At 46.0% G+C, this 72,089-nt stretch overlaps 2 protein-coding genes and 1 pseudogene across 3 annotated transcripts; 2 read left to right on the forward strand and 1 right to left on the reverse strand.

Moving 5' to 3' along the window:
• Positions 1-27,383: 27,383 nt before the first annotated feature.
• Positions 27,384-29,365, forward strand: LOC123115605 (uncharacterized; annotated as a pseudogene).
• A 1,521-nt stretch (positions 29,366-30,886) lies between these two features.
• Positions 30,887-32,158, reverse strand: LOC123115606 (uncharacterized). 2 transcript variants are annotated; one of them, XM_044536726.1, is made up of 3 exons: positions 31,879-32,158; positions 31,619-31,717; positions 30,887-31,195 (listed from the first exon to the last, which is right to left on the reverse strand). In XM_044536726.1, the coding sequence occupies exons 1-3, from the start codon at positions 32,074-32,076 to the stop codon at positions 31,082-31,084; spliced, it is 411 nt and encodes a 136-aa protein (XP_044392661.1). In that variant the 5' UTR covers positions 32,077-32,158; the 3' UTR covers positions 30,887-31,081. The 2 variants fall into 2 exon arrangements, with proteins under 2 accessions (XP_044392661.1, XP_044392660.1); XM_044536725.1 differs by having other exon boundaries at positions 31,607-31,717.
• Positions 32,159-33,375: 1,217 nt separating this feature from the next.
• Positions 33,376-47,847, forward strand: LOC123114613 (zinc finger and BTB domain-containing protein 12-like). The gene is made up of 3 exons (XM_044536097.1): positions 33,376-33,397; positions 33,719-34,529; positions 47,772-47,847. Exons 1-3 carry the CDS (start codon positions 33,376-33,378, stop codon positions 47,845-47,847), a joined length of 909 nt encoding a protein of 302 aa, XP_044392032.1.
• Positions 47,848-72,089: the final 24,242 nt, after the last annotated feature.

The following is a 72,089-nucleotide window of genomic DNA, read 5'->3' on the forward strand; positions in this document are numbered from 1 at the left end:
CCAATTCTTGCAGATTGGAACCCCATTCCATTTATTCCCAGTTTAAAAGACAATGCTTTCAATGTTGTTAGGGACTACGTGCATATATTCCCATCATGGGAAGATTATAGTGAAGGCAAACACCATTTTCACATGTTCCTGTCCAACTTATGTGTAAGTGCTATTATTCATGGTTATTATTTTCTTGTTTTCTGCTGATTGAACACATCAATGATTTACATTACATTGTTGTAACTAGGCGAGGGTCAATCTGGATAGTCATGACAAGCAAAGCTTGCGTGTGCTTTTCAAGGAAGCATTGGAACAGTATTGGTGTTACCTGAGGAAATCACACTTTGATGGCAAGTCTATAAACGAATTTCCGGTGAAATCTCATGTGCTAAATTTAGAAGACATTGAATGGAAAAACCTTGTTATGCACTGGTCTCGTTCCCAGGATGAGGTACTGTCTATGAAATCACATGACAATTTGAACTTCTACTTTTCCGCATGTGCGTTACGGATCTTTTTTGCAGGAAATCTGCTCGAAGAAGAATTCCAGTTTGAAAAGAACAACAGGATATCGCAAATATGCTGCCCGCTTCTTTGCTCTTGTTAGTACCTATTGTCCTGTATCACTGTACTTGCATACATACCTGGTTCATTATGTGACAACAGCATGCATGATAGCTTGTTTATCAATTGTTCGCTCCAAATTATCTGATCTGTATGAATGGTTACATTAGTGTAGAATATATCCAGTGCCAATGAATTTTTTTAGCTCTGCATTGTTCTTGTAAGTACATGTTGTCCTTTGTCAGTGTACTTATATTAACAGGTAGTTGTTCATGTACCATCACTCTGCAGCTTATTTTCCTTTGCCCTCCATTTTCTACACATCAGATCTATATTTACTCTTACCATAAGGTTGGTACTGAAGAAGTTTAGCTATGCATTGCTCTTGGTTGTGCCTTTTGCCTGTATCGCTGCACACTACTAGGAAAAGGGCTATAGATGGAAATGACACTAATGGCGCACCAGACGTGTGGTGCGCCATTAGTTTATACTAATGGCGCACCACCTTCTGATGTGCCATTAGTGTTGAAACTACTAATGGCGCACCCTGCCCATGGTGCGCCATTAGTACCAAATTTTTTTTTGAACTAGTGCGCCTGTCCAAACATACTAATGGCGCATCCACTGGTGGTGCGCCATTACTAGTTGTAACTAGTAATGGCGCACCAGCCAGAAGGTGCGCCACTAATGTTATTTTTTTATTATTGTTTTTATTCCTTTTTTTGCAAAAGTACTAATGGCGCACCACCAGGGGGTGCGCCATTAGTAACCTGGATTACTAATGGCGCATTTGTTGCTGGTGCGCCATTAGTAAGTGGGCAGCAACAAGATATTTTGGACAGCCTCTCCTCCCACACTCACTTTCTCCCCACTTCATTCTCTCCACCGCCTCCTCCTTGTCTCGGGTGCCTCCTCTTTTTCACCTCATTTCCACCATAGATTCATTCAAATTAAGTGGTTAAGTTACCTTATTTTGCTAGGTAAGTAAGGGGGGAAGCTATATTTATGTTGTTCTCCCTACAACAATGTGCACATGCACTTTTTATGGCCTAGCTAGATCTATGTATGTTCGTGGTGTTGCATATGTTTGTGGTGTTGCATATGTGTTTGTGTTTGGAGGTGTACCGGTATTTGAAATGCGATAGTTGCCAATATTTTGCCGGAATGTTGATTCATTTCCGTTTCGGCGAGAATTTTGGCATTAAGCATTCTTTTTGGTCCTATTTTTAGGGAAAGTCATGCCAAATTTTTTCTTGGTTCTAAAATATCGTTTTGCTCTACCCCGCAGGCGACCATGGTCCGCACGATGACCGAAGGCATCGTGAATAGGTTTTTGAGGTCCGCGAAGGCCGAGATGCTTCAAAAGAACGAGACGGAGATAAGATGTCCGTGTCGAAGATGCAAGCTGAATAGCCTTATTGCGGACCCGGATTCCGGGCAGGTGCGGGACCACCTGCTCTTGCGTGGTTTCATGGATGGCTATCGGTGGCAAGGTGATGAAGATGACTACGAAGTCGTCCATGGGGGCCGGGCAAGAAATGAGGAAGGGCAGCAAGACAACCACCGCGGCTCGGGGGGGGGCGAGAAGACGAAGAATCCCCAGGAGATGATCACGACGGTGATGCTGTACACAGTCATCATGTAGAAGATGCAGGACATGATGATGATGCCGGCGGAGCAGACGACGCTGGACCATCGATGGGCTGGGTGCAGGACCCTCATATTCAAGAGCTGCTTCTCAAGCAGACGGATAACGCAAGAGCTGCCGCCCGAGAGAAAGCCAAGATGGATCAACTTGAGTTAGACGCGGTTACTCCATTGTATGAAGGATGCAGGCCCGAGGATACCCGCCTGAAAGTAACGCTCATGGCTCTGGAGATGAAGGTAAAACACAAAATGACCGACGCATGCTTCGACGAGAACATGTCATTCTGGCACGAACGTCTTCCCAAGGGGAACAAGTGCCCGACCAGTTTGGAGGAGGCGAAGAAAATCGTGTGTCCTCTGGATTTACCGCACGTGAAATACCATGTGTGCATGAACAATTGCATCATTTATCGGGACGAGCACGCGGAGTCTACCATATGTCCGGTGTGCGGTGTCACTCGATACAAGAAGAGGAAGAAAGCTCCTCGAAAAGTGGTGTGGTACTTTCCGATCACTCCTCGTCTGCAGCGGTATTTCGCGGACCCTAAGGTAGCAAAGCTCCTGCGTTGGCACGCGGATAGGGAGGAGAAGAAGCGAGAAGATGACGCAAATGATCCGGAGATAGATAAAAAAGACAAGATGCTGAGTCACCCTAAGGATGCGAGCCAGTGGCAAGCGTTGAACTTCGAATACCCAGAATTTGGGAACGATCCAAGGAACATCATGCTGGGCGCGAGCACCGATGGAGTCAATCCGTTTGGCAGCCAGAGAAGCACACATAGCACCTGGCCTGTGTTCGTGTGGATGTACAACCTTCCCCCCTGGTTGTGCATGAAGAGGAAGTACATTCACATGAGTATGCTAATTGAAGGGCCGAAACAACCAGGGAACGACATCAATCTGTATCTGGGGCTGCTGAAAGAGGAGATTGACACGCTGTGGAAAACGCCAGCCAATACGTGGGACGCCGCAGAGAAAGAATATTTCCCTATGAGAGCCGCACTGCTCACGACGGTGCACGACTATCTCGGTTACGGATATCTTGCGGGGCAGGTAGTCCACGGATTTTCTGGATGCGTAAGGTGCATGGATGACACAACGTATCGCCAGCTAGATAGAGATCCCGGGTCTTCGAAAACCGTGTTCATGGGACATCGAAGGTGGCTTCGCGACGATGACCCGTGGAGGAAACGCAAGGATCTGTTCGATGGTGAAACCGAACCCCGAAAACGCCCGTGTACGAGGAGCGGCGAGGAAATAGACAAGCTGTTGAAAAATTGGAAAGACTGCCCACTGCCGGGAAAGAAGCAAAAGGCGCCAGAGCCGCTGCTGAAGGTATGGAAAACGAGGTCTGTTTTCTGGGACTTGCCGTACTGGAAGATCCACCGTGTGCCTCACAGCCTTGATGTCATGCATATCACGAAGAACGTGTGCGAGAGTCTGCTTGGTACCCTGCTCAACATGCCAGAGAGGACCAAAGATGGGCCGAAAGCAAGGGCAGACTTGAAATCAATGGGCATCAGGCAGGAGCTTCACGCTATATATGATGATGATGATGATGATGATGATGATGATGATGATGATGATGATGAGGCGAAGCAGGACACAGAAAGTCGTCGCAAAGGCAAAAAGGCCAAGAAGACCGGAAATGACTACCCTCCCGCGTGCTTCACTCTAAGTCAGGAGGAGATCGAGCAGTTTTTCACCTGCCTCCTAGGAGTAAAACTTCCTTACGGTTACGCGGGGAAGATAAGCAGATACCTAGACCCAGCGAAGCAGAAGTTCAGCGGGATGAAGTCTCACGACTGTCACGTGCTGATGACGCAGATACTTCCAGTTGCAATCCGTGGGATCATGGACGCGCACGTCCGTGAAACGCTATTTGGCCTATGCAACTTCTTCGACGTCATCTCTCGGAAGTCGATTGGCGTGAGGCAACTCAGAAGGCTACAGGAAGAGATCGTGGTGATACTATGCGAGCTTGAGATGTACTTCCCGCCCGCATTCTTCGACGTTATGGTGCATCTGCTGGTCCATATAGTGGAGGATATCATCCAACTCGGGCCGACGTTCCTGCACAGCATGATGCCGTTCGAAAGGATGAATGGTGTCATCAAAGGATACGTTCGCAACATGTCACGTCCAGAAGGAAGCATAGCCAGGGGCTTTCTGACCGAAGAGTGCATCTCCTACTGCACGAATTATCTAGGCATCGAGAACCCCGTTGGTCTGCCCGTCAACAGGCACCTCGGCAGGCTCGCTGGATGGGGTCACCGTGAGGGTCGCCGCGAAATGCATGTCGACTTCGAGGGTCGACTCGCCGACTTTGAAAGAGCAAACCTAGTCGCGCTACAACACATAGACGTGGTCGATCCTTGGGTGGTAGAGCACAAAACCTTTATTAAGAAGACGTACAATGACCGAGGCCAACAGAGGACGGACGGAGATATACTCAAAGAGCACAACTCATGTTTCACGCGTTGGTTCAAGCAGAAGCTTCTGTCGTACCCTTTACATGAGGATTCTTCCGCGGAAGAACAACTCATATTCGCCTTGTCACAGGGCGCCGAGCACAACCTGATGACCTATGAGGCGTACGATATCAACGGCTACACATTCTACACCGAGGCCAAGGACATGAAGAGCGATGGTTATCAGAACTCCGGGGTAACGATGGAATCCTACACCGGTAACGACAAGGACAGATACTACGGAAGGATCGAGGAGATCTGGGAGCTGAGCTACGCTGGAGAGAAGGTCCCGATGTTCCGTGTCAGATGGGCCAAGAACGTCATAAAAGAAGACCGGTATTTCACCACCATGGTTATACCCGAAGCCAAATCCAAGACCGCGGGCGCAAACGTCACCGCGAAAAATGAGCCATGGGTACTGGCTTCCCAAGTGGACCAATGCTTCTTCATTACCGACCCGCCAAAGCCCAGTCGTGTTGTCGTGAGGAGAGGCAAAAGGAAGATCATCGGAATGGATGGAGTAGCCAATGAGCAAGACTTCGACAAGTACGGCGACCCGAGGATCGAACATGACGACGATGATGAAGTAGCAGCATACACCACAAGAAGAAGCAGGACCACCCTACCTAAAGGACGTCCGTTCCACAGAAGAACTCCATTTGCGAAAAAGAAGGGCAAGAAGATTGTGAACAGATAGCTAGCTAAGATCGATTGTATTTAAATCGTAGCCTTCATTTCTCGATTGTATTTCATGGGTACTTTTTGAACTATCATGAATATTTTTAAATTTCATGGACACTCGATCTCGATCCCCCTCCAGATCCGGTCCCCCTCGCCGCCGAGCACCCCCCCCAGTCCACCGGCCGCCGCCGCCGACCCCCCGCACCCTCGATTCCCCTACTCAACCGCCGCCGCCGACCCCCCGCACCCCGCGCACCGTCTTATAAAAAAATAAGTATCAAACAGCTTTTTAAATGCTACTGTCTTATAAAAAAATATTACTGTTATTATTTAAACAAGTTTGAACATATTTAAACACAAATAAGTATCAAACAGCTTTTTAAATGCTAAAAAAAATTTGTGGAGCCCACCTCGATCCCCCTCCATCTCGATCGCTATCCCACCTCGCCAGATCCGGTCCCCCTCGCCGCCGAGCACCCCCCCCCAGTCCACCGGCCGCCGCCGCCGACCCCCCGCACCCTCGATTCCCCTACTCAACCGCCGTCGCCGACCCCCCGCACCCCGCGCACCGTCTTATAAAAAAAATAAGTATCAAACAGCTTTTTAAATGCTACTGTCTTATAAAAAAATATTACTGTTATTATTTAAACAAGTTTGAACATATTTAAACACAAATAAGTATCAAACAGCTTTTTAAATGCTAAAAAAAAATTTGTGGAGCCTGGGAGTCGAACCCAGGACCTCCTGGTGTGAGAACTGGCTACTGACCAGTCGAGCTAGTAGAGGGGACTTGATGTGCATCAGTTCTGGTGGTACATAACCTGTTGGCTCGAGTTGAAATAAAAAAAATACTAATGGCGCACCACGGTGAGGTGCGCCATTAGTATGGATATGCTAATGGCGCACCACGGTGAGGTGCGCCATTAGTATTGTGCCCGATCCCCCCTTCCCTCTCCCCCTTCGCCCGATCCCCCCTTCCCTCTCCCCCTCGCCAGTTCCCTCTCCCTCTCGATCCACCGCCGCCGCCGCCGCTGCCCTGACCCACTGCTCGCCCTCGCCCTCGCCCTCTCCCTCCCTCGCCCTCTCCTCACCTTCCCTCTCCCTCGCCCTCTCCCTCGCCCTAGATCCCCTTCCCCTCTCCTCTCCCGACGCCGCTGCCCCGCCGCCTCGACGCTGCCCCGCCGCCCCGACGCCGCCTCGACGCCGCCCCGCCGCCCCGACGCCGCCCCGACGCCGCCTCGACCCCGCCCCGACGCCGCTGCCCCGCCACCTCGACGCTGCCCCGCCGCCTCGACGCGACCCCGCCGCCCGGACGCCGCCCCGTCCACACCACCGCCGCCCGGACGTCGCCGGAGCACCACCACCACCACTCCCCGGCATCCTTATCCTCTCCGACCGCCTCCTCCACCCCGGCCCGCTCCTCCAAGGTAAGCTACCGCCCCGACCCCTATCCCCTTCCCTCCTCCCATCCCATCTCCATATGAGCATGATAATTTGCATGAACAGCCTAGTTCATCATATTATAGTACTCATATTCGGATCGGAGAGAGTGTCATTTGGTTTCAATTGTGGGAGAGTTTCTTGCTCTGTACCAGTTGCGACCGTCTATGGTTTGATTAACCTAATGTAGTATCTTTATTATTAGGTTATAATGAGTTAGATTATCCTGAGAGTTAGATTATCCTCTTCAAAACCAGAGTAGTAGAATAATATACAGCATAATGTTATATTTTAGTTTGTAGTAAAATATACAAACTGTCTTGGTTTTGCTTATCCTCTTCAAAACCAACCGGGCCATAATATACATATAGTCTTGGTTTTGCTTGTAGTAAAATATACAGCATAATGTTACTGCATATTGATACTTACAACATCAGGACTTGTAGTATATTTTAGTAGTACAATGTTTAGAAAGGATATGCAGTTCTGTGATGACTATCTTCAAATACTGTTCTGTGAAGACTGTCTTTGTATAATGTTGTAGTATAATATTTGAAGACTGTCTTTGTATACAATTCTAGTATAAAATTATACAGTTCCATGGCTGCTGTTGTTGTGATATTATATTTTAGTATAATGTTACTGCATATAAAATAATTACATAAGCAAGCTGCGTGTTTAGTTTGATAAAGTGCAAGTTTTCTTTTGAAAATACAGTGGCAATGTGACATATATATGGGGTACTGTAGGATTGTTATTTTGATAAATATAAGCCTGATTTAACCGAAATTCAGTAGATCAATTAGTTTATCATGTCGGGTGGACTGGTTGAAAATGATTGACATAGCTAGCCTGATTCCTTTCGTGATTGAGGTGTTTACCGGCAGATATAATGATTTGTAGCTAATGTGGTTATGTTGTTATATTTTACATTTCTAGTACTTTGGTTCACTTGTAGAGTGCTTGTGCAGTAAAAGATATAGTCTGATATTTCTGTTTCTTTTTTGTCAATATGATCTACCTGCTGTTATTCTGGAGCCAAAGTGAAATTGCTTAGTCCATGTGGATGTGGAAACTTAGTTTCCTATGTTTGAATACATGCTTACATTACCCATGAGTCAATATTTTGGCCCTGAAATCATTGTCTGCACCGAGAATCTTAAATTCTCGGAGTGACATGTTTGATTGAATTTGCCATTTTCACTTGTTTAGTAGATGCAGAGAAAAGGAATATGCATCTCATCTTTCTTTAGACCACAGCTTGAGCATGATTTGCCTATGTGAATAGTATTTTTGCCTGCTCTCTTTGCCTGTTGGAACTTGGAAGGGTGAACTGTGGCAACTATATATTTATTTTTCTTCCCAAACAGCTCTTTTGAACCAGTAGAGAGAGAGGTCTGTGCTACAGGGCTAGGGCTCTTCCTCTCCCTCCATTACCTGTGAACAGAATGTATATGCGCTTTTGGAGCAGAGTTTTCCTCTAGGTGTTAGTTTCCAGCAAGAAGATCCCTCGCCGCTGGTTCGAATGTATAATAGGAGTCTGTTTCATTATGCTAGCGGTGTCAACGAGGTTGATGTTGCATAATTAAATTCCCCATGACATTGTCTGCCTTTTTTCTTCTTCATTTTTAGTAAAGTGATGCTGCTGTACTACTTGTCAAGTGATGCTGCTGTACTACTTGTCAAGTGATGCTGCTGCTGCTATCTGCGAGTTGCTGCTGCTAGTTGTGATTTTGTCAAGTGATGCTGCTGCTACTTGTGATCTTCTAAAATGACCCCTTTCTCCTGAAACGTTGATTAATTTCCGTTTCGGTTGAGAAATGGGGCACTCCAAGGTCAAGAAAATTAGCAAAGGTCATGCCCAATTTTCTTGACCTAGAAGGTGCCCGATTCTCAACCGAAATAAAAATTAATTTGCTTTAGTGGTTGGATTAGTTTAGTATTTTTTTCACACACTCAGACACCCTTGCTTGCCATGTGTGTGAGAGAGATAGTGAGAGGAGACAAGAAGAAGGGGGTTAGGAAGATGTTGCCTGCTCATCAAAGCTAACCATCTCCCCCTTTTCACCCCTTTTCCTTTGTCTTTTGTGGGTTGCAAGGAAGCTACTGTCTTAGCTAGCTTAGCTTGTGCACAAATCCCAGTGTTACAATCTAGAAAATTAGCCTGCAAAGATGAGGTCCCATGCTGGCTGTACCACTGCATCATGCAACAGTGCCTTCAAGATCCAAGGCAATATCACAAACATCATAGGCAATTTGACCAAACTCACAACCTTGTATCTTTGCAGCAACCAACTTTCTAGACACACCCCTCAAGAACTAGGTTACCCTGAGAACGTGGACTTGGACCTTAGCAACAACACACTAACAGGTTCTATCCCAAAACACCTAGGCAATATCACAAACATCTCTCAATTGTTCCTTGACAATAACCAACTTTTTGGCGACATTCCTCGAGAATTAGGTTATTTGGTCAACTTAGAGATCTTGTTCCTTGACAATAACCAACTTTTTGACCAAACTTTGTTTCTATTTAGAGAGAAACATGGCCCACAACGATGAGGCCGGGGGTTCGGGCGGCAAGGCATTCTGGGAGCTGTCCCAGGAGATGGAGGAACAACCTCACTTGTATGAGGCCGCCGCCTTCCCCACCGATCCTGAGACCACGGATGGTGCCGCCGAGGATGACCACACTGATGCCACCACTGATGGTGCCGCCGAGGATGCCACCACTGATGATGGCGGCGCACGCACAGATGGCAGCCAACCGAAGAGGCAACGGAAGGACCGGCGCCCGATCGTGCTCCGCACCCTCAAGGAGGAAGTTACTGAAGTGGACTCCAACGGGAATCCAACGGCGCCCGAACGAATAGTCAAGGGGTACTCGCTTCAGCTCGGGTGCATTGTCCGGAGCACCGTCTCGATCAACACCGAGAACCTGAGGCATCCTGACCGAGGGAATTTGCGCAACCTCCTCTTCACGAAGCTGCACGAACGATACAAGTTCCCCGCTGAATTTGAAAACACAAGCCTCAAAGGGAATAAAGTGAACAATGCTGCCCTCACGAAGATGAGCAAGGCCCTGTCTACTTGGAAAAGCAATGTGAAGAGAATGATCGAGAAAGGTGAGAGTTATCAGAAGATCAAGGAGAAAAATCCTTCGATCACCGAAGATGACTACAACGACTTCAAGATCAATTGCTCGAGCACCGCAAGCTCCCAATCAAGTGAGTGGGGGAAACAAATGCGGGAGCTGAACATAGGGGAACACACACTCGGTCCCGGCGGTTACAGAGTGGCGGAGCCTATATGGGACAAGGAGGACGCGGACCGTGCCGAGCAAGGCCTACCGCCCCGCTTCGAGAAATACAGCGGTAACAAGCAGACTAGGAACTATGTCAGGGCCCGGTACAAGGAGGACCCGATAACAAAGGAGCTTACCACGGATCCGAAGACCAGGGCGCTTGAGCTTGTTCTGGTAAGGAATACACCCCCGCGTAATTAGCTCCATATGGTTGCATTCTAATTAATGAAGCCAAATTTCTAAATGGTTCACATTCCTTCCGCAGGCGACTGAAAGCAGTAGCGCGGAGTCGACTAAGAGCAACCCTTGGGACACCACTCTAAATAGGGGGTTGAATGTAATGAAGAACAAGGATAAGCTCAGTAAGCCGACGTCAGCTGGTCGTGTGGCCGGCAAAGGCTTGTCGACAAAATGGGGGTCATACTATACCGCTGGTGTGCGGAAGGAGAAAAAGACCAGCTCGGAAAGCCAGGCGCGAGAGGTTCAAGAACTCAAGGCACAGGTGGCGCGGATTCCGGAGATTGTCCAAGAGCAAGTGGAACAACGACTCGGAGCGACGATCACCGCCCTTGTGCCTACCTTGATCTCGGGGTTGAGTGCGTGGATTGCGGGCGGCCAACAGGGGCCGCCCCCGATTCCTAGCTTCACGGCCAGCAACTCGCATAATGCGATGGCGGGGCCATTGGTGCCTCCGGCGGAGGCGGCATTGGTGTCTCCGACGCCGGCACGGGAGCTTAATGCACCCGGGTGTACGCCGGCCGGCACCTCTTCAGCAAGCGGCCCCTCCGTCAACTGCACGCCCGCCGTTGGCGGTGCCTCGACATTAGCCGAGCTCGACGCCATCATCACGGTAACTAATTAAGCCTCTCTCGGCCGAGGACTTCATCTCCTTGCCTTTGACTGGGCATCCCTGACGCCCTACATGTTTTCGCAGGGCGCCGCCGACGTTCCGTGCACTCTCCTCCACTTCGTGAACAACGAGTTGGTCGATGTCGCCAAGGGCAAAATCGTTCAACCGGGCAACCCCTTGTTCCACGGTACCCAGATGCCACCCAACTTGTTTAGGGTTCAACTGGTTCGGGTGCTGCCAGGCTGCGACGACTTGTTACCTCCGATTCGACCCGTCGGGGCCGACGATGAAGACGTGATGACCCTCAGCGCCTGCCTGAGCTGGCCCCTGCTTTGGCCGAAGAGCCAGATTCGTTTGGGGGCGGGGGACACCACCCCAAAGACAACACCGCCAGTCGTGCCGGCGCCAAGTCGGCCCCATGGCAAGACCGCCGTAACGGTGCCGGACATCCCTATGCCACTGGATCCAAACATGCATATGGCACAGGATCAGAACGACGACGACGACGACGATGATACATTTGGCAACGTCGATCAGTACTTTGCCGAGCATGGGTACGATGGCGACTTCATGGGGCCTCCTTCTCAAGAACCAAACCCAACAAAAGACGTGTGCGATCTAGCTCGTACCGCGGAGAAGCCAAGTTGCAACAGGCGCCGTCTGGCGTTCAGCTCTCAGGAGACGCCTCCAGCTGCCGACTTCACCGAGCCTCAGATAGGCGAGGTGCGAAATATTATCAGCCCCAACACACTCAAGAAGGCGGTCTGTGAGCAGAACTCGGTCCCATTACAGGAGAAGAAGAAGGCACGCAAAAGAAAGACTAAGAAGGGTGCGAGCCAGCCGGCACCGAGTACGATCCGTGCTCAGGACGGGCCACCTTCACCGCAGGATATCTCGAGGAGGGTGCATGTGGCGGGTAGGGCGATGCTACCGACAAATATGCTCAATGCTGCAACCGGTGCTATGCGGAGTCTGCATGACAGTGTTCTTGCTTTGGAGAAGCGGCGTCTCAGAGAGAAGGATGTGGCATACCCGGTTTTCGCGGCCAAGGTGCCAGAGGGCAAGGGCTTTGTGGATAACTCCATCGGGCGTACGATCGTCCTGCGTTTTGATGACATCCACGCTATGTTGAACCTTCATCCGCTGCACTACACCTTCGTTCGGCTATTTTCGCTGAGTATGGAGATGCGGATCATTCGCGACAAGACCCCGGACATCGTGATAGTCGACCCCTTCTACATGCGTGCCAAGATCTTGGGCAGCGCTGGGGACCGGCAAGTCGCGAGTTCTTACCTCGAAGGCGTCATTCTGGCAAACCAAGATAAGGATAACTTCCTCGTGCCTTACTTTCCCGAGTAAGTCCTCCCCTCAACCGGCCCGTAACATATGAATTCTTACATTTCGATCGTTTTTCTTTTAACATTCCGTGTTTTCTGCAGTGACACACGTTGCACGCTCATCCTCCTAAGCCCCAAATATTCCATGGCCACGTATTTCGACCCGGACCGTCAGTCGAACGTAGACTACACAAATGTCAAGAAGGTTCTTGATGATGTTCTCCCCGGCTACGCCCAATCTGGAGGCACCTTCACCAGGCCTATTCGTAAGTACGGCAAGCACGTGTTCTCCCACAATACGACGTTCTGCTGCGTCAAGCAGCCGCCTGGCGGTCAGAAGGGTGCCTACTACGCCATCCATCACATGCGGGCGATCGTACGGGACCATCATCAACTTCTGCTACCGAGTAAACTCAAAGATTGGGCCGCGAGCGTGTCGGCAATCCAGGACGCGGACCTCCGACAAGAATTCTTTCGCATCCAGTCGGAGTTTGCGGAAATCATCCATCAAGATGTCCTTCGTACCTCGGGGCAGTTCTACCTCAGAAATCAACCGTCCAACAGTGACATCGACACAATGCTACAAATGCAGGCTGACAACGACCGTTATTTCATGACTCCCACGATAGACGGCGGCTTCATCCACGCTCCGGTCCCTTGAGTCGAGTCGAAAGCAGTGATGCTGTGTCTAGTTCTGAAACATCGATTGGCTCATGTTGTAATTAAACTTTAATGAACTTGTAGTATGTCTCTTTGGTTTCGAGAGTCGTTCAACTTAGATGTAATCGATGCTATTAATGTCTTGCTTTTCTCTTCCGATCGTTCTGTTGCATAATTATATATTGCTTATGTATTGTCTGTGAATTGGTACTAACGTTTCGTTTGGCTAGTGCATAGCGATGCCGACGTATGTCGTGTACAAGGGTAAGGTTCCCGGAGTCTACGATGACTGGGAGGAGTGTCGGAGACAGGTTCACCGATTCAGCGGTAACAGTTACAAAGGGTACACCACTAGGGCCGAGGCCGAATCTAGATACGCCCGCTATCTAGCGGGAGAGGGGAGGGAGCGTTGGAGGAACCGGATGAAGATGAGTTTCATCGTGATGATGCTCATCGTGATGACCGCAGCTCTCTTCTATGTGATGGTAGTTTAGATGATCGATATCGACTTGTAATGTGAAGACAAACTCGCTACTCGCGGTCTCGAGACTTGTAATATAATGTTCTATCTTTGTTCGGTCTTTTCAATTCGGAGACTAATATGATGAATTGTATTCGGAGACTAATATGATGAATTGTATTCAAAGACTAATCTTCTATTGTATTCGATGAATCTGTTGTTGATGTGTGCTGTCTATATTTTGTCAAATTATACATTTTGTAACCTGTGCAAAAAACAGAAAATAAAAAAATAAAAAAACCTAATATTCATACTAATGGCGCATCACATGATAGTGCGCCATTAGTATGACAAAGCATACTAATGGCGCATCACTGGTAAGTGCGCCATTAATATGCCATGGTTACTAATGGCGCATCCAGTGGTGGTGCGCCATTAGCATGCCAAAGCACCAGGATATACATGGCCCCTGGGAGGCATACTAATGGCGCACCCTGGCCTATACTAATGGCGCACCCGCGGTGCGCCATTAGTATACCAGATACTAATGGCGCACCAGGTGGTGTGCCATTAGTAAATATTACTAATGGCAAGCTGTTAATGGCGCACCACAGATGCGCCATTAATAGCCATATTAGGTGCACCATTAGTAGGGGTTTTTCTAGCAGTGGCACATACATTTATAGCTACTTGGTTATGTAGCATCACTCTTCAACTTATCTTAAATATTCTCCATTTTTTCGTATATTATCACATCTATATTTACTCTTAACAAAATGTAGAATAAAGGCAATGCTTATGAAGAATATTCTGTGGTAAACTTCTTGAATTGCCCCCTCCCCCCCCCCCATTAGCATGGACAAGGGCTTTATAGAGCCTGTCTTCACCAGTAATGTAAGTTTGTCCTTCTCAAGCCTTCAAACTTTGTTGTGTATATTTGGTTAGGCATGACTGCAACAGCTGTTTATTTTGGGTGTTTGCATCAATTGCATGTTTAAAGATTATTATGTAGTTCATAAACAAAAGTTTGTCCTTCTCAATTTAAATTTTCAGTTGTACAACTAAGTTCCTTCTTCATACCATGTAAATTAAACTATATAGAGCAAGTGATCTTCTTTTGCACTGCATGTATGCTTCTGTTCTTCATCTGTAATCGAGTGGTGTGGTGAACCTACCCACTACAGCACAATGTCATATTCTGCAATGTCTTAACTATGAACAATGTCATATCATTCTACTATTATTTAAACCGTCTCTTTATTTGCCAATCTAAAATGGGATAAATTGATAGCACACTAACCATTAATACTTATGAGTTCTTGATATGTAATCCAGTGGTGTCGTGAAGATGCCAACTCCTTCACAATGTCATTTCCTGCCATGTCTTGACCTGAACAATACCATATTGTGTTAATGCAATTTTAAACTGTGTCACATTATTCGTCAGTAAGAAATGTGATGAATTGTCAGCACTGATACTTTTATGTGCAAAACCTGTCATCTGTCTACTTGTTTATCTTTCAGAGTGAGGAAGATATAAGTGTTGAACAAGTGCAGTCTCATCATCTTGCTCAGCTGCTTGCGCTGCAGCACCCCAGCAAGGCTAACCTTTCTTGAACTCTATTGAAGTGATGTCGGTTTTGTATATTATTTTGTCGGCGTGTTTATTTGCACTGGTGGCTATCTTTGATGCCCAGTGTATGTAATCTCCTGTCTGCTTGTGCTTTATTATCATAGTGGCGAACTTTGATGCCCAGTGGATGTAATATGCCACAGTTTCTTTATTGTATAGTCTAGGTTTTTTCTTATTCACGATGCTGCAGTTATTTTACTGTATATATCCTGTCTTCGCAGTAAACTGGCCAAACCGTAAAATTACGGTACATAATCGGGCCGTCATGCAATCACGATGTATGATCCGCATCATGGGCCCCGTCATCTTGGTCCGTTAAAATTCCAAAAGTAAACTGGACCACTAGTAGATTCAGGCCTTTAATAGGCCGAGTAACCCTCGGCCCTCTTTTCGCAAGAAAACTCAATGGGCTTTTAGGAGGCTGAGAAGTAGGTTAGGCCTGAAACGTGCCGAACAGCTCACGGGCCGGCAGCAGCCCGCAATGGACCCCGGCCCATGATTGTGCAAATCAACTCACGGGCTTTTAACAGGCCAAAATTGTCTCGGTCCTTGTTTGGCCCAATCAGATATCGGCTGCGAGCAGGCCGGATGCAAACTAGGCCGTAGTTAGGCCCAACTATATGATGGGCTTTTAACAGGCCGAAATTAATATAGGGCCGAAATGTTAAACGGGCCCTTAACATGCCGAAACTAATATTAGGCCGAATTACCAAATCAACATTTAGCAAGTGGGCCCAAAAGCATAGCGTCTAGTTGACGGGCCGAATCTGATATGGGCCATAATTGAGCCCAAAGCCTCTTAAAGGGCCGGACCTGATCTGAGCCGTGATTTGGCCCAAAACGTGGTAGGCTTTTAACGGGCCAGATCTCATATGGGCCATTATTAGGCCCGAAACGTGGCAGGCCATTAATGGACCGGATCAAATATGGGCCGACATTTGGCCCAAAACATGGCAGACAGTTAATGGGCCGGCCTACTAGGATCCTCAAAATCTTGTGGGCCTACAGCTGGGCCGGCCAATTAATGTTGCCGAAATCTCATGGGCCTTTAGCTGGGCCGGCCCATTATGATCCGCAAGAATTTTGTGGGCCTTTACCTACGCCAGCCCATTATGGCACACAAAAATCTTGTGGGCCTTTACCTGGGTCGTCCCATTATGGCCCGCAAAATCTTGTGGGCATTTAGCTGGGCCAACCCATTATGGTCCACAAAATCTCGTGGGCCTTTAGCTGGGCTAGCCCATTATGATCTGCAAAATCTTATGGGCCTTTAGTTGGGCCGGCCCATTTAAACTTGATGGGCCGGTCCACGTGTCAACATATCATAGGCGCGTCTCGCCCATTGGATGAGTGACACCTGTGCCAACGCGGACCTGACATGTGTCTCCTCCAGCCAATGATGATTTTACACGTGGAAAATCCCCATTGGTCAGGGCTGTTAACGGGTTATCGGATCCAAAACCCGACCCAATAGCTTAACGGCGTTCCGTTACGGTGGATGCCACGTGTCGGTCACCCTTGATGAAAGCACTTCTATGACGCGTGATTTATCGTCATGGAAGTGGACACTTCCGTGATGATAATTCTGGTAATGTCATGGAACACTTCTATGACAACACATGTATGACTATCTTGATTCTGTCATAAAATCGTCATGGATGTACATGCATGACAAAAAACGCGACCTACTGTGACAAACACGTATCATCACGGAAGTGTATTTTTTTGGTAGTGTATTGAGATCTAAAGAGAGAGAAGAAGCCATCTAGCTAATAACTACGGACCCGAAGGTCTGTGGTAAACTACTCACAACTCATCAGAGAGGCTATCTTGTTGATGTAGAAGCCCTCCATGGTCGATTCCCCCTCCGGCGGAGCACCGGCGAAGGCTCCAAGATGGGATTTCGCGGATACAGAAGGTTGTGGCGATGGAAATAGTTTTTCGTGTGCTCCCCTGATGTTTTCGGGGTACATGGGTATATATAGGAGGAAGAAGTACGTCGGTGGACGCCCGAGGGGCCCATGAGAAGGGGGCGCGCCCAGTAGGGGGGGCCGCCCTCCACCCTCGTGGCCTCCTCAATTGTTTCTTGACTTGCACTCCAAGTCCTCTGGATCACGTTTGTTCCAATAGGATCACTCCCGAAGGTTTCATTCTATTTGGACTCCGTTTGATATTGCTTTTCTTTGAAACACAGAAATAGGCAAAATAAAAATAGCAATACGAGCTGGGCCTCCGGTTAGTAGGTTAGTCCCAAAAATGATATAAAAGTGTAATATAAAGCCCATAAACATCCAAAACAGGTAATATAATAGCATGGAACAATAAAAAATTATAGATATGTTGGAGGCGTATCAAGCATCCCCAAGCTTAATTCCTGCTCATCCTCGAGTAGGTAAATGATAAAAACCGAGTTTTTGATGTTGAATGCTACCTAGCATAATTCTCAATGTAATTTTCTTTATTGTGGCATGATTTTTCAGATCCAAATGATTCAAGATAAAAGCTTATAAAACATAAAGAATAATAATACTTTGAAGCATACTAACAAATAATCATGTCTTATCAAAATAGCATAGCCAAAGAAAGCTTATCCCTACAAAATCATATAGTTAGGCCAGGCTTCATTTTCATTACACAAAATACTCCCATCGTGCACAACCCCGGTGACGAGCCGAGCAATTGGTTCATACCTTTTAACGCACTCCATTTTTTTCAACTCTTACGCAATACATGAGCGCAAGCCATGGACATAGCACTATGGTGGTATATGGTGGTGGTTGTGAGGACAAAAAGGGATAAGATAGTCTCACATCAACTAGGCGTATCAATGGGCTATGGAGATGCCCATCAATAGATATCAATGTGAGTGAGTAGGGATTGCCATGCAACGGATGCACTAGAGCTATAAATGTATGAAAGCTCAACATAAGAAACTAAGTGGGTGTACATCAAACTCGCTTGCTCATGAAGACCTAGTGCATTTTGAGGAAGCCCATCATTGGAATATACAAGCCAAGTTCTATAATGAAAAATTCCCACTAGTATATGAAAGTGACAACACAAGAGACTCTCTATCATGAAGATCATGGTGCTACTTTGAAGCACAAGTGTGGAAAAGAGATAGTAGCATTGTCCCTTCTCTCTTTTTCTCTCTTTTTTTTTGGTGGGCTCTTTGGCCTCATTTTTTTTTTATTTTTTTGGTGGGCTCTTTGGACTTTTTTTATTTAAAGTCTAAAGTCTCATCCCGACTTGTGGGGGAATCATAATCTTCATCATCCTTTCCTCAATTGGGACAATGCTCTAATAATGAAGATCATCACACTTTTATTAATTTACAACTCGAAATTACAACTCAACACTTTTAGAACAAAATATGACTCTATATGAATGCCTCCGGCGGTGTACCGGCATATGCAATGAATTAAGAGTGACATGTACGAAAATTATGAAGTTGGCCTTGCTAGAAATACGATGTCAACTACATGATCATGCAAAGAGCAATATGACAATGATGGAGCGTGTCATAATAACATTGCATGTCAATTTATCTCGGAATGGCTATGGAAATGCCATAATAGGTAGGTATGGTGGTTGTTTTGAGGAAGGTAAATAATGGGTGCATGATACCGGCGAGAGTTGCGCGGCATAATAGAGGCTAGCAAAGTGGAAGGGTGAGTGTGCATATATCCATGGACTCACATTAGTCATAAAGAACTCATATACTTATTGCAAAAGTCTACTTAGCCCTCGAAGAAAAGTACTACTACGCATGCCCCTAGAGGGATAGATTGGTAGGAAAAGACCATCGCTCGTCCCCGACTGCCACTCATAAGGAAGATAATCAAAAGAGTACCTCATGCAACAAATTTGTCACACAACTTTTACCATACGTGCATGCTACGGGACTTGCCAACTTTAACACAAGTATTTCTCAATTTCATAATTACCCACTAGCATGACTCTAGTATTACCACCTTTATATCTCAAAATAATTATCAAGCATCAAATTGATCCTAGTGTTTAATGCACTTTCTATGATAGTTTTTATTATACCCAACTTGGATGCTCATCATTCTAGGACCAAATTTATAACCATAGCAAATACCATGATGTTCTAAAAGACTCTCAAAATAATATAAGTGAGGCATGAGAGATCAACAATTTCTTCAAAATTAAGCCACCGCCGTGCTCTAAAAGATATAAGTGAAGTACTAGAGCAAAACTATCAAGCTCAAAAGATATAAGTGAAGCACATAGAGTATTCTAATAAATTCTAATCAAGAGGGATTCTCCCAAAAGGTGTGTACAGCAAGGATGATTGTGGAAAAGTAAAAATCAAAGACTAATATCATTCAAGACGCTCCAAGCAAAACACATATCATGTGGCGAATAAAAATATAGCTCCAAGTAAAGTTACCAATAAACGAAGACGAAAGAGGGGATGCCTTCCGGGGGCATCCCCAAGCTTAGTCTTTTGGCTATTCTTGAATATCTTGGGGTTCCATGGGCATACCCAAGCTTAGGCTCTTTCCACTCTTTATTCCATAGTCCATCAAATCTTTACCAAAAACTTGAAAACTTCACAACACAAAACTCAATAGGAAATCTCATAAGCTCCGTTAGTGAAAGAAAGAAAAACCACCACATAAGTTACTGTAATGAACTCATTATTTATTTATATTGGTGTTAAACCTACTTTATTCCAAGTTTTCTATGGTTCATACCACTTAATACTAGCCATAGATGCATTAAAATAAGCAAACAACACACGAAAGGCAGAATCTGTCAAAAACAGAATAGTCTGTAGCAATCTATAACTTTCGAATACTTCTGGAACTCTAAAAATCCTATCAAAATAGGAAGTCCTGAGAAATTTGTCTATTGATATACAGCAAAAATAATCAACGAAAAACCACGTTTCTGTAAATTACTAAAATTATTTTCGTGCGTGTAAAGTTTCTATTTTTCAGCAGAATAAAATTAACTATCACCATAGGTTATCCTATAGGTTGTACTTGGCACAAACACTAAATAAAACATAAAAACACATCTAAACAGAAGGTAGATGCAAAATTTATTACTAAACAGAAACAAAAACGAAAAACACAAATAAAATTGGGTTGCCTCCCAACTAGCGCTATCGTTTAACGCACCTAGCTAGGCATAAAAGCGAGGATAGATCTAAGTACTGCCATCTTTGGCACTCAATTCGTAAGTAGCTCGCATGATATATTCATAAGGTAATTTGACTTTCTTTCTTGGAAAGTGCTCCTTGCCTTTCCTTAATGGAATTTCGAATCTAATATTCCCTTCCTTCATATCAATAATCGCACTAATCATTCTAAGGAAAGGTCTACCAAGAATAATAGGACATGAAAGATTGCAATCTATATCAAGAACGATAAAATCTACGGGCACCAAATTTCTATTTGCAACAATGAGAACATCATTGATTCTCCCCATTGGCTTTTTAATGGTGGAATCCGCAAGGTGCAAATTTAAAGAGCAATCATCAAGATCATGGAAACCAAGAATATCACATAAAGATTTCGGAATCATGGAAACACTAGCACCCAAATCACACAAAGCATAACACTCATGATCTTTAATTTTAATCTTTATAGTAGGTTCCCACTCATCATAAAGTTTTCTAGGTATAGAAACTTCCAAATTAAGTTTTTCATCATAAGATTGCATCAAGGCATCAACAATATGTTTGGTAAAAGCTTTATTTTGACTATAAGCATGAGGAGAATTAACAACGGATTGCAACAAGGAAATACAATCTTCTAGAGAACAATTATCATAATTAAATTCCTTGAAATCCAAGATAGTGGGTTCAATGCTATTTGAAGTCTTGACCTCTCCAATCCCACTTTTTCCAAATTTAGCATCAAGATCTAAAAACTCCGAATCATTAGGACGCCTTTTAACTAAAGTTGACTCATCTCTAGTCCCATCATCATTAAGATTCATATTGCAAAACAAAGATCTAATAGGGGGCACATCAATAACTTTAAGATCTTCATCATTATTTTCATGGAAACTAGAAGAACATACTTTTATAAAAGCAATCTTTCTTAGCACGCAATCTAGCGGTTCTTTCTTTGCACTCGTCAATGGAAATTCTCATAGCTTTTAGAGACTCATTGATATCATGCTTAGGAGGAGTAGATCTAAGTTTCAAAGAATCAACATCAAGCGAGAGTCTATCAATGTTCCTAGCTAAATCATCAATTTTGAGCAATTTTTCTTCAAGCAAGGCATTAAAATTCTTTTGAGAAATCATAAATTCTTTCACACTATTCTCAAAATCAGAGGGCATCTTATTAAAATTACCATAAGAATTATTGTAGGAATTTTCATAATTATTAGAGGAATTGCTAGGGAACGGTCTAGGATTAAAGTTTCCTCTATAAGCATTGTTTCCAAAATTATTCCTACCAACAAAATTCACATCCAAAGATTCATTATTATTATCAATCAAAGTAGACAAGGGCATATCATTGGGATCAATAGAAGCACTCTTAGTAGCAAACAATTTCATAAGTTCATCCATCTTTCCACTTAAAACGTTAATTTCTTCTATAGCATGCACTTTTTTACTAGTAGATCTTTTGGTGTGCCATTGAGAATAAGTAGCCATAATATTATCAAGGAGTTTTGTAGCTTCTCCTAAGGTGATTTCCATAAATGTGCCTCCCGCGGCCGAACCTAAAAGATTTCTAGAAGCAAAATTCAATCCGGCATAAATTTTTTGTATGATCATCCATAAATCCAAACCACGAGTAGGGCAATTATGAATCATCAATTTCATTCTTTCCCAAGATTGGGCAACATGCTCATGATCAAGTTGTTTAAAATTCATAATATCGTTCCTAAGAGAGATGATCTTAGGGGAGGAAAATACTTAGAGATAAAAGCATCTTTGCACTTATTCCATGAATCAATACTATTCTTAGTCAAAGACAAAAACCAAACTTTACCATGATCTCTAAGTGAAAACGGAAATAACTTCAATTTAACAATATCATTATCCGTATCTTTCTTCTTTTGCATCTCACACAAATCAATAAAGTTGTTTAAATGGGTAGCGGCATCTTCACTAGGAAGGTCAGAGAATTGATCCTTCATAACAAGATTCAGCAAAGCAGCATTGATTTCACAAGACTCAACAGCATTAAGAGGAGCAATCGGAGTACTAAGGAAATCATTATTATTGGTATTGGAAAAGTCACACAACTTGGTATTATCTTGCGCCATAGAGACAAGCAATCCAACACACAAGCAAAAAAAAAGGCAAGCGAAAAAGAGGAGAGGAGATTGGGAAAGAGAGGGCGAATAAAACGGCAAGGGTGAAGTGGGGGAGAGGAAAACGAGAGGCAAATGACAAATAATATAATTGCGAGGGAGATGAGTTTGTGATGGGTACTTGGTATGTCTTCACTTGAGCGAAGACCTCCCCGGCAACGGCGCTAGAAATCCTTCTTACTACGTCTTGAGCTTGCGTTGGTTTTCCTTGAAGAGGAAAAGGTGATGCAGCAATAGTAGCATAAGTATTTCCCTCAGTTTCTGAGAACCAAGGTATCAACCCAGTAGGAGGCTCCTCAAAAGTCCCATGCACCTACACAAACAAACAAGAACTCGCAACCAACGCAATGAAGGGGTTGTCAATCCCTTCACGACCACTTGCGAAAGTGAGATCTGATAGAGATAATATGATAAGATAAATATATTTTTGGTATTTATAATATAGATTGGAAAAGTAAAGATGCAAATAAAAGTAGATTGAAAGCTTATATGATAAAAGATAGACCCAGGGGCCATAGGTTTCACTAGTGGCTTCTCTCAAGATAGCATAAGTATTACGGTGGGTGAACAAATTACTGTCGAGCAATTGATAGAAAAGCGAATAATTATGAGATTATCTAGGCATGATCATGTATATAGGCATCACGTTGGTCACAAGTAGACCGACTCCTGCCTGCATCTACTACTATTACTCCACACATCGACCAGCATGCATCTAGAGTATTAAGTTCATAAAGAACAGAGTAACGCATTAAGAAAGATGACATGATGTAGAGGGATAAACTCATGCAATATGATATAAACCCCATCTTTTTATCCTCGATGGCAACAATACAATACGTGCCTTGCTACCCCTGCTGTCACTAGGAAAGGACACCGCAAGATTGAACCCAAAGCTAAGCACTTCTCCCATTGCAAGAAAGATCAATCTAGTAGGCCAAACCAAACTGATAATTCGAAGAGACTTGCAAAGATAACTTAATCACACATAAAAGAATTCAGAGAAGATTCAAATATTTCTCATATATAAACTTGATCATAAACCCACAATTCATCCGATCTCGACAAACACACCGCAAAAAGAGTTACATCGAATAGATCTCCAAGAAGATCGAGGAGAACACGGTATTGAGATCCAAAGATAGAGAAGAAGCCATCTAGCTAATAACTATGAACCCGAAGGTCTGTGGTAAACTACTCACAACTCATTGGAGAGGCTATGTTGTTGATGTAGAAGCCCTCCGTGGTCGATTCCCCCTCTGGCGGAGCGCCGGCGAAGGCTCCAAGATGGGATCTCGCGGATATAAAAGGTTGCGGCGGTGAAAATAGTTTTTCGTGTGCTCCCCTGATGTTTTCGGGGTACATGGGTATATATAGGAGGAAGAAGTACGTCGGTGGAGTACGTCGGTGGACGCCCGAGGGGCCCACGAGATAGGGGCGCGCCCAGTAGGGGGGCGCCTTCCACCCTCGTGGCCTCCTCGATTGCTTCTTGACTTTCACTTCAAGTCCTCTGGATCACGTTTGTTCCAAAAAGATCACTCCCGAAGGTTTCATTCCGTTTGGACTCCGTTTGATATTCTTTTTCTTCGAAACACTGAAATAAGCAAAAAAAACAGCAATACGGGCTGGGCCTCCGGTTAGTAGGTTAGTCCCAAAAATGATATAAAAGTGTAAAATAAAGCCCATAAACATCCAAAACAGGTAATATAATAGCATGGAACAATCAAAAATTATAGATACGTTGGAGACGTATCATAGAGCACTGTGAATAGAACTCATCAACAGAGGAATCACCTTGCTAGAGTGCATGCTCCTGATGCACCACAGATAGGTAGAGAGCATCACGAGAGGGCTGATAGCGCTGACAAAGATAAGACCACATCGCTGCAACTGTACCAAGTCCCATGAACTCCGAAGCAAACTGAGGGAGGACACTTGCAGTGAGAACAGCAGCAGCACGAGCATCGTCATTGCACCACTGAGTGTAAGCAGAGAGATCATCGTGGTACACCGAAAGAGAATTGGAATAAGCAGATACATGCTGATCATAAGCATCAACGGCATCATCATCAAGGGCCTTGGTTGCATCTCGGTCAGCCTGAGAAGCCTCAGCAGCAAGTATCGGCGGCACCGATGGGATTGGGGCCACGGGCGCAACAGGGCATGGTGGGCAGGGGATCTCACCAGAAAGAACACCCCACAGAAGAAGACCACGCATATGGATGCACATGAACCCCACAAACTCAGCGTAGTTGGTGCCATCGAAGATCACTGATCATCGAGGAACAACAACATAGCCTGAAGAAGACATGAGGGAACTCTATTTTTCTCCTCTGTTTTTTGGTCAACTCTCCCCGATCTGGATCGGGGCTGAGAGCCTCACGCGAGCCCGATGCAGCCCCGAGTGGGGAATCGGGAGGAAGTGGGAGTGGCAGCCACGAGGATATACCGAAAAGGGACTATACACATCTAACATACAGATCCAACACGCACGGGATGAAGAATTAAAGCGATCTTGAGTCAGAAGGGAGACCCGAAATCTGAATGAGAGAAAAACTAGATGAGAGAAGGGATCGAGCGCACCTCGCATAAGCGGCCACTCTTTTGCTCGTACGTCTTACCATCAGAGCTGTTTAAGATATCTTGGACCTTGTTCATGTCAAAGTGTCGGAACAGGTAGATCAGGTGAGGAGGAAGAGGCGGCAACGGCGCATGGGGTGCACGAAAGAGACGAGGATTGCCTTGGCCGCTGGGTGGTCTACCAGCCATAGGGGTACGGCGGCGGCGTGGCTAGGGTTTTGACTTGAATGGTTTCTTTATTTGGGGAGGGGAAACATACATACATTTTCGGGATTTAGTAAAAAAAAAATTAACCTTGCAGATAGAATAGCCTTTCTCAAAAAAAGCAGAGAGAAATTTTAGCTGCCCAAATGTTGCTAGTCCATTTTTCAACATCCAATGTTTTTTTAAACACACGATCCTTTTTTAAAACATACAATCTTTATTCAATGGGCCATTTGCATTTCTGTCCCTAAGTCGAACCACCTACTCAGATATGCCCCTAATTTCAAAGTCTGCTCAAATTTGCCCCTCTGCCGTTAAGTGACCTTACAAAAATGCCCTTCCGTTCCGTTTCCGTCCAGTCAAAGGGGTTTGACCGTCTATGGGGCGTTTGTTGGACATTTTTACCCCTGAAAAAAAATTAAAGAGAAGAAAGAGAGTGCTTACCTTTTGGCCCAAGTGCAATGTGCACTTTCGGCCCATGTGCATACCGCCAGGCCCACCCATCTCCCCCAGTCGTCGTCTTCGTCAGCTCATCGACTGCACGCGCCGGCGCGCGCCACCGTCGCCCGCTGTTCGACAGCTGCCGCCGTAGTAGCTCGAGTAGGGCTACTTAGCGACGCCGGCAAGCCCTTGGACAACCCTAGCTAACTTTCCCTCCCTTCCCCCGCTTTCTCTCCTCCCCTCAGCCGCATCCCAGGACGGCAGTCGTCGTGACCGTCGCCATTGCCGCGGCCATTGTCCTCACAGACAGCTGAAAAGCTATCCAGGAGACACGCACGCCTCGACTTCGTCTACTCCTAGGAGCAGCTCGAGCAGGACCTCGCAAACATGACCGAATTGATCGTCTTCCTCGTCCGCGGCCGCCGGAGCACCGTCGTAAATTCGCCGCCCCTGTCCTGCTAAACCACAAATTAATGTCTCAGTCGTGTTCGTGGTGCCCCTAAGATGTCGCCCAGCCCCCTAAACCACTGGATCCATGGCCGCCTTCTCGAGTCCGTCGAGCACCGCCGGAGGCCGCCGCCTAGCTCGTCGCTGCAGTCGTGAGAGAGGGAGGGAGAGGAAGGGAGGGAGGGAGAGGGAGAATGGAATGGAGGGAGTGCTGCCGCGCGTGGGGAGCTGGTGCCGACGGCGCACAATCCGGCCTGTCGGCGCTCGCCGGAGGTGAGACAGAGAGGTCGTGAGGTAGGGGAGAGAGGTGTGAGGGATTTTTTATTTATCTATTTTTTGGGGCCCACATGTAAGTGTGTGAGAGAGAGGGTGAGAGGGAGAGTTTTTCCTTTTTATTTTTTTCTGACTGGGTCCCACATGTAAGTGGCACATGGAGGCAAGGGCAAAATGTCCAACAAACGCCCCGTAGACGGTCAAACCCCTTTGACCGGATGGAAACGGAACGGAAGGGCATTTCTGTAAGGGCACCTAACGGCGGAGGGACATTTTTGAGCAGGCTTTTGAATTAGGGGCAAATGTGAGTAGTGGGTTCGAGTTAGGGACACAGCTGTAAAAGACCCTTATTCAATTGAGATAACAGATACTCCCTCCGTTCCAAAATAGACGGCTCAACTTTATACTAACATCATAGTATCTATGTATTGTTTCATAGTGCAACTTCGGATCTCGAACTGATTAGATAGTTTTTCGTGACTAGATAGTTTTTCGTGACTAAGAGTGAAACTAATAAAATGTTGCATTGTATATGCAATGCGAATTAAATACATATTCTACAATAGTGATACGAGACTAGAGCAAAAGTTCATAGGAACTTTTCATAAATTGGAAAAGGAAAAAAATGCTATCCAATAATAAAGCATGCCTATTTTGTATGGAGACATCTCGTGAATATTCGGTATCCAAAGCAAAATAAGCAAGTAGTCGCTATAAAAATAGTATGCATAGTCAAATTTACCGTTCATGCATGAATGGATGGCTTAGATTAAACATTTCTCTTACCTCCTAGAAGCTAAGAGAGGATAATCTTAAAAGAGCTCATATTGAAAATCTACCATAGTGGTTACTCAACACATGATTTTCTACATACATGTGATGGTAGCATGCACCGATGGTAACGTGTGCCGCTAACTTAGTGGTAGATCTATCGGCAACGTGGCCATGCTTACCGCTACCATGTGTCACATCACATAACACGAGCGTTACTAGTTGATAGATGATGACAGCATTGCTTCCCTTTCGGGGGCCCCTTTATATCTATCTCTCGCAGGCACAATAGAACACAAGCACACCAGCCCCCTTTCCCTTGCTCCCAGATCACCTATCTCTTCCTCTCCCATCCCTCACCAAGTCTGTGACCAAGATCTCATGGCCGCCAGCGCCAACTGCATGTCCACGAACCAACATGTTGATGACCAGCCTTCGCTACCACCAGCGATCTCGCTAGCATCCTCCGCACACCACCCTAACCGTGGACTCAGCTCCGAGGAGGAGAACCTCGCCTTATCTCTGATGATGCTGGCTAGTGGCATCCGTGACAAGCATCCTGCATCCCTCGACCATGCTACAACACCGTCACTGCCTCTGCCACCACAGGTGGCAGATGTTCCAGCGGGTGTATCCCAGGGTGCGCCGGTGGCCAAAGCGACCAGCCAAACACCCGCTTCGGGGGTTGTGGTCGCTTCAAGGCAAGGTCCCACACAAGTGCCTTCACTGTCGCCAGTGGTCGCTATCGGGCCAAATCTGGTGCTGGAGCAGGTGGTTCCACCGAGCCAAGCGACAGACCTGGTGATCGTGCCTCAACAAGCCCCTGGTCTGGCATTGGCATCCACCCAAGTGCGGCCGATTGTCACGACGAACAAAGCACCATTCAGCAAGCCCAACAAAGTACCCACACGGCCGATCAAGCCCTGCAAATCGCTCAAGACCGTGGCTGCGATGACGGAGAACCAGACGCCACAACAGGAGAGCCAACAGCTGTTGCACGAGTGCCCGTTGTGTCTCAAGAGGTTCAAGAAGTCTCGGGGCCTTAAGGTGGCGTTTGGTTTGAAGGCGGGATTGGCTGGGGATACCCTTAACCATGTGGTTGGGGATACCCTTGATTCTTGTTTGGTTGTAAGGATTACAGAATGATGGGATGGCCACCTCTTTTTGTTTGGTTGGAGGGATAAGAAACTGATACACACAGGCATCTACAGTTACGTGTGTAGATCACACTGACATTCCCTCGGATTCACTTGCATTCCGATGAAGAACACACATCAGAGGGGGACAGCAGCTTGCAGCTCTTGCATAAATAAAAAACACGCACGCACGGTTCAACACAAACGTGGATCTACCAGCATATGCACGCATCCATCAGGCATGACCAACGCGCCTGCTCATTTTCGCTGCTCCGCGTCGCCATAACAAGCCAGCCCCAGGACCTAGAGGCATCCACCGCTGCTCAACTCCGGCCACCACTATCGCGCTTGATGTGCCGGCGTTGTCGACCTGGGTGGCTGGGTCCAACTGCCATGACGCATGTTCAGGGGATGAGACGAGATGGAGAAAAGAGAAAAACGAAGAAAACGTTTCACAGCTGAACGAAGCGACGCGCGCGAGGGTGGTTGGCCATATCCGCCAGATTTTCGCGGATGAGCTCAACCGCGTTTTGAGGGAATATTCGCAGAATCTTGACTGCCCATGTCCCTGGCCATTCTTAAACCAAACATCCGATGGCCATCGAAAAGTTGGCTATCCCTAACCACCCCAAGGATAGCCAACGAACCAAACGCCACCTAATGTGCACATGAAAACCCATCCTGATGGGAGGATGCACCCGTGTGTGTGGTGCATGAGCACTTTCCCAACCTCCTCCGCGCTTCGCTCACACGTCAGGCGAAGCAATACCTGCGGCGGAAACAAGCCAAGAAGGCTTGCACGGTTGCACCCGTAGCCGCGGCGGCGATTGCATGGCACACCATCGACCTGAACATGCCGGAGATTTAATTAGGTCGGCGATGGAGAAGGAGGAAGACAGCGACAAAGAACTTGCGGTTGGTGTGTTAATGCGGCAATAAACGTCAGTTTCTGGTCCTCATATTAAAGTCCGTCAGTTTCAAGTTGATGAACAGCTGTAGTATTTAATTTTGGTAGCTAGCTTTGGCTTTTATTGTCAGACCGTGTTTTTATCTTGTGCTTGTTGATTGGATCACCATGGTCCGATCTTTCTTTCTTGTATGTCCTCTGTCTTGGTCATGTATTTGCGTTTACATGATTATATAAACTTTATTCGCTTTTATTAATTCTTAGCCGCCTCAAAGTTTCCTAACTCTTGGTTAAGGTTGCATATTAGTTAGTCTAAATTTGGCATATTCGAATCGTGGAGTTTTGTGTACCCATGTTAGATCAAGTTTCAATATTTAGTTTGCATATGTATGAAGTGAGTGATATGCTAATGGTTGGATGCAGATCCAGAAACATAGGGAAGAGACTTGAGATAGAATTATTTATGTGGACAGCTTATGAATAGATACTCCCATTATTGCAAGTGAGCTACATCTACAGAATTTTCTCATGGAGGAAATTTATAGACTGAGGCGGAGGACTTGATGAAATTTAGAGGGGAAGGGGGTAGAGTGAAATTCAGAGGGAGAAGTCGTTTGGATGGCAGACGGGCTTTTGGATAGCTCCCAAATTTTCGTATCCGAGTCAAAAAATTGGCCACCCCTTCTGATCGTGTGTCCTGCGCGGGAGATCCTGATGGCAGCGAAATTCTTGGCCAATTAATTGACGCCCCCGCTTGAAAAGGCGGGTGAGGGCAAAATACAAATAAGGCCTTACAAACTACATACCCCACGTCTTGGATTCAGACTCAGATTACAGAGGCCTGTGACTTCAGATCGGGTGATCTTTGTATTTTTGGAAAGATTATCTCATGCATTTTCCAATGCATCTAGTCACACCTTTAAAATTTCTTGGGCTTTTTGGAAACCAAGGGGGAAACAGTAGATGCTGAGGAATATCCATCACTATATGTTTTTTTGTTGTTGAGAGAAATCTCATATTGAGGAATGATCCATCAGAAGCCAGTGTGAGGCATCTTATAGCCAGCTACATAAACAGCTACCTCACGACCATAGTAAACTACACACTGCATTAAACGGCGGGGAGCGCGAAGTGAGCCGTTGGATCCTTCTCGCCAGCATCCATCAAAGGCGTTCCTTAACTGAATATCGTCTACTAACTGAAGAATAAAGACTGCAGGCCGTAGTTTTGACACTCCAAATCCCATTAGCATGGTTATCACTTTTGTCCACGAGGGTGGTCTTCAAGGAGGTGCAGCAGATCCTCCTCAAGCCATACATTTTCTTTATGCGGGAACCTAAACCTCAAGCCATACTTCAAACAACATAGCCCATAAACCAAATGATTGAATTGAATCCCAGCCCGAAGGCATCGAAGTCGGCCGCCATTTTGATGGCGAACACTGATGCTGGTACGCTATCATCATATAAATTATTCTGCAAAAAATTTAGGCTTCCATATAACCAGAGTTCAGACAACGTGTAAAGCTACCCGAGTATGTTGAACTAGGTGTCATTTTAACAGCCATCTATTGTTAATACTTCAGCAGTAAAAGTGATGTTAATGACTGCAGTCCTAATTAGCCGTGTTTTGTCCATGAAGAAATGCATTGGAATAATTAGTACTCCTCCCCTAAAGAAATATAAGAGCGTTTAGATCACTAGTCAGTGATCTAAACGCTCTTATATTTCTTTACAGAGGGAGTACTGAGTAAACTACAGACCAACTGCAGCTTACTCTGAAGTATAAACAATTGAATCTCTAAACATTTTAGATTGTCCAAACCGCAGCTTACTCAAGAGAATAAACAAGTGCATCTTGAAATTTGTTGGTGCAATGTAAACTAAGAAAACATAGGCTGTGTGATCCATACAGCACACATAAATCACTAACTATCGCGAGGAATTCTCTGTCCGTCCAGCCTCAGGTTCTTCTCATAATCGGCACCTCAAGTCTTGTGCCATCTTTGGCTTCTCGCACTCCAGTTCGCCTTCAATAGGAGCATGTGGCCGTTTTGCGGTATCTGGGTTTTCTTCATCACCTAAGAGCTGAATTAATAGACAGAAATAATGTACTGTACATATTAGAAGCAGGTATTAGCAGCTCAAAAAAAGAAGCAGGTATATGTCGAGGACTGAAGAGGCAAATTCGCCCAACACAAAATTATACTCCCTCCATTCCTAAATATAGAGTATATAGTTTTTGGCACGGAAATTAAAGAACGCACATGGAGGGGAAATTTCACAAGTTTTGGTCGAGATTACACCTGACTAATTGACATGAGTATATAGAGGATCTTGCCTGATATAAGGAAATGTAATCAAATTCCAAAAATAAATTATCCAAACGAGTGGTGCAACGCAATGCACCTTATATTTCGGATTTTTTCTCAAAAATCTATACACCTTATATCAAGGAACAGAGGGAGTATATTTTATGGATCGACTTGAGTTTGTTACCATCTGTCCTACATTTTCATCCTCCTCGTCCTCGTCCTCATCCTCATCCTCGTCATCGTCGACCTCGACCATGTAGAATATGTTACGAGCACGTTCGAAAGCATCCAGTTCCTGAATAAAAGTTAGGGAGAATATATCTTAAAAAGATTGAATGAGGTTTGCAGATCCAGCACAGGGGCGACGAATTGTAACGATCTTGAGACACAGGGGAGACCTGAAATCTGAATGGAAGAAAAACTAGATGAGAGAAGGGATGGATGGAGCACGCTCACCTCTCGTAAGTGGATGATCCTCTGCTCGAACGTCTTGCCATCGGGACGGTTCATGATATCGCGGATCTTGTCCAGGCCGAATTGTTGGAACAGGTCGGTCAGGCGAGGAGCAAAAGGCGACGACTGCGGATAGGGTGAATAAATCACATCACAGTAGCCTTCGCCGCCGGCTGGTCTGCCACTGCCAGGGCCGGCCATGGTTGCCACAAGGGAACGGCGGCGGCGCGCGCGGCCAAGGGTTGAAACGTGGATGGTTTCTTTCTTCGGGAAGCAGCAGAGAGGCAGTACATATTTGGGATTTAGTCATTATTAGGCGGGCCCAAATAAGTATGCAAAACGAAATTTAAGGATGGGCCCAATTAGTATGAACCGTCCATTTTGCAACATCCGATGGCTAGTATCACCTCTTGAAATTTTTCCCTTTATGCAAATAAGAAAAAAAATTAACTATGTCATTAAAACATGATGTTAAATTAGGAAATATAGCATGTAGTGCTCAAATTTCCATGTCACTTTTCTACATGCCACGTCTCTGTCATTACATTTTTTTTTATAGCTAGGTTGATAGGTAGCCAACTTGGATAGTGAATAGACGTGTCACTTTCACCACACAAAGTATACAAATTGCATATTCGTGTAGTGAGTAAAACACAGCTAATTCTTGGTAACTTTTTTTAAGGAAAATTCTTGGTAACTTTTGAACCTTTTAACTAAAATCTAAGTACTCACTTGAATACCATAAGGGAAAAAAACTAGGAACAAAATAACTTTGAAGTGAAAAATAATTCAGTTGATGTGAAACAAAATTCCAACATAGAAAAAAAAAATAACAAATCCGCCTACAATATTTTTTTTGATATGGTTTAACTTACTATATCTATGTAATGTTTCACGCTGAAATTTCGGATCTCCGACTGATTAGATAGTTTTTCGTAACTGATAGTGAAACTAATACAATGTTACAAGGTATATTTAGTATGAACTAAATATATATTTTACAATGGTAATACGAGATTAGAGCAAAATTTTGTATTTCTTAGAAAATTTTGATGACTAGAAAATACGTAAAAATGTGTTATCCAATAATGAGGCATGCATATTATGTATGCATGCATTCCATGAATATTTGGTATCAAAAGCAAAATAAACAAGTAGTTGATATAATTAGAATAGTATGCATGGTCCTCTTATCCAGGAGATAAAGGTGATTTTGTCGGGCGTCACCGAGTATTGAGTGGCTTGGGCCAGGTGAACAGTGAACAAAGCTGCTCATAACTTAGCTAGGGAGGGTTGCCTTTTAAATTTATGCAAAACTTGGTTTAGTGCTTCTCTAGTTTGTATTCGAGATTCTTTAGTGGCTGATGGTGCCATGCACTACTAAGTAATAATAAGGCAACTGTTTTCGCTCAAAAAAATGTACCGTTGATGAATGGACAGTTGAGATTAAACATTTCTCTTACCTCATACTCCGTTGATGAATGGTCAAATGTACCGTTAATGAATGGTCTCGGAGTAGAAGGTAAGAGGAGCATCTTAGAATAACTCGGTAGAAAAAATCAACCACAATAATTACTCAACACATGATTCTCTAATGTGCGCTGCTAACTGTAGTGATAGATCTATTGGCAACATGACCATGCTTATCGCTACCATGTGTCACGTCACATACCTCAGGCGTTACTAGTTGATAGATGATGACAACATTGCTCCCCTTTCAGGACCCCCTTTATATTTATCTCGCGCAAGCACAACACAAGCACACTAGTCCTCTTTCCCTTGTTCTTTGCTTCGACACCATCTATCTCTTCCGCTCTCGTCCCTCGTAAGGTCTATGACCAAGATCTCCTGGCCGCCAGCGCCAGCCGCATGCCCACGAGCCGACCTGCCGATAACCAGCCTTCGCTACCACCGGCAATCTCGCTACCATGCTCCACGCACCACCCTAGCCGTGGACTCAGCTCCGAGGAGGAGAACCTCGCTTTTTCGCTGATGATGCTGGCCAATGGCATCTGGGGTGAGCATCCTGCATTCCTTGACCATGATACAACGCGACCACCGCCACCGCCTTTGCCACCACACGTGGTAGATATTCCAGTGGGCGTAGCCCGCGATTTAGCCCAGGGTGCGCCGGCAGCCGAGGTGACCAACCAAACATCGTCTTCAGTGATCGTGGTTGCTCCAAGGCAAGGTCCCACACAAGCGCCGCCACCATCGTCGGTAGTCGCTGTCGGGCCAAATCTGGTGCTAGAGCGGGTGGTCCCACTGAGCCAAGCGCCAAACCCGGTGATTGTGACTCAACCAGCCCCTGCTCTGGCATTGTCATCCACCCAAGCACGATACGTTGTCGCGACGAACAAAGTGCCATTCAGCAAGCCCAACAAAGCGTCCACACAACCAATCAAGCCCTGCAAATCGCTCACGACCATGGCCACGGCAGTGGAGAACCAAGTGTTGCAGCAGGAGAGCCAACAACTGTTACACGAGTGCCCCCTGTGTCTCAAGAGGTTCAACAAGTCTCGCGGCCTTAATGCGCACATGAAAATCCATCCAGATGGGAGATTGCACCCGTGTGTGTGGTGCATGAGCACTTTCCCCAACTCCTCCGCGCTTCGCTCACATGTCAGGCGCAGCAACACCTACGGCGGAAACAAGCAAACACTACTAGGGAAAAGCCTAGCAGCAACGCGGGTTTTAGGCCTATCAGTAGCGCGGGCTGGAGCGCTACTGGTACGGCGCTACAGCTAAAGGTTAGCAGTAGTGTGCCTCAACCAACGCTACTGCTAAATCGATTTACTGGTAATTAGTAGTAGCGCTTCTCCCTACCCGCGCTACTACTATTATTTCGTATTTTTTTATTTCATGTTGTATTCATACACCTTTACACAACTTTTCACACAACAGGAATTTAGAGATTGTTTTTACATCATAATGAGTTACTACATCACGGGGTGAAAGAACCGTGGACTAGTTTCAAGTGGATGTCCATCCACTTGAAACTAATCCACGGTGAAACCCAATGATATAATAAATATCATCATCATCATATCATTAACAACTTATCATCATAATACATCATTGTCATATAACACCTCCTCAAGATCATCGTTTTCATCAATGAGACATCACATAGCAAATTGGTCACTAGTCATAATCACAAGTACTCCTCATCATCAACTCTAACACATTATACCACATAATAAACATATTGTACCTCATAGGACCTACTACATTCTCTTAGGACCTACTATATTCTCTAAGGTAAAATAGCAAAAAATAAGATAGCCCCTGACTCTCCATTATGGAGAATGGAGATTATCCTGTCTCCAATTTCTGCCTTTTGCTTAATGTTACTTCTAAGAACCTCCTTGCGAATGTCCAAACATTTTTTCCATTCTTTGATTAGCATGTGTTCACCGGTTTTAGAGATCCGATATGCACAGGTGAGATTCGTAGATTGACCTGGTTGTATGTTCAGAACTGCAAGGCGACCATTCTGATACATCTGATGCGGCACACAATCCATCGGGATTTTCTGTTGAAAAACATAGTAATAACTTCGTAGTTAGCAATGATGTACTAGTTTTAGAAGTATGCAAAAGATGCACGGATGTCGTAATAGTAAAAAATCTTACCAGGGTATCTCCATAGAAGTTACCGTGGTTCAACACGTGCACTAGTGGCACGTATTAAACATAATTTGGAGGAGTTCGATAATAGGTATTGTAATTCTAAAGATAAGTACAAAATGTGATCAGATGACTTTTCTCCTTATAAGTTAATTCGGAGCCATCATTGTGGTGGGTTTTGTCTACCATCTTCCGCATATTCTTTGAAGAATCAAAATAAGTTGTCAATGGAAATAAGCTATCAACTATTTTGAAATAAACAATATAAATTAGTTAATAACTATGTTTGAGAAACTCACATTGCGGTAGAATCGAAAGCGTATCAACAAAGACCCAAATGTCCATATTGTCTTGCTCGATATCAGGATCACCAAGATCCATGGTGACAATCATACCCTCATATAAACCATACATTTTGCAAAGTGCTTCCCAATTTTGGCAACCAAAATGGGTTATGCTCTGAGAATTGTACAGATTTACTTCAAAATCCATATCATGATGGGTCCTTAGGTGTATTTTCTTTGTTTCAAAATTTTCACGGTCTTCAAAACCCATCCTCTCCAAGACATAGCGTCTTGCATGGCATGGGATAAGCTAGTCGAATTGTAAAATATGAAAATTAGACATTGAAATAGTTGAAGTGATGCTTAATTACGAAAAAACACTTGTCGTCGTTGCGTACCATTTCAATATCGAAGGTCTCCTCGAGCTTAATGCTGAAGCGCCAATCTTCGTCCAGCTGAAGGAACCTGTCGCACAGACCTCGATCGTCGTGGCACCAGCTGCACTCCCCCAGGAGACTGTCATCGTCCGAGTACGGCATTTCCTGCGTTCATAATTCAAAGATTAAACTTGTATAATTAAATATATGTACTAAAAACCTAAATTAGATCATTATTTTTTGAGAAAATTCAGGCCACTCGATATTTCCTACATATTCTAGCACAAGTCATGCCAGAATTCACGGAAAAATCCGGCATGACCTTTGCTAAAAAAAGACATATCGAGCGCCTGAAATTTGCCGAAACGGAAATTAATCAACACTCCGGCAAAACATAGGCCACTCGGAGGTGTAACCTGAACATGACCGGCCACTTGGGCAACCACATATCCTATTTGAGCAACACAAGATATACATGGAGATTTGGCTGGTCTCACCTCGAGGTCGGAGGGGGTCGGTGACGGGGACGATGGTGGGGATGATGGAGGGGCTCCTTGATTTCTGCAAAAGCAAAAACCCTATAAGTTATCACTAATACATCCCGAATAATTGCTTAAACTAAAAAAATAACAACAAATATGACATGTTCAACTAGTTCTATTAATTCAACTAGTTCTTACTAAATATAAACTTACTATAAATAGAAGAAAAAACTAGTTCTTTCTAAAAATAAAGTAGTTCAACTAGTTATATTAATTATCTTACTAAAAATACATTAGTTCTATTAATTCAACTAGTTCAACTAGTTTATTAATTTACTTACTAAAATAGTTCAACTAAAACTAAACTAGTTCAACTAGTTTATTAATTTACTTACTAATTATTTTAAACACTTACTAAAAACAGTAAATATAAACTACATTATACAATAGTAAAAACATCTACTATTAACCATACTGCCCTAGTTAACTAGTACCATCACTACTACTAATTAACATCTACTACTACTAAAAATCATTATCTATGAACCCTAAATTAGCATCTACTACTACTAAAAGACATCTAGTACTAACTAAGCAGAGAGAAAGGGGGTGGGGGAGGGGTGGGAGGCTTACAGAGAGGGGAGAGGCGGTGGTGGGGAGGTGCTCAGCGACGGAGAGGTAGGGGCGGCGAGGGCGGGCTCGGGATCGGGAGGCGGCGGTGCTGGGCGGGCTCGGGCGGCGGCAGTGAGGTCTAGGGCGGCGGCGGTGAGGTCGAGGACGGCAGCGGTGAGGTCGAGAGCGGCGGCGGCGGCAATGAGGTCGAGAGCGGCGGCGGGCGGCGGCGGTGAGGTTGAGGGCGGCCTCGGGCGGTGGTGGTGAGGGTAGGCTCGGGCGGCGACAGCAGAAGTAGGGGAACAGGGGGAATGGAGGACTTAGCAAAATTTTGAGCCTGCGGGTGGTTAAGTCGAACTAGCAGTAGCGCACTTTAGTAAACGTGCTATAGCTAATGTAGCAATAGCGCGTTTTATGTAAAAACGCTACTGATAAGTCTAAACTTAATTAGGTGCAATACTTAGCAGTAGCGAGTTTTGAAGAAAAACGCTGCTACTAAGTACTTTAGCAGCAGCGCGTCCAGGGAAGGGCGCTACTACTATATCTAGACTGGAGGCAACGCCATGGCAATTATAGTAGTAGCGCTTGTTTCATCTAGGGCGCTGATACGTCTCCAACGTATCTACTTTTCCAAACACTTTTGCCCTTGTTTTGGACTCTAACTTGCATGATTTGAATGAAACTAACCCGGACTGACGTTGTTTTCAGCAGAACTGCCATGATGTTGTTTTATGTGTAGAAAACAAAAGTTCTCGGAATGACCTGAAAATCCACGGAGGCAAGTTTTGGAAAATATAAAAAATACTGGCGAAAGAATCATGACTAGGGGGCCCACACCCTATCCATGAGGGTGGGGGCGCGCCCACCCCCCTGGGCGCGCCTCCCTATCTCGTGGGCCCCCTGAGGCTCCACCGACCTCAACTCCAACTCCATATATTGCGTTCCGTGGAGAAAAAATCAGAGAGAAAGTTTCATCGTGTTTTACGATACGGAGCCGCCACCAAGCCCTAATCTCTCTCGGGAGGGCTGATCTGGAGTCCGTTCGGGGCTCCGGAGAGGGGGATTCATCGCCGTCATCATCATCAACCATCCTCCATCACCAATTTCATGCTGCTCACCGCCGTGCGTGAGTAATTCCATCGTAGGCTTGCTGGACGGTGATTGGTTGGATGAGATTTACCATGTAATCAAGTTAGTTTTGTTAGTGTTTGATCCCTAGTATCCACTATGTTCTGAGATTGATGTTGCTATAACTTTGCTATGCTTAATGCTTGTCACTAGGGCCCGAGTGCCATGATTTCAGATCTGAATCTATTATGTTTTCATGAATATATGTGTGTTCTTGATCCTATCTTGCAAGTTTATAGTCACCTATTATGTGTTATGATGCGACAACCCCGAAGTGACAATAATCGGGATACTTCTCGGCGATGACCGTAGTTTGAGGAGTTCATGTATTCACTATATGTTAATGCTTTGGTCCGGTTCTCTATTAAAAGGAGGCCTTAATATCCCTTAGTTTCCGCTAGGACCCCGCTGCCACGGGAGGGTAGGACAAAAGATGTCATGCAAGTTCTTTTCCATAAGTATGTATGACTATATTCAGAATACATGCCTGCATTAGATTGATGAGTTGGAGCTAGTTTTGTGTCACCCTATGTTATAGCTATTACATGAGGAACCGCATCCGACTTAATTATCCATCACTGACCCAATGCCTACGAGCTTTTCACATCTTGTGTTTCGCTTATTTACTTTTCCGTTGCTACTGTTACAATTACTACAAAACTATTATCTTTACTTTTGCCACCGTTACCTTTATTATAATACCACTTTGCTACTAAATACTTTGTTGCAGATACTAAGTTATCCAGGTGTGGTTGAATTGACAACTCAACTGCTAATACTTAAGAATATTCTTTGGCTCCCCCTGTGTCGAATCAATAAATTTGGGTTGAATACTTTACCCTCGAAAGCTGTTGCGATCCCCTACACTTGTGGGTTATCAAGACTAATTTCTGGCGCTGTTGCCGAGGAGCATAGCTCTATTCTTTGAGTCACTTGGGATTTATATCTGTTGATCGCTATGAGGAACTTGAAGGATGAAAGAACCAAGATTTTGCCCTCAACTACGAGGGGAGGTAAGGAATTGCCATCTAGCTCTGCACTAGATTCTCCTTCTATTATTAGTAAGCTTGCGACACCTAAACCTGTTACTACTATGAATTCTGATATGTCGCATGTTATTGATGATGCCACTTCTTCTATGCATAATACTTATGATGAAACTACTTCTATGTGTGATACCACTTTGCCATTAGGTGAATTTCTTGATGAACAACTTGCTAGGGTTAGAGAGAATGAAATTATTGAAGATGCTATTATTGATGATAGTGATGATGAAAGTTCTCCCCCTGATTATGAATTACCTATTGTTCCTGAGGGTTATGTTATGGAAGAGGAAGCTGCTAGAGCTATCTTTGCTTGTAAAGATAGATATGATCTTAAAAAGTTATTAGCTAAATGGAAGCAGCAGTCTCTTCATGCTAGAATGAAACCTGACCCTGCTTTTGCTACTTCACCTATCTGTGTTACTGATAAGGATTATGAATTCTCTGTTGATCCTGAGATTATTACTTTGGTTGAATCTGATCCTTTTTATGGCCTTGAATCTGAAATGTTGTGGCACATCTTACCAAGTTCAATGATATAGCCACCCTGTTTACTAATGATGAGAAGTCCCGCTATTATTATATCCTTAAGATATTTCCGTTCTCATTAAAGGGTTATGCTAAGACTTGGTTTAATTCTTTTGATCCTGGTTGTGTGTGTAGTCCCCAGGATATGATTTATTACTTCTCGGCTAAATATTTCTCTGCTCATAAGAAACAAGCTGCCTTGCGGGAAATATATAATTTTGTGCAAACCAAAGAAGAGAGTCTCCCACAAGCTTGGGGGAGGCTTCTCCGATTACATAATGATTTGCCTGATCATCCTCTTAAGAAAAATGAAATACTTGATATCTTTTATACTGGACTAACCGATGCTTCCAAGGACTACTTGGATAGTTGTGTTGGTTGTGTTTTCAGGGAGAGAACAATCGACGAAGCTGAATTACTATTGAATAATATGTTGACTAATGAAAATAATTGGACTCTACCTGAGCCAATTCCCGAGGCAATTCCTGAACCAATTGAGCCAACTCCTGAGCCTATTCCTAAACCCACTCCTAAGAAGAGAGGTGTTCTATTTCTTAGTCCCGAAGATATGCAAGAGGCAAAGAAATCAATGAAAGAAAAAGGTATAAAAGCTGAAGATGTAAAGAATTTACCACCTATTGAAGAAATACATGGTCTTAATATACCACCTGTCGAAGAACCACATTGTCTTGATAACCCACACAGGTAGTAAAGGTAAATTCTCTCTATAGATATGATAAAGTTGAAATCCATTCTACTAAATTTCATAGCCCATGCTTAGATGAATTTGATGACTTTATGGCTAGACAAGAAAGTTTTAATGCTTATGTTGGTAGAGAATTAAAGAACAATGCTTTCGAGATAGGACGCTTGAGTGATTATATGGTTAGAGTTAAAGGTGAACTTAAACTCATTAGCAAATATGCTTCTATGGTTGCTACTCAAGCTGAGCAAGTACTTAAAGCTCAAAATGATTTGCTTGATGAATTAAATAATAAACCTAACTTTGCTATTAGAGTGGCTACTAGAACTGGTAGAATGACTCAGGAACCTTTGTATCCTGAAGGCCACCCTAAGAGAATCGAGCAAGATTCTCAGAGAAATAATTTAGAGGCACCTAATTCTTCTAAAAAGAAGAAAAAGAAAAATGATAGGACTTTGCATGCTTCTAGTGAACCCATTGTAGACACACCTGAGAATCCCAATGATATTTCTATTTCTGATGCTGAAACACAATCAGGTGATGAACATGAACCTAGTGATAATGTTAATGATAATGTTCATGTTGATGCTCAACCTAGCAAAAATTATGAAGTAGAAGTTGAACCTGCTGTTGATCTTGATAACCCACAATCAAAGAATCAACGTTATGATAAGATAGATTTTGTTGCTAGGAAGCACGGTAGAGAAAGAGAACCATGGGTTCGGAAACCCATGCCCTTTCCTCCTAAACCATCCAAGACAAAGGATGATGAGGATTTTGAGCGCTTTGCTGAAATGATTAGACATATCTTCTTACGTATGCGCTTAACTAATATGCTTAAAGTAAATCCTTATGCTAAGTATATGAAGGATATCATTACAAACAAAAGAAAGATACCGGAAGATGAAATTTCCACCATGCTTGCTAATTACACTTTTAAGGGTGGAATACCAAAGAAACTTGGAGATCCGGGGGTACCAACTATACCATGCTCCATTAAAAGAAACTATGTTAGAAGTGCTTTATGTGATCTTGGAGCCGGTGTTAGTGTTATGCCTCTCTATTTATATCTTAGACTTGAATTGAGCAAGTTGACACCTACTGAAATATCTTTGCAAATGGCTGATAAATCAACTGCCATACCTATCAGTATTTGTGAGGATGTGCCTGTTGTGGTTGCAAATGTCACTATCTTAATGGACTTTGTTATTCTTGATATTCCCGAGGACGATAGTATGTCGATTATCCTTGATAGACCCTTTTTGAATATTCTAGGGGCTGTTATTGATTGCAACAAAGGCAATGTAACTTTTCATGTTAATGGTAATGAGCATACAGTACACTTTCGGAGGAAACAATCTCATGTTCATAGCATCAATTCTATTGGAAAAGTTCCAACTATCATTATTGGTGGTTTTGAATTTCCTCTCCCTATTGTCAAGAAAAAGTATGATATTCTTATTGTTGGGGATGTTCATATCCCCGTTGAGGTAACTTAGTGTTATTGGAAATTTCTCCGACTCCGTGTTATTCGGAATGAGTTTGTTAACAAGACTAGGTCAACCTTGTTAGTGGATTCATTTTGATGATCATGAGATGGATGAAACTAGAAGGCACAACCTTCTATACCCTCTTTTTACTTTCTGTTATTTAGAATAAACAAAGAAAAAATAGTATTATTCGTCTGTTTTCTGAATTATCCGTGCATTAAAAAAAATATCCCAAAAATAAAAGTGCTCCAAATGCCCTGCAAATTTGGTATGATTTTTATGCAATATTTGAGGATTTTAGGCACTGAAATCACTGCAGGAGGGGCAAGCACTAGGCCACGAGGGTGGAGGGCGCGCCCACACCCCCTGGGCGCCCCCCTGTCTCGTGGGCCTATGGTGGCCCCCCTCCACTTATGCCAGCACCCATACACTCCATCTTCTTCCCAAAAAAATCCCCATCTAGCTCAAGCACGAGTTCTAGCTCATTTTGCTGCGATTTTCGATCTCCTTGCTCAAAGCTCCATTCACAAAACTCCTTTGGGAGATTGTTGCTTGGTATGTAACTCCTCTGTTGGTCCAATTAGTTTTTGTTCTAGTGCTTTATTCATTGCAAATTTTTACTGCATAGGTGAACCTGTTCTTGAGCTTGCATGTCAAATTTATGAGGTCCCAAGTAATTCTAATGCATGATATAGGCTCTAGGCATTAGTAGGAGTAGTTTCTACCAATATTGTTTAGTTTTATTCACTTTTATTTTGAAATTACTAAAATTTCAATAATTTTCAGAAATATGTCTAAGAGAATGTACCAAGGTGGTTCCTCAGTAAAGAAAGGACCCAGGATTGCTATACGTGAGCAAGACGATGAACTACCGAGGGACGCGGAAGTACAAGCTTGTGAGTGGCCATCCGACGATTTTATGGTCGAAGTAGGCTTTAAGGAGGAATTTGACGCGTATGTGCGTAATGCCGATCTGGTGGACTTCTTACAAGATAAGTGTCCTCAGTACTATCAATTGACTGATTCATTTGTGTGAAGGTTTAAATATAAATGTACACGTAATTCTCCGAGTGTCCTATTTGATATCTATGATACATCTTATACCATGGACTTTGAGGATTTTACAACTGCTTGCAAACTTCCGCAGTGGGGTAATATTAATGATCCCCACAAATCTGAATTTAGAGATTTTCTTGCTAGTATTACTGTGAGAGAATCTAGGGACATAGCAAAGCTACCATAGGGAGCATTCATTTTCCTGCTATACATTATTTTGCTCTTTTCATTGGTAGATGCATTAACGGTAAAGATGAAACATGTCATATGTGTGTCCCTGATCTTTGTGTCCTCAAGAGTGCCATGTTAGGTTATAAAGATTATAACTTGGAGGCAATAGTTGCATGTAGGTTGCATAATAATGGTAGGGCTGGAGATTTATTTGGAGGAATTTACGTGACCTGTGTGGCCAATTATCTTGGTATAGCCCCTCGAGAGGGTGATATGATGTTGCCTCCAACTTATTTAGATTATGACGCTATGGTCAAACATCATTTTCTTAAGAGGAATGAACAATTCCTCCAGTATCAACTAATCTTTGACAAACATAGCTCTGTCCATGTTACTCTTCATGCTCCTTTCCTTTTTGATTACCAGGCAAAAGGAAGATATGTTGTTACCAGGGAGGAAGCAGCTGAACACGAGGGGAGAGCGGAGGCGGCTCGCCAACATGCCGCAGCTCAGGAGGCATTCGCTGTTGCATCTCAGTACGACCCCAGTTACAACTACGGATATCAGCTAGGCTACCCTTGGCATTAGACCAACTTAGGCCAAAAGCCTAAGCTTGGAGGAGTACGTATTTCTCACCAACTTTACATTCATGTTCACACACCATTCTAGTCGTCGCTGCTCATACTCGTTCATTGTATTATCCATGCTAGTTTAATTTTCTTTTTCTTGCCTTTTTATTGTGTGTTTGTTAAACCTTGAGAAAAAACCAAAAAAATAGTTAGTTTAATTTCCATGCTTGTAGTAGTAATTAAATTGAAAAACCCAAAAAGATTTCTCGTTCTTCTTCTTACTTGTTAGGAGCTTTCCCGTGTAAATAGTTTTTATTTTCTTTGGGGGTCAATAGTAGAAGACCATATTGAAAATGTTTAGTGGATCTCATATGCACGATTGTTTATTTAACTTAGAGCCCATATTACCTTGTCTTCTCTCTTGAATTTAATGCTTGCAGATTCCAGCTTAGTCCAATGCACGTGCACTACTATTATTATACACATCGTTTGGTCGTGCAAGTGAAAGTCAATAATGATGATATATGATGGACTGGTTGAGATGAGAAAAGCTGGTATGAACTCGACCTCTCTTGTTTTTGTAAATATGATGAGTTCATCGTTTCTGGTTCATCTTATTATGAAGTAAACATATTTGCAATGACATTTAGAGATTATAGTTGCTTGTGCCATGCTTGATTAGCTATGAGTTATAATGGTTTTACCTTGCGTGCCAACATGCTATTAAAATGATTATGATGTGGTATGATGGGATGGTATCCTCCTTTGAATGAATTGAGTGACTCGACTTGGCACATGTTCACACATGTAGTTGAAACAAATCAACATAGCCTTCATGATATTTATGTTCATGGTAGATTATATCCTACTCATGCTTGTACTCGGTGTGAATTAATTTTAATGCATGTTTATGACTGTTGTCGCTCTCTCAGTTGGTCGCTTCCTAGTCTTCTGCTAGCCTTCACCTGTACTAAGCGGGAATACTGCTTGTGCATCCAAACTCCTTAAACCCCAAAGTTATTCCAATGAGTCCACCATACCTTCCTATATGCGGTATTTACCTGCCGTTCCAAGTTTGTAAGTGCCAACCTGTGGTTGAGATGGTTAGGTGGACAGTGGTATCCCCAACCCACCAGGGTTCAAATCCTAGTGCTCTCATTATTCCTGAATTTATTTCAGGATTTCTGGCGATGCGCTTTCAGTGGGAGGAGACGTTCCCGTCGACAACGAGGCGCCTATGGTGGCTTCGTAAATCTCAAGATGATATGCCGGCTCAGTCTCTCGGAGGTGCTCATAGGGGTAGGGTGTGCGTTCATAGGGGTGAGTGTATGTGTGTGTATATGAGCGCTTGTGTCTGTACTGATGCTCAAAAAAATGAAATTCTGTTTTGTATGCTCGAGCAGCTCATGTCTCGACTAGGGCTGCCTATATCTTCCATGCTAGGTGGGTTATTCTCAAGAGGAGTGGACTCCGCTCCTCATTCACGAGAAAGGGCTGGTAACCGGGATGCCCAGCCCCATGATCCAAAAAAATCAAAGCAAATCAATATAATTAAGCAAAACTCCCCCAGGGTTGTTGTTAGTTGGAGGCACTCGTTGTTTCGAGCAAGCCATGGATTGATGCTTGTTGGTGGTGGGGGAGTATAAACTTTTACCATTCTGTTTGGGAACTGCCTATAATGCATGTAGTATGGAAGATACATCCATCTCATAGTTGTTGCGTTGACAGTGAAAGTATGCCGCTGAAAATGTTATTCAATCTCTATTTTAAAATTGAGCTCTGGCACCTTTACAAATCCCTGCTTCCCTCTGTGAAGGGCCTATCTATTCACTTTTATGTTGAGTCATCATCCCTCTTATTAAAAAGCACCCGCTGGAGAGCACACTGTCATTTGCATTCATTACTATTGGTTTATATTGGGTATGACTTGACTGGATCTCTTTTACCATGAATTATAATGTCTAGTCAGTCCTTGATCTTTAAAGGTGCTCTGCATATATGTTTTGCGGTCTCAGAAAGGGCTAGCGAGATACCATTTTGTTATATCATGTTATGATTGTTTTGAGAAAGTGTTGTCATCCGAGTTTTATTATTATGGCTCGCTAGCTGATTATGCCATTGATATGAGTAATTGTGAGACCGAGGTGTTATTGTGAGTATGGTTAGTTCATAATATTTGCTGAAACCTGAATGCTGGCTTTGCATGTTTACAACAACAAGAGCAAACCGAGTTTGTAAAAGTTTTTCTTTATCACTTTCAGTTTATCAACTGAATTGCTTGAGGACAAGCAAAGGTTTAAGCTTGGGGGAGTTGATATGTCTCCAACGTATCTACTTTTCCATACACTTTTGCCCTTGTTTTGGACTCTAACTTGCATGTTTTGAATGAAACTAACCCGGACTGACGCTGTTTTCAGCAAAACTGACATGATGTTGTTTTATGTGTAGAAAACAAAAGTTCTCGGAATGACCTGAAAATCCACGGAGGCAAGTTTTGGAAAATATAAAAAATACTGGTGAAAGAATCAAGACCAGGGGCCCACACCCGGTCCACGAGGGAGGGGGCTTGCCCCCCTGTCTCGTGGGCCCCCTGAGGCTCCACCGACCTCAACTCCAACTCCATATATTCCGTTTCACGGAGAAAAAAATCAGAGAGAAAGTTTCATTGCGTTTTACGATACGAAGCCGCCGCCAAGCCCTAATCTCTCTCGGGAGGGATGATCTGGAGTCCATTTGTGGCTCCGGAGAGGGGGATTCGTCGTTGTCGTCATCATCAACCATCCTCCATCACCAATTTCATGATGCTCACCGCCATGCGTGAGTAATTCCATCGTAGGCTTGCTGGACAATGATGGGTTGGATGAGATTTACCATGTAATTAGGTTAGTTTTGTTAGGGTTTGATCCCTAGTATCCACTATGTTCTGAGATTGATGTTGCTATGACTTTGCTATGCTTAATGCTTGTCACTAGGGCCCGAGTGCCATGATTTCAGATCTGAACCTATTATATTTTCATGAATATATGTGTGTTCTTGATCCTATCTTGCAAGTCTATAGTCACCTATTATGTGTTATGATCCGACAACCCCGAAGTGACAATAATCGGGATACTTCTCGGTGATGACCGTAGTTTGAGGAGTTCATGTATTCACTATGTGTTAATGCTTTGGTCCGGTTCTCTATTAAAAGGAGGCCTTAATATCCCTTAGTTTCCGCTAGGACCCCGCTGCCACGAGAGGGTAGGACAAAAGATGTCATGCAAGTTCTTTTCCATAAGCATGTATGACTATATTCGGAATACATGCCTACATTACATTGATGAATTGGAGCTAGTTCTGTGTCACCCTATGTTATAGCTATTACACGAGGAATCGCATCCCACATAATTATCCATCACTGATCCAATGCCTACGAGCTTTTCACATCTTGTGTTTCGCTTATTTACTTTTCCATTGCTACTGTTACAATTACTACAAAACTATTATCTTTACTTTTGCCACTGTTACCTTTATTATCATACCACTTTGCTACTAAATACTTTGCTGCATATACTAAGTTATCCAGGTGTGGTTGAATTGACAACTCAACTGCTAATACTTAAGAATATTCTTTGGCTCCCCTTGTGTCGAATCAATAAATTTGGATTGAATACTTTACCCTCGAAAGCTGTTGCGATCCCCTACACTTGTGGGTTATCAGGCGCTACTGCTACCGCGAAATTAGTAGAGAGCTTTCGTCAAGATCGCTACTGCTAATTAGCAGTAGCGTTTGTTTTTAAACCGCGCTGCTGCTAAGATACTGTGTATAAGGGTTTCCCTAGTAGTGAAAGAAAACTCGGACTCGTGGCCGCGGCGGCGATCGCATGGCACACCATTGACCTGAACATGCCGGAGATTTAATTAGGCCGGCGATGGAGAAGAAGGAGGAGGACACCAACAAAAGAACATGTGGTTTGTGTGTTAATGCGGCAACAAATGTCAGTTTCTAGTCCTCATATCAGAGTCCAGCTGTTTCAAGTTGATGAGCAGTTGTAGCTTTTAATTTTGTTGGCTAGCTTAATAAGCTTTTAAATTTATTTGACCATGCTTGTTAATTCGTTCAACATCGCTCGATCTTTATCTCTTTTATGTCCTTCTTGTCTTAGATATGTATTGGCCTTGACATGCTTGAATAAACTTTATGTTGCTTTTACTAATCCATAGTTGCCTAAAGTGTTTCTTACTCTCCATAAGAGGTTAAATATTAGTTAGTCTAAATTCAGTCTGTTCAAAATTCACGGTTTTAGTCTAAGTACGCTAGATCTAGTTTTAGATGTAGTTTGCTTGATTTGGAAGTGAGATGAGATGATAATGGATGGATGCGGATCCAAAAACATTGGAAAACGGCTGAGATATAAAAAAATTATAGATAACTTATGAATAGATACCATGAGAAGGGACCAACATGGATGTCGAGCATGCCACACATGTAGGATTGGGGAGGGGGGAGCAAGTCCAATAACCCCTCCAAATCTTTATATGCTATTAACGGAGAGATGACATTTGAAAAGAATATGAACGGTCGTTTCAGGCTCTTTCCTAGTACATAGCTAACAAATGACACAATTAGGCCATCTCTTCTTTGTAGCCTATCAGCAGTCGGGACTCTATTCTGAAATATGTGTCTGTTGAGGAATGTAGCATGCAATTTCAAAAAATCCTACGATCACACAAGATACATCTAGGAGATGCATAGCAACAAGAGGGGGACGGTGTGTCCATGTACCCTCATAGACCGAAAGCAGAAGTGTTAGTTAACACGGTTGATGTAGTCGAACGTCTTCACGATCCAACCGATCCAAGTACCGAACGTACGGCACCTCCGTGTTCAGCACACGTTCAACTCGATGACATCCCTCGAACTCTTGATAGATCAAAGGGTCGAGGGAGAGTTTTGTCAGCACGACGGTTTGGTGACGGTGTTGATGATGTGATCCGCGCAGGGCTTCGAAGCACTATAATGATACTATCGGAGGAGTAAACAGTGGAAGGGGGCACCACACACGCCTAAGACAATGTTGTGTCTTTGGGATACCCCCTGCCCGTATATAAACGAGGGAAGGAGGAGGCCGGCCACCAAGGGGCGCGCCATGGGGGGAGGAGTCCTACTAGGACACCACTCCTTGACGGGGGGTGCGCCTCCTTCCCTAGTCCAATTCGGCCTCCTCCCTTGCCGGGAGGCGCACCAGCCCTTTGTGGGCTGGTTAGCCTCCCTCTATGGCCCATATGGCCCATATCTTCCACCGGGATGTTCCGGTAACCCCTTCGGTACTCCGGTTTGTACCCGATACACTCCGGAACCCTTCCGGTGTCCGAATACCACCTTCCAATATATCAATATGCACCTCTCGACCATTTCGAGACTCCTCGTCATGTACGTGATCTCATCGGGACTCCGAACAAACTTCGGTCACCAAAACACATAACTCATAATACAAATTGTCATCAAACTTTAAGCATGCGGACCCTGTGGGTTCAAAAACTATGTAGATATGATCAATACACATCTCCGATAAATAACCAATAGCGGAACCTAGATGCTCATATTGGCTCCTACATATTCTACGAAGATCTTTATCGGTCAAACCGCACAACAACATACGTTGTTCCCTTTGTCATCGGTATGTTACTTGCCCAAGATTCGATCGCCGGTATCTTCATACCTAGTTCAATCTTGTTACCAGCAAGTCTTTTTACTCATTCCATAATGCTTCATCCCGCAACTAACTCATTATTCACATTGCTTGCAAGGCTTATAGTGATGAGCATTACCGAGAGGGCCTAGAGATACCTCTCCGAAACATGGAGTGACAAATCCTAATCTCGATCTATGCCAACCCAACAAACACCTTCGGAGACACCTGTAGAGCATCTTTATAATCACCCAGTTACATTGTGACGTTTGATAGCACACAAGGTGTTCCTCCAGTATTCGGGAGTTGCATAATCTCATAGTCAGAGGAACATGTATAAGTCATGAAGAAAGCAATAGCAATAAAACTTAACGATCATTATGCTAAGCTAACAGATGGGTCTTGTCCATCACATCATTGTCTAATGATGTGATCCCGTTCATCAAATGACAACACATGTCTATGATTAGGAAACATAACCACCTTTTATTAACGAGCTAGTCAAGTAGAGGCATACTAGGGACACTTCGTTCTGTCTATGTATTCGTACATGTACTAAGTTTCCGGTAAATACAATTCTAGCATGAATAATAAACATTTATCATGATATAAGGAAATATAAATAACAACTTTATTATTGTCTCTAGGGCATATTTCCTTCAGCCTCCCACTTGCACTAGAGTCAATAATCTAGTTCACATCGCCATGTGATTTAACACGAATAGTTCACATTTGTATGTGATTAACACCCATAGTGCACATCACCGTGTGACCAATACCCAAAGGGTTTACTAGAGTCAATAATCTAGTTCATATCGCTATGTGATTAACACCCAAAGAGTACTAAGGTGTGATCATGTTTTGCTCATGAGATAAGTTTAGTCAACGGGTCTGTCACATTCAGAGCCGTATGTATTTTGCAAATGTTCTATGTCTACAATGCTCTGCATGGAGCTACTCTAGCTAATTGCTCCCATTTTCAATATGTATCCAGATTGAGACTCAGAGTCATCTGGATCGGTATAAAACCTTGCATCAACCTAAATCTTTACGATGAACTCTTTATCACTTCCATAACCGAGAAATATTTCCTTAGTCCTCTTAGGTAACTAAGGATAACTTTGACCACTATACAATGATCCACTCCTGGATCACTATCGTACCCCCTTACCAAACTCATAGCAAGGCACACAACTGGTCTGGTACATAGCATGGCATACTTTATAGAACCTATGACTGAGGCATAGGGAATGACTTTCATTCTCTTTCTATCTTCTGTCGTGTTCAGGCTTTGAGTCTTACTCAACTTTACACCTTGTCATACAGGCAAGAACTCCTTCTATGACTGATCCATTTTAAACTCTTTAAATTTTTTGTCAAGGTATGTACTAATTGAAAAATCTTATCAAGCGTCTTGATCTATCTCTGTAGATCTTGATGCTCAATATGTAAGCAGCTTCACCCAAGTCTTTCTTTAAAAATCTCCTTTCAAACTCTTCTTTATGCTTTTCAGAAAATTCTACATTATTTCCGACCAACAATATGTCAATCACATATACTTATCAGAAAGGTTGTAGTGCTCCCACTCACTTTCTTGTAAATATAGGCTTCTCCAAAAGTCTATATAAAACCATATGCTTTGATCACATTATCAAAGTGTATATTCCAACTCCGAGATGCTTGCACCAGTCCATAGATGGATCACTGGAGCTTGCACACTTTGTTAGCACCTTTAGGATTTAAAAAAACTTCTTGTTGCATCATATACAACTCTCCTTAGATATATCCATTTAAAGAATATAGTTTTGACATCCATTTACCAGATTGCATAAAATATGGCAATTGCTAACATGATTCGGACAGACTTAAGCATCGCTATGGTTGAGAAATCTCATTGTAGTCAACACCTTGAACTTTGTCGAAACCCTTTTGCGACTAGTTGAGCTTTGTAGATAGTAACACTACTATCAGTGTCCGTCTTCCTCTTGAAGATCCATTTATATTCTATAGCTTGCCGATCATCGGGCTAGTCCACCAAAGTCCACACTTTGTTCTCATACATGGATCTCATCTCAGATTTCATGGCCTCAAGCCATTTCACGGAATTTGGGCTCATCATCGCTTCCTCATAGTTCGTAGGTTCATCATGGTCTAGTAACATGACTTCTAGAATAGGATTACCATACCACTCTGGTGCGGACCGTACTCTGGTTGACCTACGAGGTTCGGTAGTAACTTCATCAGAATTTTCATGATCATCATCATTAGCTTCTTCACTAATTGGTGTAGGAATCACTGGAACTGATTTCTGTGATGAACTACTATCCAATTCGGGAGAAGGTACAACTACCTCATCAAGTTCTATTTCCTCCCACTCACTTCTTTCGAGAGAAACTCCTTCTCTAGAAAGGATCCATTATTAGCAATAGATATCTTGCCTTCAGATCTGTGATAGAAGGTGTACCCAATAGTTTCTTTTGGGTATCCTATGAAGACACATTTCTCCGATTTGGACTCGAGCTTATTAGGTTGATGCTTTTTCACATAAGCATCGCAACCCCAAACTTTAAGAAACGACATCTTGGGTTTCTTACCAAACCATAGTTCATATGGTGTCGTCTCAACAGATTTAGATGGTACCCTGTTTAAAGCGAATGCAGCTGTCTCTAATGCATAACCCCAAAACGATAGTGGTAAATCGGTAAGAGACATCATAGATCGCACCATATCCAATAAAGTGCGGTTACGAGGTTCGGACAGACCATTACGCTGTGGTGTTCCAGGTGGCGTGAGCTGTGAAACTATTCCACATTGTTTTAAATGAAGGCCAAACTCGCAACTCAAATATTCCCCTCCACAATCAGATCGTAGAAACTTTATTTTCTTGTTACGATGATTCTCCACTTCACTTTGAAATTCTTTAAACTTATCAAATGTTTCAGACTTTTGTTTCATTAAGTAGATATATCCATATCTGCTCAAATCATCTATGAAAGTCAGAAAATAATGATACCCGCCACGAGCCTCAACATTCATTGGACTGCATACATCGGTATGTATTATTTCCAATAAGTCATTAGCTTGTTCCATTGTTCCGGAGAACGGAGTTTTAGTCATCTTTCCCATAAGGCACGGTTTGCAATATCAAATGATTCATAATCAAGTGATTCCAAAAGTCCATCTTTATGGAGTTTCTTCATGCGCTTTACACCGATATGACCCAAACGGCAGTGCCACAAATAAGTTGCACTATCATTATGAACTTTGCATCTTTTGGCGTCAATATTATGAATATGTGTATCATTACGATCGAGATTCAATAAACCATCAACATTGGGTGTATGACCATACAAGGTTTTATTCTTGTAAACAGAATAACAATTATCCTTTGTCTTAAATGAATAATGGTATTGCAATAAACATGATCTAATCATATTCATGCTCAACGCAAACACCAAATAACATTTATTTAGGTTCAACACTAATCCCGAAAGTATAAGGAGTGTGCGATGATGATCATATCAATCTTGGAACCACTTCCAACACACATCGTCACTTAACTAGTCTTTGTTTATTCTGTAACTCCTGTTTCGAGTTACTAATCTTAGCAACCGAACAAGTATCAAATACCCAGGGGCTACTATGAACACTAGTAAGGTACACATCAATAACATGTATATCAAATATACCTTTGTTAACTTTGCCACTCTTCTTATCCGCCAAATGTTTGGGGCAATACTGCTTCTAGTGACCATTTCCTTTGAAGTAGAAGCACTCAGTTTCAGGCTTGGGTCTAGCTTTGAGCTTTTTTCGGGAGTGACAACTTGCTTGCCATTCTACTTGAAGTTCCCTTTCTTTCCCTTTGCCTTTTTATCGAAACTAGTGGTGTTGTCAATCATCAACACTTTATGCTCTTTCTTGATTTCTACCTTCGTCGATTTCAGCATCACGAAGAGCTCATGAATCGTTTTCGTCATCCCTTGCATACTGCAGTTCATCATGAAGTTCCAACAACTTGGTGATGGTGACTAGAGAACTCTGTCAATCACTTATCTTATCTGGAAGATTAACTCCCACTTGATTCAATCGATTGTAGTACCCAGACATTCTGAGCACATGCTGACTAGCTGAGCAATTCTTCTCCATCTTTTGGGCGAAGTACTTGTCAGAGGTCTCATACCTCTCGACACGACATGAGTCTGAAATACCAATTTAAGCTCTTTGGAACATCTCATATGCTCCGTGGTGTTCAAAACGTTTTTGAAGTCCCTGTTCTAAGCCGTAAAGCATGGTGCAGTAAACTATCAAGTAGTCATCATATTGAGCTAGCCAAACGTTCATAACGTCTGCATCTGCTCCTGCAATAGGTCTCTCACCTAGCATTGCATCAAGGACATAATTCTTCTATGCAGCAATGAGGATAAATCTCAGATCACGGACCCAGTCCGCATCATTGCTACTATCATCTTTCAACTTAGTTTTCTCTAGGAACATATAAAAAACATAGGGAAGCTACAACACGAGCTATTGATCTACAACATAATTTGCAAAATACTATCAGGACTAAGTTCATGATAAATTAAAGTTCAATTAATCATATTACTTAAGAACTCCCACTTAGATAGACATCCGTCTAGTCATCTAAATGATCACGTGATCCATATCAACTAAACCATGTCCGATCATCACATGAGATGGAGTAGTTTTCAATGGTGAACATCTCTATGTTGATCATATCTACTATATGATTCACGCTCGACCTTTCGGTCTCCAGTATTCCGAGGCCATATCTGCATATGCTAGGCTCGTCAAGTTTAACCCGAGTATTCCGCGTGTGCAAAATTGGCTTGCATCCATTATATGTGAACGTAGAGCTTATCACACCCGATCATCACGTGGTGTCTCGGCATGACGAACTGTAGCAATTTAGTGAGAACACTTATACCTTGAAATTTAGTGAGGGATCATCTTATAGTGCTACCGCCGTACTAAGCAAAATAAGATGCATAAAAGATAAATATCACATGCAATCAAAATATGTGACATGATATGGCCATCATCATCTTGTGCCTTTGATCTCCATCTCCAAAGCACCGTCATGATCTCCAGCGTCACTGACTTGACACCTTGATCTCCATCGTAGCATCGTTGTTATCTCGCCAGCTAGTGCTTCTACGACTATCGCTACCGCTTAGTGATAAAGTAAAGCATCTACATGGCGATTGTATTTCATACAATAAAGCGACAACCATATGGCTCCTGCCAGTTGCAGATAACTTTGTTACAAAACATGATCATCTCATACAACAATTTATATCACATCATGTCTTGACCATATCGCATCACAACAAGCCCTGCGAAAACAAGTTAGAAGTCCTCTACTTTGTTGTTGCAAGTTTTACGTGGCTGCTACGGGCTTCTAGCAAGAACCGTTCTTACCTACGCCTCAAAACCACAACAATTTTTCGTCAAGTGTGCTGTTTTAACCTTCAACAAGGACCGGCCATAGTCAAACTCGATTCAACTAAAGTTGGAGAAACAGACACCCGCTAGCCACCTGTGTGCAAAGCACGTCGATAGAACCAGTCTCATGAACGTGGTCATGTAATGTCAGTCCAGGCCGCTTCATCCAACAATACCGTCGAATCAAAGTAAGACGCTGGTGGTAAGCAGTATGACTATTATCGCCTACAACTCTTTGTGTTCTACTCGTGCATATCATCTATGCATAGACCTGGCTCGAATGCCACTGTTGGGGAATGTAGCATGCAATTTCAAAAAAATTCCTATGATCACACAAGATCTATCTAGGAGATGCATAGCAACGAGAGGGGGAGAGTGTGTCCAAGTACCCTCGTAGGCCGAAAGCGGAAGTGTTAGTTAACGCGGTTGATGTAGTCGAATGTCTTCACGATCCAACCGATCCATGTAACGAACGTACGGCACCTCCGTGTTCAGCACATGTTCAGCTCGATGACATCCCTCGAACTCTTGATCCAGCAGAGGGTCGAGGGAGAGTTTTGTCAGCACGAAGGTGTGGTGACGGTGTTGATGATGTGATCCGCGCAGGGCTTCGCCTAAGCACTATGATGATACTATCGGAGGATTAAACAGTGGAAGGGGCACCGCACACGGCTAAGACAATGTTATGTCTTTGGGTTCCCCCCTGTTGGTGTAAAAAAGGCAGATCTCGGGTAGGGGGTCCCGAACTGTGCGTCTAAGGCTAATGGTAACAGGAGGCAGGGGACACGATGTTTTACCCAGGTTCGGGCCCTGTCAATGGAGGTAATACCTTACTTCCTGCTTGATTGATCTTGATGATATGAGTATTACAAGAGTTAATCTACCACGAGATCGTAGAGGCTAAACCCTAGAAGCTAGCCTATGGTATGATTGTTGTTTTCCTATGGACTAAACCCTCAGGTTTATATAGACACCGGAGGAGGCTAGGGTTACACAGAGTCGATTACAAAGAAGGAGATCTAACATCTGAATCGCCAAGCTTGCCTTCCACGCAAAGGAGAGTCCCATCCGGACATGGGACGAAGTCTTGAGTCTTGTATCTTCATAGTCCAATAGTCCGGCCAAAGTTTATAGTTCAGCAGTCCGGATACCCCCTTATCCAGGACTCCCTCAGTAGCCCCTGAACCAGGCTTCAATGACGATGAGTCCGGCGTGCAAATTGTCTTCGGCAGTGCAAGGCGGGTTCCATCTCCTAATACTCCAAGGTAGGTTTTGGACACAAGGATCGTGTCCGGCTCTGCGAAATAATTTCGACACACCATCGTAGAGAGCATAATTTTTCACGAACCGAATCCGCTGACATTTTTCTTCATAACTTGATATCACATTGTGGCCCTGTCCTTATCCAAACCATTTTCTCAACCAGCTACTACGCATATTGCGAGGCGGTTTCCTCGGCACATCTTGTCGAAACAGAGATCGTTCCCTCCTTATCACGGGACTCTCATCAATACGGGTGCGGGTAGCCCAGCCGTACCGCCAATCGTGGTGAGGGGGGAACGAGCAGGTTCCATCGAGCAAGTAGGGAGGCGCAAAAGTTTTTACTGCCTCTATAAAGAGATAAGTCCTCCTCCTCTTCACCCACGCCCTTTCCTTCCGCTCGTCCATTCCCTTCCGCTCGAGCCCTAGCACCCAAGCGCTCGTCCTTTCCACCAAAAGAGGTTCTCCGAAGACGTCCGGATCTAGAGCAGGAGGCAAGTGGATGGCCTCTACCATCCAGGAGAAGGATATCAAAAAGCTTCGAGAGGCCGGGTACCTGGCCAAGAAAATCGGCCACCGTCTTCCGACGGCGGGACAGATCATCCCTAATCCAGAACCTCACGAGACGGTTGTGTTTCTTCCTCTTTTCGTCCGCGGGCTCGGGTTTCCCCTCCACCCCTTTGTTCGCGGCATCATGTATTATTACGGGATTGATTTTCATGATACGTCCCCTAATTCTTTCCTTAACATCTCGATGTTTATCGTCGCGTCTAAGGCCTTTCTCCGTATTTCGCCACACTTTGGCTTATGGCTGAAGATCTTCAATGTGAAGCCCAAGGTGATGAAGAGCGAGCACGCCGAGTGCGGAGGCGCCATAGTGAGCAAGATGCCCAAGGTCACATGGCCGACAAGCACCTTCATTGATTCCGTCAAGGAGTGGCAACAGCAGTGGTTCTACATCACTGAGCCGCGTGGCAAAAAGTGGGCCGCATCTCCTGAATTCAGATCCGGGGCACCTCTGCGGCTTACATCCTGGCCCAAGAAGGTCCTGAACTGGTCCTCGTCCGATGAGCTGTCGGTGCTCCAAACGTGCGTCAAGGGCATGGTAGACAAGGACGTCAAACTCGTCAATGTAGTCCAGGTGATGTTAGTTCGCCTGGTTCTTCCTTGCCAACACCGGACCTGTAATTTGTGGGAATACGACCTGGCCGAGCACCAGACCCTACGGGAGCAATATGGCCCCTCTCACAAGGATATATGGAAGGTGCTCTTCAAGTCTGGCAAACCGTGTCCGGACTCCGCCGAAGACCGTGGGTATCAACTGTCCCACCCTGCAAGTCTGGTAAGTTATCTCTATGTTCTGTCCATCCATGTTTAGCCGGCATATCCCAAGGCAGACGCTTTATCATGCTTTCCACAATTACTCCAGGAATGTACGAAGAACGCAGGGCGGATACATTGTCCGGCCCCGTTGCCAGAAGAACCGACACGACCACTTCTGACAAAGATGCTGGTCCTAGCGCCTTACAAGGCGCCGAAGAAAGAGGCCCTCAAGGAGGCCAAGGAGACTCGGAGCGACCTCCGTCACCGCGGTGCTTCGGATACAAAATCCGAAGACTCCAACGCCCATCCTTCCTCCGAAGATGAAGAGGAGGAGGAAGAAGACGAGTCCTCCATGGGGGGAGGAAAGAAAAGGACAGCCTCCTCATCTTTGGAGGCCGAATTGCCGAAGAGGGGGAAAAATCCCCTTCCGGAGGCGTCCACCACTGCTACCAATAGCAGCCCAGAGTGGGATCCCAGGGCCCAGCCCCTGGTAAAATCGTGAGTACCTGAAACCCGAACATGCCTACGCGTCCAGGATCACTAAGGTGTAATATTTTAACTTGCGCCATACTTTGTGCAGTCCGGCGAGGTCTCACGCCAAACAATCCTCATCAGAGGATTCGCTGAGCTCAGATGCCCTAGAAAGCGAGACGCCTCCGGAGGTCCTTTCCCCGAAGCCTGGGCGTGACACCGAGGTGTCATCTCAGCAGGACCCAGACCAAGGAGGGCACACCTCTGGGGCCGGATACACGGGTGTGACGGCTCCCATGAGTGTCAACGGTGGGGGCGATCTTAGATTCGGCCCATAGCCAGACACGTTCTCGGAGACCTTTGAGGCTCCAGGACCAGGCAGGGGGCCCTCCTTGACTGAAGGAAGCGAGCCCGCTCCGCCAGCAACCGTTGTCCAACCAGGGTTGTAGGGCAGCTTATCGACAACACTAAAGAGTGCTTCTATCGTCGATGAACATCGCGCCCTTATGGGTGCAATGATTGAAAAGATTCAGTCCACCGAGAGCGGACTGAATGAGTCCTGCATCAGCCTTAGAAAAGGCTTTGAGGTATGTTCTAAGAACCTTTGAAGATTGTCATAGTATGGATAGTAGCCCCTGATGCACTGTCCGGTGAAAGAGAGAACCGGACAGGGGATCAAATATCTGCTTCGCAGGAGACTCAGTTGATGACATATATCTCTTTGTTTATAAACATGTGTCGGTAGCGACGACCGCCTCTCATACTGCGGAAGTATTCGGACTGAAGCAGAGTCTGGAGCGGGCCGAAGAAGAACTTGGCCGAGTGAAGAAGCTATTGGGGGACAAGCAAGGTAAGTCGAAACCTTGATAAGTTTAGCACAAATGAGTAATTGTGCCCGATGAACTTATTTGTATTGTGTGCTCTAGGAGCGAGTGCCGAAATTGAGGTGCTTAAAAGGGATGTGTCCGAAGCCGAAAACAAGGCCTCTGCGGAGCAGGCTTTTCACGAGAAACACGAGGCCAGGGTCACTGAAGCTAAACGAGAGCTCCAGGAGGCTGTCAGGAAAAGCGAGACCTTGGAGCAGAGTCTATCGGGGAAAGAATCCGAACTCGCCCAGGCTCTGCAAGCCGCAAATGATGCTCGGGAGGAAGCCCAAGGTGCTCTGAAGGACATTCAGGAGGCGAGGAGGATTGCGGCCGGTAAGGCTTTTTCTTATTCAAAGCGATTTTTATGTAGTGACAGGAGAGATGCAAGATGATAAATTGAAATCTTATTTCTCCAGGCGCGTTTGCGGATCTGCCATGCAGCATATCTGATGCTGCTCAATTCTACCGAGTTGAGGAGAAGAAGACTGCGGAAAAGCATTTCTGGTTGCAATATTTGGCACTGAATTATCCGGTGCAGTTTGTCGATCAGCCGAAGCAACTGATTGAACTACACCAGGCGGCTGAATTAGCCATGAAGGACTTCTTTGTCCAGCTATGGCCTGCCGAGCCAATTCCAAGCAGTTACTTCGGGCTCGTGAAGTGGTTCGTGAGCGCTTGTCCACAACTCGAAGTTATTAAGCGGTCGGTCTGTATAGAAGGTGCACGAATGGCGTTCGCCCGTGCGAAAGTGCACTGGGGGAAGCTTGATGCTGAAAAACTGATGACTGAGGGACCGCCAGAGGGTAAGGAGCACCGCAAGCCCAAATTATATTATGATGGTGTCCTTAAAGGAGCTCGGGTTGTGGCGGAGCGATGTACCAAAGATGTTATATTTCCCTGAAGACAGTCATGCTGTCCTTTGTAATGCGGAACGCTGGCACTTTCATTATGTATTGCCCGTTATATAAAAGTTTTTCCTCCTGTGCGGCCGTTTGATATATATGAATCCTGAGAGTTGACCAGTCGTTGGCTTCTGCCCCCACGTAGAAAGTACGAGGGTGTTCGGGACAAACCTGTGCTACGTCTTGAGCTTGCGTTTGTTTTCCTTGAAGAGGAAAGGGTGATGCAAAAATAGTAGCGTAGTATTTCCCTCAGTTTTTTGAGAACCAAGGTATCAATCCAGTAGGAGGCTCCTCAACAAGTCCCGCAGACCTACACAAACAAACAAAGAACTCGCAACCAACGCAATAAAGGGGTTGTCAATCCCTTCACAGCCACTTGCAAAAGTGAGATCTGATAGAGATAGTATGATAAGATAAATATATTTTTGGTATTTTGTAATATAGATGCAAAAAAGTAAAGATGCAAATAAAAGTAGATTGGAAGCAAATATGATAAGAGATAGTCCCAGGGGCCATAGGTTTCACTAGAAGCTTCTCTCAAGATAGCATAAGTATTACGGTGGGTGAACAAATTACTGTCGAGCAATCGATAGAAAAGCGAATAATTATAAGATTATCTAGGCATGATCATGTATATAGGCATCACATCCGTGACAAGTAGACCGACTCCTACCTGTATCTACTACTATTACTCCACACATCGACCGACTCCTGCCTGCATCTAGAGTATTAAGTTCACAAAGAACAGAGTAACGCATTAAGCAAGATGACATGATGTAGAGGGATAAACTCAAGCAATATGATATAAACCCCATCTTTTTATCCTCGATGGCAACAATACAATACATGCCTTGCAACCCTTTCTGTCACTGGGTAAGGACGCCACAAGATTGAACCCAAAGCTAAGAACTTCTCACATGGCAAGAAAGATCAATCTAGTTGGCCAAACCAAACTCATAATTCGAAGAGACTTGCAAAGATAACTCAATCATACATAAAAGAATTCAGAGAAGATTCAAATATTTTTCATAGATGAACTGGATCATAAACCCACAATTCATCGGATCTCGACAAACACACTGCAAAAAGAGATTACATCAAATAGATCTCCACAAGGGAGGGGGAGAACAATGTATTGAGATCCAAAAAGAGAGAAGAAGCCATCTAGCTAATAACTATGGACCCATAGGTCTGTGGTAAACTACTCACAACTCATCGGAAGGGCAAGGGTGTTGATGTAGAAGCCCTCCATGGTCGATTCCCCCTCCGGCAAAACGCCAGCGAAGGCTCCAAGATGGGATCTCGCGGATACAGAAGGTTACGGCAGTGGAAATTGTGTTTTGTCTGCTCCCTGGATGTTTTTGGGGTACGTAGGCTTATATAGGAGGAAGAAGTACGTCAGTGGACGCCCGAGGGGCCCACGAGATAGGGGGCGTGCCCTATAGGGGGGGGCGCTCTCCTATCTCGTGGAAACTTCGGCTGCTTCTTGACTTGCACTCCAAGTCCTCTGGATCACATTCGTTTCAAAAAAAAATAGCAATACGGGTTGGGCCTCCGGTTAGTAGGGTAGTCCCAAAAATGATATAAATGTGTAAAATAAAGCCCATAGACATCCAAAACAGGTAATATAATAGCATGGAACAATCAAAAAATATAGATACGTTGGAGACGTATCAAGCATCCCCAAGCTTAATTCCTGCTCGTCCTCGAGTAGGTAAATGATAAAAAAAGAAATTTTTGATGTGGAATGCTACCTAGCATAATTCTCAATGTAATCTTCTTTATTGTGGCATGAATGTTCAGATCCAAATGATTCAAGATAAAAGCTTATAAAACATAAAAATAGTAATGCTTCAAAGCATACTAACAAATAATCATGTCCTATCAAAATAGCATAGCCAAAGAAAGCTTATCCCTACAAAATCATATAGTTAGGCCATGCTTCATTTTCATTACACAAAATACTCCCATCATGTACAACCCCGATGATGAGCCGAGCAATTGGTTCATACTTTTTAACGTGCTTTAGCTTTTTTCAACTCTTACGTAATACATGAGCGCAAGCCATGGACATAGCACTATGGTGGTCTATTGTGGTGGTTGTGAGGACAAAAAGAGGGAGAAGATAGTCTCACATCAACTAGGCGTATCAATGGGCTATGGAGATGCTCATCAATAGATATCAATGTGAGTGAGTAGGGATTGCCATGCAACGGATGCACTAGAGCTATAAATGTATGAAAGCTCAACAAAGAAACTTAGTGGGTGTGCATCCAACTTGCTTGCTCACGAAGACCTAGGGCATTTTGAGGAAGCCCATCATTGGAATATACAAGCCAAGTTCTATAATGAAAAATTCCCACTAGTATATGAAAGTGACAACATAGGAGACTCTATCATGAAGATCATGGTGCTATTTTTTTGAAGCACAAGTGTGGAAAAAGAGATAGTAGCAATTGTCCCTTCTCTCTTTTTCTCTCATTTTCTTTTTTTTCTTTTTTTTCTTTTTTTTCTTTTCTTTTCTTTTCTTTTCTTCTTTTTTTCTTTTTTGGTGGGCTTCTTTGGCCTCTTTTATTTTTATAAAGTCCGAAGTCTCATTTCGACTTGTGGGGGAATCATAGTCTTCATCATCGTTTCCTCACTAGGACTATGCTCTAGTAATGAAGATCATCACACTTTTATTGATTTACAACTCAAAAATTACAACTCAAAGCTAGAACAAGATATGACTCTATATGAATGCCTCCGGCGGTGTACCGGGATATGCAATGAATCAAGAGCGACATGTATGAAAATTATGGAGGTGGCCTTGCCACAAATACGATGTCAACTGCATGATCATGCAAAGAGCAATATGACAATGATGAAACGTGTCATAATAAATGGAACGGTGGAAAGTTGCATGGCCATATATCTCGGAATGGCTATGGAAATGCCATAATAGGTAGGTACGGTGGCTGTTTTGAGGAAGGTAAATAATGGGTAGATGCTACTGGCGAAAGTTGTGCGGCATAATAGAGGCTAGCAAGGTGGAAGGATGAGTGTGCGTATATCCATGGACTCACATTAATCATAAAGAACTCATATACTTATTCCAAAAGTCTACTTAGCCATCAAAGCAAGTACTGTTGCGCATGCCCCAAGAGGGATAGATTGGTAGGAAAAGACCATCGCTCGTCCCCGACTGCCACTCATGATGTCGGGTGGTAGGTGCGACATATGCTAACAGATGGCTTATCATTGTGGGAGCCAGTAAGACATCGCCGGTGCCTGGAAACGGGATGAGGCGAAGACATGCACACCGACGGATCTTACCCAGGTTGGGGGCTCTCCGTGGAGATAATACCTCTACTCCTGCTCTGTGGGGTCTCCGCATGATCACAAGATCAACAAGAAGCTACAAGAGGCTCCTTGAGCTGTTCGGTGGAAGGAGGAAGAAGGGCAAGGCTAGCTCTCTCTCCTCTCCCTGTAGTCGTGTCTAAAACTCTATGAGATCAACCCTTTGCATGGGTGTCCCGAGGGGTTTATATAGGCCCACCCCCTGGGGGTACAATGGTAATCCGGCTGGGCATGGGCCCTAGCCGTTAGTGTCTATGACCGCCGGCTTCTCTGCTGGCTGTTGGGGCCCATCGACTGGTGGGTCCCGCCGGCTGTTGGCTCATTGATCGACAGGTCGGCCCCACCGCTTGGGGGTCTTGTCGGGGGATGGTTACTATTGCCTCGCCTCTGATGACGAGGGCTTTGTTGAGGTAAGCATGGCTACAGTGCCGCCGCCTTGTGGACTCTCACTGTAGCCTTACCTCGTCTTGTATCCTTAATGGTGCACGCGCCCCGAGGAGGGGAGCAAGCCGGCTATAGGAAGCCGGCCATGCCTCAGGCCGGCTGGGGCAGGCCAGGCCGCCTTCAGGCATCTCTCTGACCGAAGGGACCCACCGCCTACGGGCCGTACTGGCAGTCCGTCGTGGAGGGCGTCATGATCAGCATGGCAACAGTGCCACGCCAGACGGGTGATGGCTGTCCCGTGCGGCGTACTGTAGCCATGCGTGCTCTGGGATTCGACGGTGGTAGGGTCCACTATGGCCATGCCCTGTCCCATCATCATTATGGGGGGTGCAGACTTTTAGGGCAAGGCCCCTGGCCGCCTGCCAGGGGCCGGGCTCTTGGAGTCGGTCCTCTTGGGCTGGCTTCTTGGAGTCGGTCTTTCCGTGGTCGGCTTCTTGGAGTCGGCCCCATTGTGGCGTGCTCCAACAGAGTTTAGGGCCGGGCCGCCTTCCGGTAGCCGTCCTGTGAGACAGCCGACCGGAGGAAGGCGGCCCCGCGTCTTGGGTGCTTCAAGGCTCGGTTGGCTCGTTGTTTTTTCTAAGGGCCAAAGGAAGCCGGCTAGGCTACCCGTGGTCATTTACTCCGACAGTAGTCCCCGAAGCTGGGTGGGCTTCATGGCTGAAGGGGGAATCGAGAAGCTCAGCCAGCTTCCTATCACGAAGAGTCGGCAGCTAGGAGCCGGCTTCTCTTATGCATGCCTTCTCGGCGAAGTCTCTTCGAAATCTGAAGGCGGGAACCAGCTGGCGCGGTAGCCAGGCGGCGGCCTGGCCGCCCGCCGCCTGCGCGCCATGTGGCATCATTCGGCTAGAAAGGCCTGCCAGCCCACGCGTGTGATGGGACGCCACCGTAGGCCAGGGCCCGCCACTTCCACGCCTCGGCCCGTGCGCGGATCTTCTGCAGCCTGAACCGACCGCATGTCTTCTGACGGCGGTTCCCACTCGCCGTAAAAGCGCGATAATCGCAAGACGTGGGGGAGTGGGCGCAGTTAATCCCGTGCCCCCCCGCACCTCGCCTCCTTGGCTTCACCGCGCGAGGCTATAAGTAGGGGCGGGGAGGAGGAGCGGTAGTCATTCGCACGCTCGCCCTCGCTCCGCCACCACATTCTTCTTCCTCTCTGTCGCCGCAGCGGCTCTCCACGACGCCACTATTCCGTCATCCTTTTTAGCACGCCGCAGTCTTGCTGCCGCTGCACCGCGCTCTCTCCGTCACCACGCCTCTCGTCACCCTCGCGTCGCCATGGCTCCGACATCGAACTCTTGGGACGGCTCTAATGTCCACGACGACCACATCGACTTCCTCCGCAAGATGCGGCGGTTGCCGGGTGAAGATCTCGTGCGGGTCCGCCTCACGCTGGCGAGGGAGGTTTCGCTGGCGCCGGAGGAGGGCGAGCGAGTGATGTTCTACTCGCACTGACTGCGCGGCGTCGTCCTTCCCGCGAGCGGCTTCTTCCGCTCATTTCTTGATTTCTACCATCTTCAGCCGCACCACCTCACTCCCAACACGGTGGTGCTGCTGTCGGTCTTCGTCATTCTGTGCGAAGGTTTCCTCGGCGTCCTCCCCACCATTGAATCTGGGGGGAGTTCTTCCGGTCCAAGCTCGGCACGGTCGTCGCAGGCGTGCCGGCTCCATGTGGCGCCTTTATCGCTATCCGGGGATCCACCGCCGACAACCCGTTCTCGCTTATCGCGCTAATCCAGTTGGTGAAACTCTGGCAGAAGTCCTATTTTTACGTGAATAACATCGCTCTGCACGGCGACTACGTCAACTTGCCGGCTTACGTAGCCGGCCCGCCGCCTGGGAGGCAGCCGTCGTGGTCCCTCCGGGCCAGGTCGCTGACGCCGGCTGGAGCTGGTGCCATCGCCCGGTTTCGAGTGCTGATCTAGTCAGAGCGTCTATCTGGGTCTGACTTGATAGCCGCCTTCATTGAGCGCTGGGTACTCCCGCTCCAAGGCCGCCCTCATCTGATCTGCCAGATGAGCGGCCGCTTCGACCCAAGCCAGCTGAGCACAAGAGAGATGCCTCATGACGAGGTATCTTACATGGTGAACTACATCGCCAACTGCAAGCTCACCGAGGAATGGCAGTACGGCAAGGAGCCGTATTCTCGCGCCAACCCCCCGCCTATGGTAAGCTTTCTTTCTTGTCTTGTTTTTTGTTGCCGAGTTCTTTCTAGCCGGCCTCTGACCAGTCGGCTTGTTTTTTAATCAGAACCCCCTCCTTCATTCTTCGGTCGGGACCGCAGGGGTGGAACACGAGTTCTCCCCTGACCGCGTGGTGGACAACCTTGACGACCCCGACTTGGGGGCGGCCGCCCTAGACGACGATGCCATGGGGGGAGGCGGCGAGACAGACGGCTCCGGGTTCACTGCCGGCTTTGATGACTGGCATGACGATGACGAGGTAGACCCTATTCCGTGCCGCCAGTCGTCATCCGACCATCAAGGTGCCGACCTTTCAGGCGGGCCGGCTGCACGGGGCGGCGTGCAGAAACGCCGGGTGGCACCGACTCTCTTCGGCGGGCGGCCGAAGAAGCCCAAGGGTTCCACGGCGGAGACCCAGCGGGACAAGGCGGCCGCGAAGGCGGCCCGCTTCCGCAAGGTGGTGAAGTAGCCGTAGGCGGTTTTGGCGTAAGTATTGATTCTCGCACGCCTTTCTTTCTTTTCTTCAGTCGGTGCTCTTCTAAGTCTTTCTTGTTTTATCAACTAGGGGTCCGCTCTCTCTTGAGCGGACTACCTCCGCCTCCATAGTCGGCGGGGCGGGAGGCTCTGCGAGTTCCCGCCGCGTAGACCCTTGCACCGAGCTCCAAGCGGCGACGGAGAGGAACGCGCGGGAGGTGCGGGAGGAGCGGGAGGTGGAGGAGCAGAGGGCGGCCGCCACTGAGGCGGCTCAGGAGACGACGGCGGAGTCAGCCGTGGCGCAGGCCGACGCGGCGGCCAAGGCCCAGGCGGAGGCCGAGGCTGCAAAGAAGGCGGCGGAGGCCCTGCGTAGCCAGCCTCCGCAACTCGTCATCCCCCTCCGCACCGTGGCCCCTGAAATCCCGGTGCCCCCGCCGGAGGAAACCGGCCGCGACCCGCCGGTGATGGATAGGGAGGGGGGCGACGTAATCGTCCCGGAGGGAGAGGTGGTGCCTCCTCCGTCGGCCGGAACGGGCCAAGGCGGCCAGCCTGAAGTGCCGCCTGAGCAGCCGGCTAGAGGCGAGCCGACTGCAAGGGCGGATCTTGTGGTCTTGTCGCTGATTCGTCGGCGTGCGGGGAGGGCGGCTTCAGAGCCGGACCCGCAAAGGGCCGCCGGCTCCAGCTTGTTGTCGCACGACCTGGAGACGGCCAGCGTCAGCTCGCCAGGGTGGACGCCGGGTGGTGGGACAGCCGCACTGAATCTGGCGGTGCAGGATGTCCGTAGCCGGCTTCAGGCTCAGGCCACCGAGCTGAAGCAGTGCACCCAAGAGTTTCTCACAACGCGGTCGTTCATTCGGGTGAGTTTTCTTGCTCTTGATTTCTTCCATGGGGGCGCGTTAGGGCACCCACTGGGTGTAGTCCCGGAGTTCCAAGTCGGCTGCTGAGCAGGTGGCTTGGAACTTCTCAGAAGACTTTGGTTTAATGACTTGTTCTTGCTTGCACCTTCATCCTGTTTGCAGGATTATCACAACCTCCACGCCGCTACCTTCAACTCCCAGGCCCGGGAGATGAACCAGAAGGCGGCCGATCTGACGGAGAGCCGACGTGAGTGCTTTGTCTTTTTATCTCATGTGGGGGCGCGTCAGCGCACCCACTAGGTGTAGTCCCCGAGATTTGGGCCGACTGCTGAGCAGTCGGGTTGGATCTTTCTTGCCGACTTCTTTCTTAATTTCTTCTTCGTCATTTTGGCAGGAGCCAATGCCGACTTGAGGCAGCAGCTAGGCGTGGCCCAGACCGCCCTTCGCACCAGGGAGGGCGAGTTCAATGCCCTGGTTCAGGAGCGTGATCGTCTGACCAAGAAGTTAGCTGACCAAGAGGAGAACCACAAGGCAGCCCTGAAGGCGGCGCAGGACAGCGAGGCCGCCCTCAAAGCCGAGTATGAGACCGAGGCGGCGAGATGGGCCGAGGCGAGGCAGGCTCTGAGCGAAGTCTACGACCGGGTCGAGGATTTGATTGACGGTAGGACACCCTCTTCTTCACTTCTTTGGTTGTCCTTGTAATCCGGTTTATCTTCTGACTTGCTCTGTTTCTTTATTCTTTGTGAAGAATATTTCCCGTGCTACTCCATCGCCGCCAACCAAGCCATTGAAGCTCACCGTGAGGCCCAGCGGCAAGCTGGGGTTGAGGTCGCACCGGACTCCAACCGGTCGCTTGAGGAGCAGCTTCTAGCGATCCAAGCCCGACTCCAGCCGGCCTACCGCATGCTCCGCCGGCTTCAGCATGCTGGAGCGCAGGTACTGGCTGCCCTCTGGCCCGGCGAGGTGATTCCCCGCACCCCCAGTCGTACTGCTGACTGGCTGGAGGTAGCAGTCGGCCGCCTTGAGGCCTGGAAAGCTTCAGCAGCTCGGTCCGGCACTCGACAGGCGCTAGAGTTCGTCCGGGCTTGGTATCCTAGGCTAAACTTGGACCAGTTGTGCACCTGGCGGTAGGAGGCTGACGAGGAGCTGGAGGCGGTGCGGCCGACTATCATCCAGCGCGCCTCGGCGATCGCCGACTTCACTGACACCGGCGCCTTTTCTCCTGAGGTAAATGAAGACAGTGTCGCGTAGCCGGAGGAATGGTTCAGGCTGAACCCGGCCGATGGTAAAGACTCGGCGGAGGAGATCGACTCTAGCGATGAGGGCGAGGAGGAGGACGAGAAAGACGACGAAGACATTGTGCCGGATAGCGAAGCAGCCAGCCAGCCTCAGCTAGATCGTGCCTCCAGCAACGAGGCGCGTGCGAGTGCACCGCCTGCTGCAGGTGATGATCAGGCCGAGACTCGCCAGCCAACCACTCCTCTAGCCGGCACCACCGTCTCCACCGATTTGCCTGACGCCCCAGTTGCTCCCTTGGCCTGACTCGTCGTCTTTGCTTTCCTGCTTGTTACTCCTTGAACAGTTTTTGTTAACTTTGCGCAGTTCCACCCAGTGGGGGTGTATTCAAACTTTGTCGAATGCCGGCCTTTCAAAGGCCTTTTGTGTAAATATTATTATGCATGTGCTTGGCTTCCATTCCTACTTGCTTTTTATCTTACGGTTTTTTTCCTTTGCCGCCCTCCCTTGGTCGCCGCCTTCCTAGCCGGACAGCTGCTCCGCAGTCTGTGGCCGGGTAAGGAATTGGCCGTCTAGGAGGGCAAGTACTCAAGCTTTCTTAGATTGTAGCAAAGTAAGAAGGGAAGCCGGCCAGCCGGCTACTTCGACAGCCGGTTGGCGGGGGGGGGGGGGGGGGGGAAGCCGGCTTGCGTTATGTAAGTTTGTTATTCCTTCGCCATTTTTCATGTGGGCCTCCTTTTCCGCCTTTGGCTCTTGCTAGTCGGATAGCCGATTCTTCGAGTTGCGACTTTCACAAGAGAGGGCTTGGGTGCCGGCACATTACTTGTCTGACTGTAGGTAGAACTTGGACATAACTCAAGGCGGTAAGTCCCCGGGCCGACTAGTCGAACCCGGTGCCGGACGAAAAAACTAATGTAGTGGCATAACCATAGGTATGATACCCGGCATTCATAGATAAAAGAGGGTAGTCCCCGAGAACTCCTCGGGGATCCTGTTGTCTCATACTTAATACAAAAGGTAGCATGGTACATACTGCATTTTAACTATAAAATCTTCGGAGAAGATTGGCGTTCCATGGTCGCTCCGACTCCTTGCCGGAATCGTCTCTCTTGCGTGCCTTCGGCTTATGCGCTCCGATCAGGTAGTAGGAGTCGTTGCCTAGAGCCCGGCTGATGAAGAAGGGCCTTCCCAAGGGGCCGAGAGCTTGCGCTGGCCGGCTGTTCGCTGGATCAGCCGGAGCACAAGATCACCCTCTTGGAAAGATCTTGTCTTGACCCTCCGACTATGGTAACAGCGTAGACCCTGCTGGTAGATGGCGGACCGGCTGAGGGCTAACAGTCGGCTCTCTTCCAGCAAGTCGACGCCGTCTTCTCGTGCTTCTTTGGCCTCCGCCTCGGTCTACATGGTGACCCGAGGTGAATCGAACTCGATGTCAGTTGGGATGATAGCCTCAGCACCATATACAAGGAAGAAGGGGGTGAAGCCGGTTGACTTGTTTGGGGTAGTGCGCAGACTCCAGAGGATGGCCGGCAGTTTGTTGATCCAGCAGCCGGCCGAACACTCCAGTGGCATGACCAGTTGGGGCTTGATGCCGGAGAGGATGAGGCTGTTTGCTCGCTCGACTTGGCCATTTGACTGCAGGTGGGCAACGGACGCTAAGTCCAGTCGGATGCCCTGTGTCGCGTAGAAACGTGCCAGTGCTCCCTTGGCAAAATTAGTGCCATTGTCGTTGATGATGCTGTGTGGTACTCCATACCGGGTGTAATATCTACGATGAATGTCACGGCAGTCGGCCCATTCAGCTTCTTGATCGGCTTTGCTTCAATCCACTTGGTAAATTTGTCCACGGCGACAAGAAGATGTGTCATGCCGCTGCGCGCTGTCTTGAATGGGCCCACCATGTCCTATCCCCAGACGGCAAAGGGCCAAGTGAGGGGGATGGTCTTGAGTGCAAAAGCCGGCAGGTGCTGCTTGGAGCCGAAGATTTGGCACCCCTTGCAATGTTTGAATAACTCCTTGGCATCCTCCAAGGCAGTCGGCCAGAAGAATCCATGGCCGAAAGCTTTGGCAACGAGTGCCCTTGAGGCGGCATGGTGTCCGCATTCGCCTTGGTGAATGTCTTCGAGGATTCCTATGCCTTTCTCTGGCTCGACGCAGTGCTGGAAGACTCCAGTAACACTGCGCCTAACAAGCTCTTGATTCATTATTGTGTATGCTCTGGCTCGGCGTTGGACTTGTCTTGCCGAGATCTCGTCAGTCAGCAACTCTCCATTTATCAGGAAGTGGAGGATGGGCTGGGCCCATGATGGAGCTATGACTTCTTCCATCGCCAAAACGGCTACTGCAACCAAGGTGGGCGGGCTGGGTTGTGAGGAGTTGGAGTCGGCCACCACCTGATGTGTTGGTGAAGTCCCTGGGCCGGATGCGGTAGTCCCCTGGCCGGGTTCGACTATGGCAGTCCCCGAGCCGGCTGCCGAAGTCCCCGAGCCGGCTGCCGAAGTCCCCGAGCCGCCTGCTTGACTCCCGAAGTCGGATCGGACTGCGTTGGGGTCAGGTGGCACGAAGATGGAACTGGATTCCGGAGACGGCTTGACAGATGGCTTGAGGAGGCGTTGGAGGGCGATGCCGGTTGGTATATCTTGCCGAGTGGAGCCTATTCGTGCCAGGGCATCTGCTTGCTCATTGTCGGCCCATGGCACATGGAGGAACTCGCACCCCTCAAAGTATCCGCTGATTTGCTGAACGAGGAAGCGGTCGCTTGCCATGTTTGCGTCCTTGGCGTCCCAGTCGCCGGACGATTGTTGGACCACCAAGTCCGAGTCGCCATAGCATAGGACCCGGCAGATGCCGAGTTCCTTGGCTAGCCGGAGCCCGTGTATGAGTGCTTTGTACTCGGCCACATTGTTGGAGGCGGCAAAATGGATTTGCAATGTGTATCTGAGTTTGTCGCCTTTGGGAGAGGTGAGGACGATGCCGACTCCCAAGCCGGTGCGCATCTTGGATTCGTCAAAGTGCATCCGCGAATGAGTGGAGTCGGAGGCCGGTGGCAGGTACTGGGTCTCGGCCCAGTCGACGAGGAAGTCGGCCAATGCTTGGGACTTGATGGCGGTGCGGGGTTGGTAGTAGATGATGTAAGGAGCCAGCGCAATGGCCCACTTCTCCACTCGGCTGGATGCATCTCGGCTGCCTATGATCTCGGCGAGCGGGGCAGTGCATACGTCCGTGATGGGATGCTCTTGAAAGTAGGGCTTTAGTTTCTTGGAGGCGAAGTACACACCATAGAACATCTCCTTATAGTGCGGGTAGTTCTGCTTCGAGGTGGACAATACTTTGCTCAAATAATACACCAGCCTCTGGACTAGCTGAGCTCGGCCTTCTTCTGGACGCTGGACCACAATAACTGTGCTGACCACCCGGCTAGTGGCGGCAATGTAGAGGAACATGGGCTCTTTCTCAGTCGGTGCCGCCAAGACAGGCGGCGTGGACAGCATCTTCTTTAGCTCGTGGAAAGCTTGGTCCGCCTGGTCATTCCACTCGAAGTGAGTGGACTTCTTCATGAGTCCGTAGAGGGGGAGAGCTTTCTGTCCAAGCCGGCTGATGAAGCGGTTCAAAGATGCCAGGCATCCGGTGAACTTTTGGACGTCTCGCAGCTTGG

This window comes from Triticum aestivum, chromosome 5B (genome assembly GCF_018294505.1).
Source record: "Triticum aestivum cultivar Chinese Spring chromosome 5B, IWGSC CS RefSeq v2.1, whole genome shotgun sequence".
In the NCBI taxonomy this organism is placed as follows: domain Eukaryota; kingdom Viridiplantae; phylum Streptophyta; class Magnoliopsida; order Poales; family Poaceae; genus Triticum; species Triticum aestivum.

Excerpts from the sequence above, each read along its gene's own strand:
- LOC123115606 (XM_044536725.1), bottom strand. The coding sequence starts at position 32,076 with ATGGCCGGCCCTGGCAGTGGCAGACCAGCCGGCGGCGAAGGCTACTGT. Across the intron at positions 31,718-31,878 it reads GGATCATCCACTTACGAGAG|GAACTGGATGCTTTCGAACG; the intron begins GTGAGCGTGCTC and ends ACTTTTATTCAG. Across the intron at positions 31,196-31,606 it reads ATGAAAATGTAGGACAGATG|CTCTTAGGTGATGAAGAAAA; the intron begins GTAACAAACTCA and ends CTATTAATTCAG.
- LOC123114613 (XM_044536097.1), top strand. The coding sequence starts at position 33,376 with ATGAATGGTCTCGGAGTAGAAG. Across the intron at positions 33,398-33,718 it reads GAATGGTCTCGGAGTAGAAG|ATCTCCTGGCCGCCAGCGCC; the intron begins GTAAGAGGAGCA and ends TCTATGACCAAG. Across the intron at positions 34,530-47,771 it reads AACACCTACGGCGGAAACAA|TGAAAGAAAACTCGGACTCG; the intron begins GCAAACACTACT and ends TTTCCCTAGTAG.